Raw genomic sequence first — 72089 nt, 5'->3', positions numbered from 1 at the left:
GACATCCAAATAGCCAATGAAAAACATATGAGAAGTTACTCAACATCGTTACTCATCAAGGAAATCTACATTTTCACCACAATACCACCTCAAGATCTACCAATATGATTATAATAAAAAGTGTGACAGCACCAAGTATTGCCAGGATTTGCAGCCACTGGAACTTGCACTCACAGTTGCTGGAGCAGAAATAGAAAGGGGCAGTGTTTCCTGAAGCCAAACCTGTGCGATTCAGCCCTTGCATTCTGAGGAATGTACCCAAGGGAAGAGAGTGTGAAAGTCCACAAAAGACATTGCAAAAATGTTCCTAAAGTCTTTATCAACAAGAGTCTCCAATCTGGAAGAACTCATAGATTGAAAAATGAATTGTGATAGATTCATATACTAGAGAACTTTTCTGCGGTAAAAAGGAATAAATTATGGCCACACCAACAACACAAGTGAAGTTCAAAAAAACATGTTGTCAAAGGAAGCTGAAAAGTACATACTGTATGATGTCATTTATGTGAAGTTTAAGACCAGGAAATGGAGCCCTGGTGGCCGCTGGTACTGGGGGAGGATGGGGTGTGGAAGTTACTGCAAGGAGAGTAAGGAAGCCTTTGGGATGTTGGAGGCAGCAACTCTCTGGAGTGAGTAGCAGTTAGAGGAGGCTATGTGTATGTGTATATTCATTTAGGCGTGTATTTAAATTCACCTTATATACAGGAAATTCACTTTGCTGCATTTAATATTATCTACTTTTTAAATGAATGAGTTAATTAATGAATAGGACTTACGGAGTCCGAAAATCAGATTTTTGCCCCCCATCTTCTTCCCTAAAGCACTGCTGTCTTGAGTAACCTGAGCTCTGAGAACCTCTGATTTCTTATCTCTAGAGGATGATGTGTGACTATTTGCTCTGGATGCGTAAGGCCTTGGTGCAGCATATTGGACACAGGGCACATCTCCAAGACTTCAACAAATGGCAACTGGCAGAGTAATTAGAGTAATTACTATCGCTGTTGACTGTCATCACTAGTATTATTGTTATTATTACTATTATTATTAATAGTATTAGTAGGAATATTTTCTTGGATATGGGCTCCTTTTTCTGCCTAGTTCTCTGTCTTAAAACAAAACAAAAAAACCTCGAAGAGTGTTTCTCAGAGAAAGATTTGCAGGCTTGAGCTAGAAACCTCCTTGAGAGAATTCACTGAAGGTTTGGTTGTTTTATGTTGTTCAAAAAGGAAGCTTTCGAAGGACAAGGTCCCTTGCAGGTCCTAAGTCTTGAGCCCTGCAAGCCCTTCCCCAAAGCAGCCCCTGCCCCGACGAACAGACCACAGAGCAGAGCGCAGGTGCTGGAACGCCCGCCGCACCCCTCCCCCACCACAGCCCGGGGGACAGTTTATGCTCAGGGCTGTGGCACCGTGGGAGGAACTGTATAATCCTGCTGGCAGTAATAACTGGCAGCATCCCCAGCCTCTGCTGTGCTGATTTTGAGGATGAATTCTGTGAGACTGAATCACAGAGAACCGATCTGGGACACCAGACATTAGGTTATCAGCATCATAGATGAGAAGCTTAGGAGCCTGGCCTGGTTTCTGCTGATACCAGCTCAAGTAATCGCTGATGCTCTCGTTGGCCCTACAGGTGATGGACACGCTCTCTCTCAGGGACACAGAGAGGAAGGCCGGAGACAGGGTCAGCCCAGCGCTCCCGCTAGCGGCTGGGAAGGAAGCAAAACACAAAGTCACCATTGTCTACCAGGTCCCACTCCACTTTCCTCCCAGAAGATTCTGGCGGCCCTGGTCCCCTAACCTGAGAGCACCTGGGTCTCCGAGGGGAGGGGAGACCCCGGGTCAGGGATCCACAGAGCCCTGGGGCGATCCCACAGTCAGGAGGAGAGGACCCCCCAAGCCCATCTCGGGGATGTCCCCTGCACTCCCCTCCTCGCCTGGGAGGCAGGCCAGCAGAAGGCAGAGGAGCTGGGTCAGGACACCCATGTTCGATCCAAGGCCCTGCCTGAGGCTCTTGTTTGCCCCAGATGTCTGAGCAGCCTATTCATGAGGATTCTGAAGAGCAGAAATGGGCTCTGGGGGAAACACGCAAATCAGGGAGGGGTTGGGCAGGTCTGGCTGCAGCTGCAGAACCAGTGCCTCCTGGGGAATCACACAAACCCAGGATTCACGTCCAGTCCCAGAGGAACTTCTGCCAGGTGTTTGTCAGAAAAAAAAACTCTCTCTCTGGGGCGCCTGGGTGGTCAGTCGGTTAAGTGTCTGACTCTTGATTTCAGCTCAGGTCATGATCTCAGGGTCCTGGGATGGAGCCCTGTCTCAGGTTCCAAGCCCAGTGGGGAGTTTGCTTGAGGATTCTCTCCTTCTCTCTCTGCTCCACACCCATTTCCACTCACTCTCTCTCTCTAAAATAAATAAATATTTAAAAAAAAAAAGAAAAGAAAAAATCACCTCTAATTTTTCTGATCTCTATATGTCCTCATGGCTCTAAATTTTGTACATCTTCTCAAAGCAAGAAAATAATAGATCTGGGATAACCCTCCAAGACTTAAATTTTTGTATGAACATATACTTTTCCCTATAGAATTCATGAGCTCTCATCTTCTAGGGATGGGTGTGAAATATCAGTTCTATATTGATATGTTACTTGGACTAAATAATGATGAATCATGGACAAAAAGATGAGAGAGTATATCCTGGGATCAAATCCATGCACTGCCTCTTCAGGCACTATGCAGTAGAGAAGGCTTATACATTGTTAGAGGCTATTTCCATGGTCAATATTATTCTTTATTTTGGAGGTTAATGTCATCTGGGTATTAACTTTCTCTGCTTTCTATTTTTACTGTTTCTCATTCTTCTCATCAGTTTTTGCTGATTATATTTCATGCCTTAGAGTAACTATAAGTTCTCTTTTGTCTGATACAGTCCCAATGTGATCTTTAACATTTAATAGCACCCCCTTTTTGCTCTCACAAATAACCCAGTTTGGGTGAAAACTTATATGACAGCCCTCTATTCTGCTCTTTTTTATTCCTAGTTTACTAAGACATTTCTTAACTAAAAATTAGTAATGAATTGTTAAATTTTATCAAATATATTTATAACTATTATCAGCATGATCAAACACATGTATTTATATATTTTTTAAAATATATATTTATAGTTACATCACCATATATACATATATAATAGTCCCAGAACATGAATACATGTATATTTAAGTATGTGCCACCTTAAAAAATATATATGCACCTATATGTATATTCTATACATATATGCATATTTTTCTATAAATAAGGTAATTTTAACTTTTTATTCAAATATTATTTTGTCTTCGTTTCTTCTTAATATCTTTATGAACAGATTGCTAAATATTCATATTGAGGTCAATTTTAATAAAATGCATCTAAGTAAGTGTGTAGGTGTATAAATATTGTGTTTGTCAGCTTTTGCATGATGATTAGTAATAAACCACTCACAACCAAGTGGCACACAATACTAAGCATTAACTTTAACATCCACAGATGTTCATGTTAACGATGGTTTGGCTGATCCAGGCAGGGCTCAGCCAGGTGGTTGTGTTACATGCCACTGAGATGCTCTCTAGCTTGTGGATAGTGTTTCATCTGGGACCAAGATGCAAGGGCAGTGACTACGCATTTTTCTTTCTTTCGTTTTTATTTTTTAAGTAATCTCTACACCCAGTGTGGGGCTTAGAACTCACAACTCCCAGATCAAGTCGCATGCTCTACCAACTGAGCCAGACAGGCACCCCTGCTCTGGGCAAAATATTCTAATGGCAAGTTTCAGAAGGGAGCAAAATCCCCAAACCAAGCTGCACAAGGGAATTTAAGTCCAATGATCTCCAACACAGGTGAACAAAATTTATATTCTTTTGCCTTTGTAATTCCTCAAGTTTCTAAAAACCTTTAATCTATTAAATGTTCAAAGTATTCCTCAAAAAGTTAAAAATAGAACCCTACTACCCAGTTAATCGCCCTACTAGGTATTTACCCAAAAAATACAAAAATGGTAATTCAAAGGCATACATGTACCTCTATATTTATAGCAGTATTGTTTACAATAGCCAACTTTTGGAAGCAGGCCGAGTGTCCATTGATAGATGAATGGATAAAGAAGATGTGGAATATTATCAGCCATAAAAAAGAATGGGGGCACCTGGGTGGCTCAGTCTGCCTTCGGCTCAGGTCATGATCCTAGGGTCTTGGGATCGAGCCCCGCATCGGACTCCCTGCTCCGTGGGAGGCTTGCTTCTCCCTCTCCCACTCCCCCTGCTTGTGTTCCCTCTTTCACTATATCTCTCTCTGTCAAATAAATAAAATCTTGAAAAATAAATAAAAAAATAAAAAAGAATGAAATCTTGCCATTTGCAATGACATGGTTGAAGATAAAGAGTATAATGCTAAGTGAAATAAGTCAGTCAGAGGAAGACAAATACCATATGATTTCACTCACATGTGGAATTTAAGAAACAAAACAAATAAGCAAAGAAAAAAAGGAAAAGAGGGAGAGAGAGACAAACCAAGAAACAAACTCTTAACTATAGAGAACAAACTGATGGTTACCAGGGGCGTGGGGGGTGGGGGTGGGTGGGTGAACTAGGTGATGGGATTAAGGAGTGTGTTTGTTGGGGTGAGCACAGGGTGATGTATGGAATTGTTGAATCTCTATATTGTACACCGGAAACTAATATGACACTGTATGCTAACTATACTGGAAATAAAATAAGTATAAAAATAAAATTAAGTTAAATTAAATAAAAACAAAGTATTTGATCATGTCATTGGCAGATAAGTGTTTTTAGATTATAGCATTGTAAAAGTGTTTTCAAATCTAGTTTTGTGTTACCTCAAAATAGAGCTGAATGTGGTTTCAACATACAGCTTTAATAGAAATGGTCTTAAATGGCTTCACTGGAAAAAAAATCTTTTTAGCTGAAGTAAACATTCTCTAAACCTGGTAACTTGTTAAGGTGCAGATTCCCATCTCAAGGTCTAAGGTGACCCGCAATTTTGTGTTTATAAGAAGTTTGCAGTGATGTAGATGATGCTGCAGGCCGCTGGGAAAATGTTGAGGGAAAAGAATGGTATATTCATGTTTAGTGTTTTTGTTTGTGTCAAAAATGTTTTTCATTTATTTGTTAAATGATTGCTATATTTTTAATGTAATTTCCTCATTTTCTGTTTACCATGTAAACTCAATAAAGTTTCAGGCTGTGATCCCAGACCTGCTGATAATACTTGGAAGCACATTCAAGCGTCTTCTGGGTCCATCCTCCAGCCAGCAGAGCTCCGAGAGCCGGCCACCCATCATTGTCATCCCTTCTGGAAGCACATCTCCCCCTCGTTTTCTCTATAGCTTCCCTTCGAGGTGCTCAACGAGGCAGCCTCACTGGAATTTGGAGGTCAGAAGGGGAGGATTTGATCCTACCGATCAGCAGCTGCAGGCAGAGTGGACGAGGTGAGGACCCGAGGATCACCAGGTGAGGAGCTTCAGAGGCTGCAGCATCAGCACCTCACCCCTGGGCTTCCCAGACAGGCCTGAGAACCACATGGTTAGGCAGCCTGTACCTTCGGTGGCGACATGCTCCGGCTTCTGGGGGAGCACCAGGGAATCACCCATTTCTAGCCTCTGTTCTCCTTCTTATCACACTCCCTAGACTTTGAAAGGTTTTGAAAGGTTATTGTTCAGAGTCAAACTCTATGAATTTGAAACATTCCTGCTTGGAATACCTAGAGTGGCTTCTCTTTTGCTGTATGAAGCCTGGCTGATGCCATACCCCACACTCCTCAGGTGTAATCATCTGGGGGAAAGGGAGTCCGTCAGGGGGGCCGAGGAGCCTCCCTGCCCCTCTCCCAAAGCTCCCAGTGACCTCCAAAGTGGGGCTGCCTCTGTGAAACTCTCTGAGCAGATGTGGACACCAGGGGAGCAGCGAGGGCAGCCCAGCGCCTCACGTCTGCTTCCCTGGGGGTTTATGTTCTGACCTGTAACACTGTGGGCGGGTTGCTGTTATACTGTTGGCAGTAATAGGTCCCAGCATCTTCAGGCTCCAGACTGCTGATGGAGAGGGTGAAATCTGTCCCAGACCCACTGCCGCTGAACCGCGACGGGACCCCAGTTTGCAACTTGGATGCTTCGTAGATCAGGGGCTTAGGAACTTTCCCTGGTTTCTGCTGATACCAGGCTAACCACCTGTTAAGTGTTCTGACTGGCCCGGCAAGTGATGGTGACTCTGTCTCCCAGAGATGCCGACAGCGAGGATGGGGACTGGGTCATCTGGATTTCAGAACTGGCTCCTGGGATTGGAAACATAGAAACAAATATCCACACTATGAATCATGTTATAAGAGGCCTTCGCTGGGGGACCACACTGGCTGAGTAAATTCCCAGGGTTCTCCTTCCTTACCTGGGAGCCAGATCAGTAGGAGGCCCAGGAGCTGAGTGGGAGCCTTCACGCCCATGCTGTGTCCTGACTGGGACTGCGTCCTGCCCAGGGTGTGACCAGCCTGTTAATTAGTGTTCAGGGAAGTGGGCTGTGCTCCAGTGATATGCAAATCAGCAGGGAATGGAACATAACTGGGCACAGCCGCAGGGTTGAGTTATCGCAATAATGGTACAGATGCAATAACCCTTCTGCTCTGGGTAGCATAGACGTTGTCACAATGTTTATTCTTCCAATCCATGAGCATGGAATGTTTTCTCACTTCTTTGTGTCTTCCTCAATTTCTTTCATAAGTGCTCTGTAGTTTCTAGAGTACAGATCCTTTGCCTCTTTGGCTAGGTTTATTCCTAGGTATCTTACGGTTTTGGTGCAATTGTAAATGGGATCGACTCCTTAGTTTCTCTCTCTTCTTTCTCACTGTTAGTGTATAGAAACGCAATTGATTTCTGTGCATTGATTTTCTATCCTGCCACTTTGCATGAGTTCTAGCAGTTTTGGGGTGGAGTCTTTTGGGGTTTCCACGTAGAGTATCATGTCATCTGCAAAGAGTGAGAGTTTAATTTCTTCTTTGCTGATTCATATGCCTTTTCTTTCTTTTTGTTGTCAGATTGTTCTAGCTGAGGCTACAATTTCTAGTACTATGTTGAACAGCAGTGGTGAGAGTGGATATCCCTGCTATGTTCCTGATCCTAGGGGAAAAACTGAAAGCTTGAGAATGATATTCGCTGTGGGCTTTTCATAGATGGCTTTTATGATATTGAGGTATGTTCCCTCGATCCCTACACTGTGAAGAATTTTAATCAGGAAAGGATGCTGTACTTTGTCAAATGCTTTTTCTACATCAGTTGAGAAGATCATATGGTTCTTGTCCTTTGTTTTATTTCTTTAATGTATCACATTGATTGATTTGCGAATGTTAAATCATCCTTGCAGCCCAGGAACAAACCCCACTTGGTCCTGGTGAATAATCTTTTTAATGTACTGTTGGGTCCTATTGGCTAGTATTTTGGTGAGAATTTTTGCATTCATGTTCATCAGGGATATTGGCGGGTAATTCTCCTATTTGGTGGGATCTTTGTCTGGGTTTGGGATCATGGTAATCCGGGCCTCACAGAAAAAGTTTGGAAGTTCCCTTCCATTTCTATTTTTTGAAACTGCTTCACAAGAATAGATATTAATTCTTCTTTAAATGTTCAGTAGAATTCCCCTGGGAAGCAATCCAGCCCTGGACTCTTGTTTGTTGGGAGATTTTTTATTATTACTACGTCAATTTCCTTGCTGGTTATGGGTTGGTGTTAGAAGTTTTATCACACTTAGGAAGCTGGAGCGCCTAGGTGGCTCAGTTGTTAAGTGTCTGCCTTCGGCTCAGGTCATGATCCCAGGGTCCTGGGATCAAGCCCTGCATTGGGCTCCCTGCTCGGCGGGAAGCCTGCTTCTCCCTCTCCCACTCCCCTTGCTTGTGTTCCCTCTCTCGCTGTGTCTCTTTCTGTCAAATAAATAAATAAAATCTTAAAAAAAAAAAAGTTTTGTCACACTTAGGAAGCTTTTCACTTGTGTTGCCTGGTCAGACAGAGCACTCAGAATGATGGAGGACACACGGCTTAGCTGGAGACAGGTTAGCAATGGCAGATACTCAATATCTGGGCACTTACTTACACATCATGACACCCACAGTTTTTTACTACTCTTCTACCTTATCGCATCTCTGGATGGTAGTGATGATAATTTCTTATGCCAAGAATAGCAGGAAATTATAGCAAAGAAGAATCTCTGTGGCCTCAATAATATTCACAAGCACCAAATAAAAGGAGTCTGTACAAGATCTTAGAGTATCTGGGATTGTATAATATCTGATGGATGCCGTCTTAGAGACACAGTAAGAAAAGTGTATCGTGAATCTTAAAGAGACCAAAAGAACTCTCTATTCACAGGACAGCAGACTGATTCTGTCCCGTAACCTCCAGGGAGAAACACCTCTGCAGGCAAATTTGTGCTGCTCTGGTTGAACCTGGTCACTGGGGGGTTATTGCATTTTAAAAAATGAAAAGAAAAAAAAAAAACCTAACACCAGCTTTGGCAGCCAGAGGTTGTTGCCTACATAAATATTTTTATTCTAGAAATCAAGAATTAATAGAATTCTAAGAACTTATCACAAGATAAATATTGATATAATCCTCTTCGCTTCTGTCAGGGCTGGGCTTTGCTGCTGGACGGACTTTTTACAATAAGAGCACCAGGTGCAGTGTCTCCCGGGAGTCCCAGGCCAGACCTGCACAAAGCTGTCTGCAGAGAACATGTCTGTCCATGAGGGCCACAGGACAGAATCAGAATGACAAAAGCCCAGAAATTCAGAGAAATTTTACAAGGTCCTTGCGTTCGGTGATTATATATCTTTTAAGACAGAGAGTCTTCTTCTTCACTCCGATACCCTGATGTCCTTGGTGTGAGAAATTAGCAGCACAGTGGCGCCTGGGTGGCTCAGTCGGTTAAGCGTCTGCCTTCGGCTCAGGTCATGATCCCAGGGTCCTGGGCTCGAGCCCCGTGTCGGGCTCCCTGCTCCGCGGAGAACCTGCTTCTCCCTCTCCCTCTGCCTGCCGCTCTGCCTATCTGCACTCTCTATCTCTCTGTCAAATAAATTTTTTAAAAATCTTAAAAAAAATTATCAGCATAGAGAGAGAAACCCAGGATGTTTACAGATTGTTCCTCTCAATATTCAAGTGTGTACTGATCAACACATGCATGTCAAGAACCTACTGAGGCTGGAGAAAAAACTGCACGAGAATATTACAGGGATAATTTGTCAGAGCTCACACAAGGCCAGAAAGAGTTATTGTGTGCACCAGTGAGAGTAGAAAACCTCGTGATTCACAGGGCATCCAGCTGAGGACTCAAAAAGCCTTTGCCTTGGGAGTGGGGCAAATTACCCCTGGACAAAATGCTATTCTGGTCCCAACTAACAGAGCTTAAAAGCAAGACGCAAGTTCATCAGACAGATTCAAGTGGCAAGATTTGATATTTCGAAAAGAAAGATTAGTAACTTTAGCTTTAGAAATTGTCTAAAGTGTAGTATTGTGAGAAAAACAGTACTTAAAAAAGCATGAACAGAGAGAGCATCAGTGAACTGTGTGACAACTTCAAGCAGTCTGTTACATGAATAATCAGAGTCTTGAGAAGAAAAAGTGAGGAAGTACAAGAAACATTTTGAAAAAAAAATTGGCTGATTTTTTTTTCAGTTTTAAGAAATCTTTATCAGGACTTGCACAATTAAAAATCCAGAGTCCACTTGAAACCATGTACTTGATGGTTGAATATAGAAGTACAAGGCAGATCACACAGAACTTCCTCCATGGTCCTGGTGCAGTTGCAAAGAAGTTCTAGAAATTGAGTTGTCTGGGGAATGTCAGAAAAAAATTGTCTCCAAAATGAAAACACATTTTCAGGGGTGCCTGGCTGGCTCAATCAGAACAGCATGTGACTCTTGATCTTGGAGTTGTGAGTTCGAGGCCCATGTTGGGTGTAGAAGTTACTAAAATAATCAAATAAACTTAAAAAAAAACCCCACATTTTCAGTAACTGAGAAACAGACTCTACACCAGGAAGTCCTCTTTCGATTTGAAGCTAGTACGTATTCATTTATTTAGTTATCTGTAAGGTTGCCTGTTTTGAGTGAGACCCAGAGAAGACCAACATTCTGCAGTAAGGATAATCTGCAGAGGAATTGATGACCCAGCAGGGCAGTGATGCTTAAGGGGCTTATGGCGCATAGGGAGAGCGTTTGGAGGCTCCAGAAAGCTCCAAAAGGAGAAGTACAGTACGGACCTCTAGAGTATTGGGATAGTGCCATGATCTCTTTGAACAACTCTCTTTTTGAGATAGGGTCCTGGCTTGCTGTTAAGTCCTGGAGAGACTACATGTTTTATATAGATCCTGAAGTAGACATGTGATCTAACCTGTACGAATTGAGTGGTAACATCCAACAAGCCATAACATACCCATGCACAGCAGTATCCTATCATCAGGTAGAAATGGGGTATACAGGCTAGGCCTTGACATAGTTCCCAAGGCACACAGGTAAGTTGTTCAAACTCTCACGGCACCTGCGCTTGCTGAATTGCTCCCTTTCCTTCATCCTAATCCTATGGGGATTCATAAAAAATGATAACAATTCAGATCCAGTGTATGCAAGATATGCATAAATTGAAATCAGAAGTAGAGTTTTATAGGCTTAAAGACCACTTTAAGAATAGTCAGGGAAGAGCATGTAGGGAGAAATTCATCTAGTGGGCAGAACTCAGAGTTGGGTTCTCCAGTCCACTTTACCTCTCATAGAGATAACTTGAATCAGAGTCTTCACTCACTCAGGGGCAGCAATTAACAGTGTGGTCACATGGTCAGAACACTGGATAAAACAAGACTGGGAGATTGATGAAAAGGAGCTCAAAAGTAGAGTTTTATAAATAGACCTCTGGCCTGGGCACATACTGTAAGAGTATTTGTGTCCTACACAAATGTTTACCTCAACACACACCCTGCACAAGGAGCTCTCAATCATCAGGCAGAGTAAATGACCAACTCTGTGGATGTCAGGTAGCCTCTTATCCAGACACCCCAGTGCTTGTTCATTGAGCTCGGGCATAAAGTGGCCATGGTGGCAAGGATGGAGGCTATGCATGGGCTCCACAACATGGACTTTCCCTAAACAAGACTTACCCAGCTTTTTGACTCTAGGTAACTGTCGAGCGAGACAAAGGAAGAGATCAATACTGATCCCTGAACTCTCACAATGGCTTCAGGGCCTGGGGCTTCTAGCTAATCACCTGGTGGCTATATCCCCTTGTCTTTCCCTTACTTTTTAAATAAGGTTTATTTGTAGTGATCAACCTGATAATTCGTTCTTTAAATTACCTAATATAAAAGTGATTGTGCCTGACCTGGAAAATAAATAAGCATCCCCTTCCGGGGAAAAAGGAGAACATGTCTTGAGTTTTACTGGAATCATGGCATCATATTAGCTAGATGCACGATGGCACTGGACTTTAGTTGGAAACATAAACACACATAAACAAGTGTTTTGGACATTGGAGGACAAGGGAGTGGAGCAAATTGCCTATATATCTGCTTAGCATCACTGCTTTGCCCTTCTACAGACTCATCTGCATCACTTCCCACAAACCCTTTCCCCTATGACTCTAGATTTTGTTTGGTTAATGGAAGGTGTTTGTGTAAGATCTAAAAATTGGAACAGCATGGGAAAACCTTACTCTCCAGTGGCATTATGGGCCAAAGTATATGCAGGTCACAGATGGGTTTCTTCTAATTCTTGAGGTTTATCATGGGTTCTGAGCTATCTCTGGGGACTCATCTTCTTTGGAGCTGCCACTGAAATTATTTGTAGCAGATTTTCCATGATTCAGGAATTTCTTGATTTGAGGAACTCTGGAAGTGGCTTCCTTGACCTTTACTCCTCAGACTCCCCAGTGTTCAACCCTATAATACCCTGGGCTAAGCCAACTTATTTGGAAATTCCATGAGGGCATCTGTTTTCCTGAGAAAAGCCCAACTCCATCTCTCTTTTAGTACAGATTTTGTATCTTTGAAATAAGTTCTCTTATTTAAAGTCTTAAGATGCCCATTAACTGCTTCCTTCATCCCATCGTTTTCCTCCTGATGATGGCAGGCATTCAAGGCACAAAGCATTTTTTCCTCATTCTAGTCCCATAGGAAAAAAGGAGTCCTTAACTCCCATGCTTTTCTGCTATTACTTGGAAATCCTTGTGTAAATTTATAATGTATAACATTCCTAATTTAAAAATAGAGTCTGTATGTTTAATAAACATAAAACATGCTTTTGGGTTTAATAGAAATTAACTGGCTCAAAAATTCACATAAAAATTAATTGATGCATCTAAGGGTACAATTTCTAATTACAAACTTAGCAAAATGGTACATGAAATTGGATACATAAATTATAAGATAACACAATTCAACTTGTTCTGAGAGGCTCTGAACATTCAAAATAATGTTATCAAAATAGAAGTACAAAGGGAAAAAAACCCCAAAAGAATGAAAAAATTAATAAGGAAGGAAGGAACCCACAAGCCCACCATCTTGTGCAGTAATTTCTCTTGAAGTGTGTTGATTATTATTTTATCAAGGAAAGAGTGAATCACCTTCACTATGAGCTCAGCAAACCTTTCTGTTCAGCAGCTGTTGAGACACCAAGCAGTCCCCTTGCCTAAGAAGAAACAGCTAGAACCACAAGGCCTCCCTGGGTGACAAGCTTGAGCGCAGTAGGTTTGTGTTCACAGATGTAAAGTTGTGAAAGCAAGTTATATATTTGACAAAATATCCAGTATCACAAAGCCTTTGAGTTGCTGTTTACACCCAGAATCTATGAATTTTACAGAACTAGGCTAGGGTTCCAGAACATTGGTTGATCACTTTGTAAACAAAAAACTTAGGAGCCTCTCCTCGTTTTTTGTGTTTTATAAACTAAAGTCACTGGCTGGCTGCTGATGGTGAGTTTGTCTCCTGGAGTCATGGACTCAGAGGCTGGGAACTTGGTCAGCACGATGTCACCTCTGGCCCCAGGGAGTAAACATGAGGCAAGTGTCCCCAGTGTTCTCCAGATTGAAGCCACCACATTCCCAGCAGAGTGAATTTGGCTCCTCATGCCCCAGTGTGGGTACAATGCTCTCTGCCTTGGCCCCTCCAGGATTCTTCCTCCCAGTGATTTCTCTGCCCATGGCCACATCCCTTTGCAGCTCCATCCATCAGGCGGTAGAGGCTGTATGCTCCGCCCTTGATTCTGGGCTAGCCTGTGTCTTGCGCTGGTCAATAGAATGTGGTAGACAGGATGTTGTTCTAGCTCCAAGCCTAGGCTCAAGAGATCTTGCGTAATTCCTCCTTAGTTTCTTGGTCCCTACAACTTCCCTATGAACAAGGCCTGACAGGCCTGCTGGAAGATTAAAGACCATGTGGAAAAGAGTCCAGCTGCCAAAGATAAAGCTATTCAAGAGCAGCCTACAGCCAGCCAACCCTCAACAGTCCATAGAATTATGAGCCGAATAATAACTAAACATTCTCCAAAGCAGATGAAAAAGTCAACCCACAGATCCAAGGAAGCTCAACAACCCGCAAGCAGGATAAACACAGAAAATAACAGTTAGGCACATTGTAGTAAAACTGATGGAAACTGGTCATAGAAGAAAACCTTAAAAGAAACCAGACAGGAAAAAAAAAAGTATCAGAGCACAAAAAAAAAAAAAAAAAAGGACTGCACACTTCATGCCTAGCTGACCACAGGACAACATCTTCAAGCACTGAAGGAAAAATATGTTAATTTAGAATTCTATTTCTAGTAAATATATCCTTCAGAAATAAAGGTGAAATAAAGCCATTTAAAGATGAAAAAGAAACAGATAATTTGTCACCATCAGACCTGCACCACAGAAACTCAAAGGAAAGTACTGGCAGAAGATAAATTTCACCAGATGGAGACACAAAAGAAATGAAGAGCACCAGAAATGGTAAATGATAGGTACATATAAAAGACTTGTCTTCTGATTTATAGTTTCCTGAAAGACAATTGACTAAAGCAATGTGAATAAGAATACATTGCGAGTTTTAAAATATATGTAAAAGTAAAATGCACGACAAAAATAGCACAACGATGGGCATGGGGTGATGACAGTACATAGTTATAAGGATCTCACTGTGTAAGTGAAGAGGGAGACTATTAACTTACAGGAGACTGGGATACCTGCCAATGCAAAGAGTAACCCATGGAACAAGGCTTCTCACTGTGGGCACTGTTAACATTGTAGACGTGAAAATTCTTTGTTGTGGGGAGCTCGCCTCTGCATCGTGGCGTGACAGGGGATGCAGGTTGGGGAGAAGTATTCACAGTGGTCAGTGGATGGTGAAAATACAAGTTGCGTTATTATTAATTTATAAATTTCTACAGTCAGGTCAACCCTTTGGACCCTGCACCTGGGGGTGGAGGTCTCTAACTACCCCTTCCCTTGTTTAGACTAAGAGGAGCCCCGAGGCTCCCAGCCAACAACCAGCACCAGCTGGCAGACATGGGGTGAGACCAGCTTAGGTCTTTCAGCCCAGCTGACCTTCCAGCAGACTGCAGGTGCATGAGCAAGCCCCGGCAAACCAGCAGAGAAACCACCCAGCCAACCCACAGCATCGTGAGAAATAATGAGTTGTTGCTCTTTTAACCCTTTAAGTTTTGGGGTGCTCTGTTATGCTGTAATAGATAAGAGAACAGCAATACCTGAATCCATCTAAAGTTTCTGTCTAGATCGCTGCTTGGCTCTATCCACCTCCGCATTTTCCTCTATGTAGATCTGGTTTAAATGGGAGACAGTAACTCTCCAACCTGCCCCTGCTGTACCAGGTCAGAAGACATGGACTCTGAGAGTATGGAATCTAAAGTCTGGGTACATCACTCCTCTCATGCTGTAGCCTCCTGCAGGAAGCAGGTGTCTTTGTTCAACAACTGGCATCCACAGCCCAGAAGGGTATTTTTGTCTGAGGACCTGTCACTGGGAGAGGCCAGCGGAAGTGCTGCTGGCAGTAATACACCCCCGCGTCTTCAGCCTCTACTCCATGGATGGTGAGGGAGAAGTCAGAGCCAGAGCCGCTTCCCCGGAACCGGAGTGGGGTTCCGGCCGCCCGGGCAGAAGCCCCAAAGATGAGCAGCCTGGGAGCCTCGTTGGGTTTCTGTTGGTACCAGGCCATGGAGGTACCTACCTCCTCGCTACTTCTACAGGTGATGGAGATGAAGCTGTCCTGAGATGCTGCTAGGGTCTCTGGGGTCTGAGTCAGGACGAGCCGCCCCCTGCAGCCTGCAAGGACACCCCATCCAGGCAACACAGTGTATTACGTCAGTCAAAGGCTTCGAGGAAATATCGTTCCTCGGAAGAACCATGCCATGCTTAAACCTGACAGAAACGAGAAGTCAAGAGCCCCTGGGCCTTCCCACCTTTGCCTGTGTCCAAGAATTCACATAGTTTTCTGTTGATGGGTCCTCGGGCCCAGGGTAAGCTATGAAACGTGACCCAACAGGGCACAGCCCCCCCCCCCCACAAGAGGCCGATGGACGCATCCCTCCCTTATAGCCTAAACGTCCCCGGTGAGCTTCCAAAGACAGGGTGGGCATGCGGTGGGAGCATGGACAGGGTCCTCCATGGTCCTCAGGTGGCCGAGGACAGGTTCAGGGCTGTTTGTGCCTCTGCCTCATTGTCAGCCTTGGGCTCTGTGCCCGGATTTCCTACTAAGCATTAAGTCAAAACCACACCACATATCCCACTCTAATTGCCCAAGCCCCCTTTTGAGCATATGATCTCTGTGTCAAAGGCTAAAGGTCCAGTTCCCGATCAGCAGTGGGAAACATGCTTACCCTGAAAGCCCATCACCAGGAGACAGAGGAGCTGGGCCTGGAGGCTCATCTTGGAGTATCCCCTGAATCTGTTGCTTCTGCACCAAAGGGCAAGAAGGATGGGGCTGGGCAGGTAGATCGTGGTCAAGGCTGCTCTGGAATGAGGGCCCATGCCCAGGGTTAAATAAGCACGGGTCTCCATGGAGTCGATTTGCATGTCTGAAGGCCTGACGGAGCTCTTCTGTCCTGCCTCTCAGGCTGGCAGGCTCCCTCTGCCTGCAGCTGGAGGAGGTAGTAGAGGTGATGGAGGTGCCTCTGGTCCCACGGAAGCTGAGGTTGGATTGAGGGAGACCAGGGAGGCTGGCCTATTCACAGGGCTCCTCTCCAGAGATAGCCAGCTACCTGCAGAGTGATCACTCAGGGATCTATTGTTACAGAAATGGGGTCTTGTTCTGCTTTCTGCTCTAACTAGGTGCCAAGTTAACCATTGATTGAAGCCCAGACCAGACAGATAAAGCAAAATAGTCAAGCTACACTGCTTCATCACAGAGAATATATTTCTGAATATACACAACAACAGAGACTGGTACTTAAAATTAAAGTTAAGTTGGGGTTGAAGAAAATAGTTATTATGAGGAGCCGGATGCCCACAAAGAGAATTCTGGTACACATTGCTGACCCAACAATGCAGCACAATGTCTAGCCCATGTCTCAAGAGAAGGGATGGTGTTTCCTGCCTCTGGAGACCACAGCTGTGGCCTTTACCTTCACTCCTGTGTGTTGGAAGCTGGAACAGCCCAAGGGTCTCAGGTTGGATCTTCTGCACACTTCTGCAGCCTTCCAAGGCAAGGTTATAACTCGAAGGTCCTGTGGACAGGACCCAGAGAGAACAATGGGGATGAAGTTTTGGGGGACCTCCTGGGATGTTGGGAAGATATTTTCAGTGTCCTCCTAACTGGCTCCATGGAGCATGCTTGTATGGTTCAACCTGGTCCCCTTCTTTTTGTCTATTTGTCATCAGCCTCCCTAAGGAAGAGCCTGTCAGTTACAGGTCAACAGAACACAGGGAAAAGAGGTAGTAGGCAAGTCCCCAGGGGCAGCACACAGACCTGTGGTCACCTTGACTCTTCTGCTTCTAGAACCTACCAGTGTTCAGAGAACCTGAGTTCTGCGAAAACAAAAGGGTTGAACAATCCCGCTACTAGCATTTAGAATCCCCCAGGAATTTAAGGAGACATTTAGGAATAAGTTATTGTCTCCTCACTGGAAGTAAAGACTTTTATTGGCTCTATAAAAGAATCTTTCATGACCAAGGAAGAATCTACATGTTGAGGAGGGTTGAAACACAAATGAGGAGCCCGATGTGGTTAGAGATGAAGATGAGGCTGTGTGGTCACTGGATGCCCCCCTGCTTTCTAGATGGCAGCCCTGTGTAGGTGCCAAAGACTCAGAATGGAGAGGGACATCAGCAAACTGCCCACAGAGAGAGTATGCACCTTCCTCTCCTGCAGACCTGCTAGTAGGCAGCAGGAGATCAGCTCTAGACTTAGCACTGCTAATCTGGGCTGGTGGGACCAGGGCGTGGGTGTTGTGTTGTGTGTGATAGAACCAAGCTTACTGCTCTAAAAGCACTGGCCCCGGTGGCAAGTGGGACAGCCTCTGAGGGAGACAGGAGTGAAGAGTGAAGGCTGGATTTGCACAAAGTGTCCCTGGCCTGGTGAAAGCTCTTCAGTAATTATCCTCTTCAGGGCACCTGAGTGGCTCAGTCAGTTAAGCATCCAACTCTTGATCTCAGCTCAGGTCTTGATCTCGAGGTCGTTGAGTTCAAGCCCCATGTTGAATTCCATGCTGGGCGTGGAGCCTACTTTACACAATAAATAAAATAAAATAAAATAAAATAAAATAAAATAAAATAAAATAAAATAAAATAAAATAATCCTCTTCTTCATGAGAGATACCCTGTCCACTGGAAACAGATTCTCAGCCGTCTAAATTTAGAAACTCCTCAGCATCCAAAGCAGAGTGAGCCTTTCCCCATAGTTGGGCAAAGTCTAAAAAATCAGGCATACAGAAAGTATCTCGGTCTGATCTTTGAAGAACACCATGGTTCTTGGGAGAGAAAGGTAAAGCCTCCCTCACTCCTGGCTCTGCGGGGAGGGGGAGAAAGACCCCGTGATGCCCTAGGGAATGAAGAACTTCAGCAGTGAGTGCTGCCTCACCCTCTGCCTGGAGTAGATAATACTCTCCCCCCACCTTGTCCCCCTGAAAATCCCTTTTCCTCTTTGAAGCCTCTCCTCTCCACACAGTTTCCCTGACTCCCATAGCCAGTGCCCCCTTTCCTCCACACACTCATCTTATCTTCACTATAACCACAGCACATCTCAGTTAAGCCGTAATATGTATGTATTCATGAGTACGTAATTATTTATGTGTCTAGGGGTCCATCTTTCCTAATAGACAGTGGCTTCCTTGAAAGTAGGAACCAAAGATTTCAATATTTATATCTCTAGGGCCAAGGGTCAATAGCCTTGTACTGTGTAAGGAAGTCCCCACCAGCAGGGACAACCCAGAAGCTCCTGTCTTTCTCCGATGCCTCTCTTCCCCAGTCATGGAGCAGGAGTGAGGGGAGGGAGACACTCAGGTAGAAGGGGTTCTTCCAACTCTTCCATCCCCTCTTCATGGCGATGTGATCCCAGGGCATCAGCTGATTTGGAGATGATATCTTACCAGGAGCCCTGGGTTCTTGGCTGGGCACTTGAGAGATTGGGTCACAGGAAGCCTCCCTGGTCCACAGTTGGCCAGATTCGTCACTGTAATATGAGAGCAAAATATTTCCCTGAGTCCCTGCAGCCTGTCCTGGAGGGGAGAGATGTATCAATTTGGTAGGAAAGTGGACCATTCTAATAGCCTTCAGCAGTAACTGAGGTCAGGTAAGGGGCAAGTAAGCAAGAACTTGATTTTTGTGTCACAAATCAGAGAGACAGTAGGATATTATATTCCTAATTGAGGGATATCTCCTATCTCCTGAGCCAGGATATGTCCAGAAAAATGATTCTTACCCCAGACTTTGCAAAATGTTTCAAAGTGTCTCATGAGCTTAAGAAAAATATAACCAAATTATAGTCATTTCCATACTTCGGGTAATTTAGGTATGCCACTCAGCCAATACCAAATACCCTGTCCCCAGTAAGTAAAAAGGATTAAAAAGGGAGACAACCAGTTAGAACAGCAAAAATTGAAAAGACAAGAAACAACAAATGTTGGAGAGGTTGTGGAGAAAGGGGAACCCTCTTACACTGTTGGTGGGAATGCAAGCTGGTACAGCCACTTTGGAAAACAGTGTGGAGGTTCGTCAAAAAGTTAAAAATAGAGCTACCCTATGACCCAGCAATTGCACTACTGGGTATTTACCCCAAAGATACAGATGTAGTGAAAAGAAGGGCCACATGCACCCCAATGTTCATAGCAGCAATGTCCACAATAGCCAAACTGTGGAAGGAGCTGAGATGCCCTTCAACAGATGGATGGATAAAGAAGATGTGGTCCATATATACAAAGGAATATTACTCAGCCATCAGAAAGGATGAATACCCAACATGTGCATGAATATGGTTGGAACTGGAGGAGATTATGTTAAGTGAAATAAGCCAAACAGAGAAAGACAATTATCATATGGTTTCACTTATCTGTGGAACATAAGGAATAGCAGGGAGGACATTAGGAGAAGGAAGGGGAAACGAAGGAGGTATATCGGAGGGGGAGATGAACCATGAGAGACTATGGACTCTGGGAATCAAACTGAGGGTTTTGGCGGGGAAGGGATGAGTGAGCCCAGTGATGGGTATTAAGGAGGGCACGTTCTGCATGGAGCACTGGGTGTTATACGCAAACAATGAATCGTGGATCACTACATCAAAAACTAATGATGTACTGTATGGTGAATAACGTAACATAAAAAATTATTTAAAAAAATAAAAAGGGAGACAAAAGTGGATCATAGTTGAGACAGTGACCACAAATACCCTCCATGAGAGCTGAGGACCACAGCCCCTACATACGATCAGAGGTCCAAAAGATAATAGCCCATGACTTTCTCTGTAAAGACAGCTTCCCTCCAGATGGTTAAGGGTTATCTCTGGTGATGTCTTTTTTGTTCAAGGTAATGGATAACACAGCAGGTCATTAAAAAAAAATCCTGAGAAAGGTCTTCCTTTGTGTGCCCCTCCAGGCCTAGACATACTTGATGTTGGATAAGAGAAATGCCTTGTGAACATAAGAATGAGAGAGGGAGAGAGAGGTGTGTTCACAGAGAATTGATACTGCAATAGTAGAGCAGGCTACGGTCATGGCCCCTAAAGGTATCAGATCCTAATTCCGCAATCCAAAACATTACCTGATATGAAAAAGGGTCTTTGTGATTAAATCAAGGATCTTGAGATGAGATTATACTGAATTAACCTAAGTGCAATCACAAGTGTCCTTATAAGAGAGAGGCAGAAGGGGTTGAACACAGCAGAGGAGAAGGCTAAGTGAAGTTGGTGGTGGGGATTGGAGTAGCAGCAGCCACAAGAACCTACAAGAGGTAAGGCATGGATTCTCCCCTACAGCCTCTGACTTCAGCATGACCCTGCCATAGCCTGATCTTGGCCCAGAATTCTGGCCTGCAGAGCTGTGAAAGAATACTGTTCTGTTAAGCCACTGTTTGGATAACTTGCTACTGTAGCCATAAGAAATAAACACAAATGGGGCTCCAAGAAGCTCCATACTAAAGGCACTGTTGTTTGTAATCTCCTTGGCTAACTTTCTAATGCTGTACCTAAATGAATTGGGGAACATTTTTATGGTGGAGAGTGATGTTAGCAAGATGGTGGACTAGGAGGTTCCACCCTTTGTCCTCCTACAGAAACAATGATTTAATGGCTACTCATGTACAAAAATTGCTCTGAGAGAGTTCCACACTGCAATTAAGAAGATGCAGCAACCCAGGGAGTCACAAACACTAAGGATGGCTGCATAGAAAGTGTGGGAAGAATTTTACCTGTGTCACCCCATCCCCCAGACCACCACAGCTTAACACCAAGAGGAATCCCTTTGAGCATGACTTCTCTCCTTGGAGGAAAAGGAGAGGATGCCAGCAGCCTTCCCCAGAGGTGGGGGGCCATCAGCACCATTGTGGATGTCACAGTCTTCATAGCTGAGGCCCCCCACAACCTTCCTCAGTATGGATTGCGTCTGATGGAGCTGCCCAGATCCTGCACCATTGTGCCCCACCCCACCCCAGCCAGAACCTCTGTGCCACACCCTTGGCCCCAGCCCCCCAGGGGTGAAAGGAAACACAGTAACAGAAATGTGAATCATATGACAACATAAATCTCACTGGTAAAGGTCAATATATACCTGTATATAAAATATTTTTAACCCTAATATAAAAATCAACCTTAAAAATGATATTAAAAAAATAAAAGGTTCTATTAGTTTAACCTTAATATTAAAAAAAAGAAGTAAACTCTGAATAAAAGAACAAAATTTGGGGGTAGTACAAGTGAAGATTTTTATATGTGACTGTAGTTATCATCAAAGTAAAAAAGTTATAACTGCAAGTATTTCATACAAGCCTTGATATAATCACAAAGAAAAAACTTGTCATGGATATACAAAAGATACAGAGAAAAGAATCAAAGGAAATCACTACAAAAAAATCAAATAACAAAAGACAGGAAAGGAACAAATCAACTACAAAAGCAACAGAACAATTAACAAGATGGCAATAGTAAGTCCTCTCAGTAATTACTATAAATATAAATGGATTAAACTCCCCCACTCAAAAGGCATAGAGTATCTGAATAGAATTTTTAAAAAAGACTCAGAGATATGCTGTCTATAAAAACTCACTTTACATTAAAGACACACATAGGCTGAAGGCGAAGGGATGGGAAAATGTACTCCATGCAAATGGTAACCAAAAGAAAACAGGGATGGTTATACTTATATCAGACAATATAGATTTTAAGTAAAAAAACTGTCTCTAGAGAAAAAGAAGGTAATTGTAATGATGAAAGGTCAATTCAACAGGAAGAAAACAGTTATGCATTTATATGCACCCAACATCAGAGACATAAACATGAAAAGCAAATATTGACATATCCAAAGGGAAAAACTGACAGCAATACAGTAATAGCAGAAACCTCAACAGCCCACTTTCAATAATAGATAAACACATCCATATAGAAAATGAACAAAGAGTTAAAAGAAGAAAATCAATAAACAGTTGATCTGAACAACACTATAGACCAAATGGACCTGACAGACATATACAGAACTTTCTCTAAGATGCTCAGGCGTCCCGTGTAGGCAGCATATTACAGAGGTGCAGGGGGTGCTGGCTGGGGAGCAGGGGAGTGAGACAGGGAGAAGATGGATGGTAAACTGCCCATCAGCAGGGCAGGCGAGGATGCCTGCATCTCAACCCCACATGGAAACAAGGGGAAAATGTCTCTGGGTGATTCCAGCTGAGAGGTGGGGAGCTGGGGTATTTTATCCACTTCCTCCTGTCAATCACAATTGAGGGCTGTCCTAGGGGGTGCTCATTCCAGGCCACCGGTGGGCCATGTATGCAGGCAGAGCTGCCTTCTCCAGCTGCAGAGAGAGCAGGAAGGCCCAGAGGGTCCTCTGGAAGTCAGCAGAGGTGCACTGAAGTGGAAGGCTGATGATATCCACCGAGAAAAAAAATGGTCTTTTCAATCAGGAGGAGCTCCACATGCCCTGCATCTCTCTGGAACATGATCCTGGCCGCCTGACGGCAAGCTGTTCCCTAGAAACCCAGCGGGTAGGGGAGGTCTGTGCACAGGCTGCCCACCCTGGTTTGGTGTTGATGCTGAAGGTTTAGTCCATTCCACTTCTCCTGCTGCTGGGGTGGTGGGGGCCAACGTAAGGATGTGAGCTATAAGGGGTTCGAGTCTTTGTCCAAGTTTTATCCAGATCCAAGATATTTCCCCATGCCCATTTGCACTGGCTTGACAGGAAATGGTGACTCTCTCCTGGAGACCCAGACAGGGAGGCTGGCTTCTGGGTCAAGATGATGGCCCCATCACTGCTCAAGAGTAAAAGAGAAAAGTGGCATTTATGGTGCACAGCAGGGGTCATGCACAGGGAAGAAACCACCCTCACTTGGGAGAGAGGATTTACTAACTGGCCTCCCCGCTGACCTGCCCTCCAGAAAGCCAGGCTGCAGTCTCCAGGAACATGCGGTCAGGGAGTGTTCAGAGCCCAGGGAGTGGGTGAGGCTGAGGTTTTATAGAGACTGGGGGTGGGGTCGTGGGGGGCCTGTGAAGGAGATGAGATAGGGGAGGGGGGAGAATGCAAAAAACGGGCTCCAGGGAAATAATGTGGGTAGTCCTATGGGGCTGTAGGTTTTCTGACTGGAGATGGGGGCAGAAATCCTGGTTAGGAAATCAGAAATATTGGGGCGCCTGGGTGGCTCAGTCGTTAAACCTCTGCCTTGGACTCAGGTCATGATCCCGGGGTCCTGGTATCGAGCCCCGCATCGGGCTCCCTGCTCGGCGGGAAGCCTGCTTCTCCCTCTCCCACTCCCCCTGCTTGTGTTCCCTCTCTCGCTGTCTCTCCCTCTGTCAAGTAAATAAATAAAATCTTAAAAAAAAAAAAAAAGAAATCAGAAATATTAAGAAGGGAACTCTTTCATCCAGGGAAAAAGACCCCGCCTGGAGTCAAACAAGAAGCAGCGCTCCGCGATGTTTCTGCGAGCTGTGCCTCGACCCACTCCAGACGCTGGACTTCACAGCTGCCGAGGAGAACGTCTGTCAGTGAGTAGGAGGCCTCAAGTTTACAGGCTGTCAGTACAATTAGGAGAAGCTTCTTTCCTACCTTCAGTGGCCATCTGCCCTCTAACGGGGACTCGGGTGTCTCACCGGCAGGCCCCATCCCACACATCCCAGGGCCCATCTTACTTCCACTGAGGGACCTGACAGCCCTTGATTTGGGGAGCCTCATGTGCATCATGGAAGGTGGGTCCCCACCTACATGCCAGGCAGGGGTGGCCCTGATAAACTCGGGCATCCTGATGACGACCCAACTCAGGGACCTGTGGCTCTTTGATAAGAGGTCCCCACCCTCAGGCTCCAAGGCTGTGGCCCTAGGTGTGAGAGTCAAGTTCTTGCTTCCCACGTGCAAAGCCTCTCAGGACCCCCTCTGGCCTCCTCCATGCTGGTGGTCCAGAATCACCATCCTGCTTTGCAAAGCAGCAATCCAGCACTAACTGCCTGGAAGGATTTCTTCATAAATCTTCAAAATGCACCCTCTGATGGGAAGCCGGCTGGATGAGTCAGCACCTCCCCTTCAAAAACACCTGACAAAGGAAGGAAATCTGCAAACACACACCGGGGTTGAGGAGACCCATGGCATCCCCACTCTCTATGTTGTAACTGACTTTTCTTGACCACAATTCTATTTTAAGGACGCTTGGGTGAGTGAAATCGAGGACATGAAGGTGCTTTAGTGCTTAGGATAGGAAAAGAAAAGTGTAGACAGGAAGAGAGTAGAATTCGTGAACTCTTCTCAGTGTTTGGGTTTCTCTAGCCCTGAGCACTGCCTGACTAAGACGCCAGGGAGGGCATCACTATTTATGGCTTCCTGTCTTTATGCTTCTGACTCCCTCAAACACGCACACAAAAGTAGGATGTCTGCCCCCTACTGAATGGCAGGTTGAGGCCTCGCCAGGCCCTTCCCCTTACCTGTCTTTTCTGCATAAGTTAGAATAATTGTAAAAGCAAATGAAAGAAACATTAGCAGTAAGTCAAGCAATAACAAGAAGTCCGAAGTTTGGAGTTATTAGAACTGACGTGCTGAACCAAGCCGAGAGCCCAGCGGCTGGGGTGACAGCGAGGGACCAGGACCTCGGAGCTGGGCCTGGCCTCCGTGGGGTCCACTGTTCTCAGAGCAGCTCTCCCTGGTGTTCAGTGGCTCTGACCCCTCTGGAGCCCTAAGAGGGTGGCCAGCAAATGTCCCCACCCTCCAGTCTTTACTCAGCCAGATTCTATTCTGGTTAGAAAAGGAACGTATGTTAAACAAACAAACAATTGTACCATTTACATGTTATATGCAAACACTATGTATAAACTTCATATCTTAAATGTTTTATATAAATCATATTTATATATGATATTTATCCATAATATAAATAAAATAACGTGTATATTTATATATAAATAGATATGACTTCAACTGTTGATATAATGTATGATTTTAAACTTGGATGTGAGCATGAACATTTAAAATCAGCCATGAGTTCTCAGCCCCATGGCCCCTTCCCCACTACAGAGCGGGAGGGCTGTGAAGCCCAGGACCCCACCCTCATGACCTGCTGGGCTCAGCACGGACCTGCCTATTGCTGAGGACTCTGAGTGACCTGGGGTGGGGGTTCTGGGGACCCCATGAAGCAGCAGGTGCTAGGGGAGATATGCAGTGGGTCTGGGCCTCCTTGAGAGGAGAGACATTTTCCCTCCAGAATCCAGGAGGTGGCAGCAGCTAGCACCGCCCCCCCCCCCGCCCCCCGCCCCCCGCCCCCCGCCCCCCGCCCGGGGCTCCGGACAGTAGCAGCTGCACAGATGGCCTCAGGGGCCTGTGTGCTCACAGACAAAACCACTCCATGGCCTGGTCCCAGCCTCACGTCTGACCCGCAACCGGATGTGATCCACCTGCTCAGTTCTCACTGCCACTCATGGTTGCCAGGACTTGGTTCCCAGTTGGGGGGGATCTGTCCCCGCAGGCAAGCTTCTGAGTATTTATAGTTTACTCTCTGGTTTCCAAGAACCACCACTTGCCAATAGCAACCCTTCCAAAGGATTCAGAAGTGGAGTCAGAACCACAGCTTAACAGGGGCCAGGATGTGGGACAGAACAAGGCTCACCCTCTGAAGGTGGGGAAGGCCTTCGTGTGAAGTAAAGGCGAATTGGTGTCAGTTTATTCAGGACAGGAGCTGTACAAACACGCTGCAGGCTCCCAGAGCAGGGGCAGCAGCTGGGTGAGGTTTGTGTCCCAAGAGGTGACAGGAGGAGGGGGCCTGTTCTCCTGAAAGCATCTTGGTGGTGGATGGTGAGGGCGACGTCTGTCCAGATCCGCTGCCCCTGACCGGGCGGACAGCATGTCTAGGGGGCAGTGTACGTGAGCGGGAGCCTGGGAGCTCGTCCTGCTTTCTGCTGATTTCAGGCTACAAGAATATTAATACTCGGGCTGGCCCTGCAGGGGGTGGTGACCCTCTCTCCTGGGACACAGGGAGGGAGGCTAGAGATATCGTCCACACAGTGTCCCCACGGGCACCTAAGTGGGAAAGCCAACATGGACATCCCCAAACATTAGTAGCAAGCAGGTAGCTCATTCAGCTTGATATATTTCTGATCAGAAAACAAGCTAACAGCTTCATCTTCAGGGAAATGTCTAAGCTTAATGCAAACAACTGAAGGTGAAGCCTGAGCCCACCTTACCAGAGTCAGAACAGCAGGAGGAAAAGGAGCAGAGCTCCCCACATCCCAGAAGTTCCTCCTGATGCCTCTCTGGCCCAGACAGGGTGGGGATGGGATACTAGTCAGCTCAGGCTCCCATACCCAAATCCCAGAGGCTGGGTGGCTTATACAACAGAAATTTATTTTTTCACAGTTCAAGAGGCTGGAAAGTCCAAGATCAAGGTCCAGTAAGATTTACTTTCCGGTGACAGCCCTCTCTATCTAGTTAGCAAAAGGCCACCTTCTCAACATGTTCTCACATGGCCTTTCCTTGGTGCTTGCAGAGGAAGAAAGTGAGCTCTACCGTGTCTCTCCTAATAAGGACACTAATCCTACCAGCACAGGGACCCACCCTATGACCCCATTTAACCTTTATTCTAGGCCCTAGCTCCACAAACAGCCACATTGGGAGTTAGGCCTTCAACATACAAAGGCGAGGGGGACACAATTCAGTCCCTAGCAGATGGGCAGGACCGGCTTCCAGTCACACAACAGAACAAGTCAGCACACAGGTGGCTCCTTCCAGGTGTTTCCGCTCATACCCGGAGAATTCATTCAAGCCGTGGGTGCTTCCCTGTGGATAATGGGCCACTGTCACTCAGCGACTGCCCCAGTGTTTTTAAGATCTGGGCACTCTCTTTATGGAGTTTGTTTGCCATCTAGTGGCGGTTTGTTGCTATAGCAACTTATAGGAGTTCGGTTGAGTTCCCTCGAATCCTGACCGTGAAACTTTTCACTCACACTCATGAAGCTGACACTGTTACATCCATCACTAGGCCAGTCTCACTAGGGAGCACAAAATGACTCCTCTCCTCCATGAGCCAGTTACCCGGTTGAAAACATAAGACTAACAGGTAACCAGGAATGAGAGAAGATACTGGTCATAGGACAGTGACGGGCTAGGTTCTGTGATCCATACAAGATGCCAGAGTTGCGGTTTTGGAAAAGACAGGTGGGCCGGGAGGGAGCCTGCAGGCATAATGGCAGGGGCTGGGGTGCAACGCAGAGGGTTCCTGGTGTAGATCTGTCACCCCAGCCTCACTCTTCCCATCCAGATGCCCCGCCAGAGCAGCTCTGAGAACCACAAGGACGCATCTGGGCCAACAGCTGGGGAGGTTTGTGTTCTAGCTGTAACACCATGAGTGACCATTACCGACCAAGAGCACTTCCTGTGATGCTGAAGTTGTGTGTATTTGTGCTGCCCAACGGTGTCGCCATTAGCCACATGTGCCTATTGAGCACTTGAAATCTACTAGTACAAGTAAATTTTCCTTTTAGTTCATTCTAATTTAAGTTTATATAGCTGTGCATAGCTGATATTTACCACATGAACAGTTTCGTTTTTGACAGTAATAACTAGCACTGTCACCAGGACAATCAGCTGATCACTGTTGAGCACAGAGCCTGCCCCCACGGCCACTGCACCAAGCTGGGGGTTGGGGTGTGGTTGTGGCCGAAGTGGATGAAACACACGGTAGATCTTTGGAAGCTTCCCTGGTTTTTGCTGCTTCCCGGCAGGCGATGGAAACTCCCTCTCCTGGAGACACTAAGAGGAAGGTTGCCTGCCGGGTCACCACTAGAATAGGAGATGGAGACAAAACACAAATGTGTCCCAGTATTGATGATGTCCCACTGCCTGGTCTTGCCAGCGAAATGGCGCTGGTGACCAAAGGGGGCTGGGAAGGCCTCATTCACTGAGCAGCGGTCTCAATCTCAGTCCCATAGAACGGGTGCACTCTGCACAGGATGGCCCCCCATTCCGTTTCTCAGCTTGAGCCACATTCCCTTTCTCAGCTCAAGCCAGAACACACGACCCAGAGGGCTAGAGCCCTGAGTCCACAGCCTGGGCTGCCCTTGCCTGTCATGCATCCTGTCCAGAGGCTGTGACCAACCACTGATAAGGGCTTGAGTAACAGAGGGGGCGTCTTGGGAACATGCAAAGTGACGACGGATGCAGATCTGGGCTTCCAGCTTCTGAACAAAGGACACATCCTGTCTCATGGGTGTGACCCAGGCCAAGGGGCTTGATGAAAAATGTAATGAATTTTACCTTTCCAGTGAGAAAACCCTCAGAAGTCTCCTCATTCTTACAGGACTGGTTTGGTTTGGACTAGAGAGGAAAAAATGTTCTTTTTAAATAAACACTTAATGGTTTGTTGGGATCTCCTGAGGAGATAATGATTTTAAACACTATCACCGCCCTCTGATAGATTCAAGATGCTGAGCAGACAGAGAGGAAGGGAAAGTTACTGTTGATCCTCAGATAGGGTTCCTGTGTTCCCTAGGGAGTAAGAGACAGGACTTATAAAAGAAAGTTATTGAAATGTTCCCTCTTTTCCATGTCCTCCTTCTTGCTTCCACTCCCCAAATATCTTCTTTCCCCCACACGTATCTAAACTTCACATCAGATTCAAATGGTTTTGAATACAAAGGCTCATTGACCCCTGGCGAGAAAAAGATTTTCAAAATACAACTGGTAGCTTGGACCCAAAAACCTCCTCTGCCTCCCCAGTCCGGGTAACAGAGCCAGCTAAGCTTCCCTAAACTCTGCAGACTACAAGCCCTGGAATGAGGCAGTTTCTCTCTCCGACCCAACTTCCAGAAGTTTCCATGGCAGTCATGGAGATGCATTTTGTGAGTCTTCCTATAAGAAAGACTGTTCAGCTGTGAGATATACAGTAGGCTGACAGCCTCCAGCTGTGGCCTCTCAGGACCTGCCACAGGTTTGATTGGAATCAAACCCACATTCTTCCCAGACAGCTCCCAACCAGTGACTGAACATGGCGGAGGTGCTCAGGTCTGGCCAATTCTGCCCCATGGTGGTGAGGGAGCCCTTCTCCTGGGCAGGGACGTTTCCCATTGGGTTGACTAAGACTGTCCAATTTCTGTCACGGCCTGGGGTTCTCCTTATCCAGCTCTGCTTCCTCCTCCTGTATCTTTCACAGGTAGGAGGTTCATTGCCCTTCTAATGAACCTCCTACCCTCTCAACTCCATCTCACCACCTGCTTCCCGGAGGATCCAAATGGATATAGTTGGCGCCAGGAAGGATCTGAGAAAGCAGGGGTTGGGGACAGGGTCACTCAGTACCCAGAAGGTAATGAGGATCCCCATCCATGGTCGCGGCGGCTCAGTTGCTGAAAGTGTGCTGAAGGTTACTTGAGGGAATGCGCCGGTGGAGAGGAGACAAAGGTGGCTGCAATGATTCAGGGATCTGGGGAGGAAGGGTAAGGCAGTGAGCCCAGCAGCTGGCTGGCAGGTTGCACTGGCCCCAACAGGGCCTGAGGACAGGTGTGAAGGGGCGCCTGGGTGGGTCAGTCAGTTAAGCAACTGCCTTTGGCTCAGGTTATCATCCCAGGGTCCTGGGATCGAGCCCCACTTCAGGCTCTCTGTTCAGCGGGAAGTCTGCTTCTCCCCCTCCCCCTGCTCATGCTCTCTCTCTCTCACTCTCTTTCAAATAAATAAATTAAAAAAAAAAAAGCAGGTGTGAAGGCTCAAGGACATCCTTAGCAGTTTAGAAAAAAACCTTTTTTCCCTTTGTGGGAAAGCAGAAAAAGCCAAAGACCAAACTCAGAGCCTAAAAGCCTGAAAAAGATGAAATGCTCAGCGGAAACAAGGCTGCCATGCCAAGGTCAGAGGCCAGCTGGGGAAACCTGGGACCCTGGCGTGTGGATGGGGAAAAGTGGTAGAGGGGACACAATGGTGTACGCTGGAGACTAATAAAATACTGCATGTCAATTACACCTCAATTTAAAAAAAAGAGAAAGTGGTCTACTTACTATTCCTTAGAAACACTCCATGTTCTTTCAGTTTCCACTTGTTTGCTCACACATCTTCTCATCTGCATCAGGATCTGAGAACAGAAAAGTTACCCTGGACGGTCCATGCCAGGAGGCCACGTCTGCACCATCGACTGGTAATGGAACGAGAGCCCAGATATGTGCTACCCTTGGACTGAATTTTCTACAGGTCAAACAATATTCGTTTTATACTGCCTCCTCCTGGGGCACCTGGGTGGCTCAGTCTGTTAAGCATCTGACTCTTGGTTTTGGCTCAGATCATGATCTCAGGGTCATGATCTCACGGGTCATAAGATCAAGTCCCGAGTCGGGCTCCATGCTCAGTGGGGAGTCTGCTTGAAGATTCTCTCCCTCTGCCCCTCCCTCAGCTTGCAGGCGTTCTCTCTCTCTCTCATAAATAAATAAATCTTTAAAAAAAAATATATATATATACTGCCTCCTTTAACATGTCCTATTATAGTATTAAAAGCCCTCATATCAGTATGTTACGTTTTTATCCAAAGATCTTGTTTGTTTGTTTGTTTATTTACTTAAGAGAGGGAGAGCACAAGCAGGGGGAGCGGCAGGCAGAGGAAGAGGGAGAAGCAAGCTCCTCGCTGAGCAGAGAGCCCGATGTGAGACTCGATCCCAGGACCCTGGGATCATGACCTGAGCCGAAGGCAGATGCTTAACCGACTGAGCCACCCAGGGGTCCCAGCATGTTACTTTTTAAAGATTATTGGAAAAATGGCACTTTTAGAAAATATATATGGAGAGTTACTGTACCCCTTGTTATCACAACTGTCTCCTGCTTGTGCATCTTTCTGAAACCCCGATTATTTATATTTTCCTTTAGATTCTACAAAATTTTAACAATATCCTAAAAATTGTCTAAGACCCCGCTTAACTGCTACCTCCTTCATGAGGCCTTCATTGATTCCTCCGGCCAATATCTTCCTCAGAACTCCCAAGGAACTTGTGGCCTGACTGCTACCTTCAAGTTACATTTACACGGTCGTTGTTGGTATATGTGTTTTACATCCTCTTCAACACTGTGAACTGCCTGAAAGCGAGGATCACAGAGGCTATAATCACAGTCCCCGCCCTGCGCAGGACAGCGGACTTCATGTGTTTCCCTGCTGTTCTTATATTCGATTGGAGAAGAAGATGGAGTCATCCTTTCTGCTCTTGGGGGAAGGAACCCATAGCCATGAAAGGATCAATAAACAAAGGGTCAGTGACCAAGTCACTGAGGCAATAAACTTTGTGTGGAAGGTCCAGGGAAATTAAAGGCCAGATGAGTGAGCACCCCTTGCAGACTAGGGAGCCACCCTTCAGAGACGGCTTGGAAAACTTCAGGGTGGTGGTTGGGAGTCTGTGAGGGGAATAGGAACAAGGACAATGACTGGTGGTTCCCAGATGGTTAGGATAAGGGAACAGTTTTGGCACAGCGTTTGGGCAGATGGGAGGCAGTGTGGGTGAACGTCAGGGAGGACTGCGTGTGAGGAGAGCCGAGCCCTCAGGAACCCAGACCAGGAGCACAGATGAAAACTAGCGCTGTAGGAATGGGGTCACCACTGCCTTACCCTCCAGAGATGTCCCCTGGCCAGTCCTGAGTCTTAGCCGCGCAGCGTGCAGACAGGAGGGCTAGTGATCTACAGCGCCCTCTGTGGGCAGGGGAGGGCATGGCAGTGATGGTGGTGATGATTCCCACACGCTCCCCTCGCCCCCTCCACAACCCCCCTCCCCCGCCCCTGCACCACCACCACCAGGCACTGGTCTCTCACCTGCTCTTCTGGGGCTCTGAGCTGGGACCTCGTATGACCCATATGACCCGAGCTCTAGACTTTCTGACGGTTTGCATTCTCAGGCAGTGTAATTCCATTTGCATAATAGTTCATAGCAGTTACAGTTACATGAACTGATACATCACATTAGAGAAAAATACGATTTTTCTAGGACGATAATTTCCTTTTTAAATGATGATAATTGCCTTTTTAAAACAAGTTAATATTCTCATAATATTCCTTCTCTTTTTTGTTGGTTGGTCAAGCCAGACTATTCTAGTCATACTCTTAAATAAAGAATCAAATCTTGGTTTCCATTCTTGGGTTAAGAGTACTTTCAGTTTCATTTTTTTTTTTTTACTGTTACAATTAGTTTTTTGTAAGGGCTGACTGATTTGTTGATTTCTAACTATTTTAATTACTTGGTGAGGTGTTCCAAGGAGGATTTTTTTTTTTTTTAAGGTCTGGATTATTGCTATGTATTTTATACTTGCTACTGTTTTCCCTGCATCCTGTATGGTCACTGGTTTTATCTCTGGTATATTCATCATCTCCAGATGGTTGTTTAGTGTCTCATTCTTTTTATTTGTGACTATGGTGTTATTGAGTATGCATTTTCCTTGTTTGTCTGCATATTTCTTTGTCCTAGATTCTGATATCGCACTATGCCCACATCTGAAACCAACAAGCAGACCAGCATAAACACTGGCCCAACGGCTGCCTGCAGGAATTCTCAGCGGGGACTCTCAACAGGAGGTAAGGCGCTGTTCCTTGGTCCACCAGGTTGGGATCCCTTCGAGGTGTAATACCAGAAAGTGCCTCTTCCCCCATCTTCTTCAGACAAAGCCCTCTGAAAACACCCCCGAAGTTCCTGAATGTCTGCAATTGTGAATTAAAAGGACTAGGTCCCCTCTAGGGGCCTGAGAAGTCTTCAGCTCTCAATACACATTAGAATCATGTTATGGGCTTCTTTGAAAAGATCAGTACCTCGGTCCCACCAGAGACCCCAAGAATCTGATCTCTGGAGGTGGGGCCAGCTCCCCGGTTGGCTATCACTTGCAGCCCACGAGGCTTGGGAGCCACCAAGCCAGGCTGTCCAAAGTTGGCTCAGGAGTTATAACTGCCAGGGGTGGGGGTACCACTGCCGGGAGTGGGGGGCGGTGTATCTTTCCCGACACCTGGGACTGACAGGCAGGCAGAGCTGGAGCCCGTAGCAGAATAGACTGGGAAAACACAACCCCAGAGGACCCACTGGATGACGAGGAAGAGTAGTGTGAGGAGGCTTTCAGCCAAGCGTTAGCATCCATCGGTCCAGCTGCTGGGGCTCTGCTTTATCGGACTTCTGTGCTACGTGGGACAAATTGAAATTGGCTAGGACAAATGGCTTTACAAATCTGATTATCTTGGGGCGCCTGGGTGGCTCAGTCGTTAAGCGTCTGCCTTCGGCTCAGGTCATGGTCCCGGGGTCCTGGGATCGAGCCCCACATCGGGCTCCCTGCTCAGCGGGAAAGCCTGCTTCTCCCTCTCCCACTCCCCCTGCTTGTGTTCCCTCTCTCGCTCTGTCTCTGTCAGATAAATAAATAAAACCTTTTTAAAAAAATCTGATTGTCTTGAAAAAGTATTGGCTTTTTCTCTCAAGAACAAAATAATTTTGTCGTCCTTTCCCTCTTCCTTTTCTTTAGGAGTTCTTACAACTCGAGGGTTATTCTTCCCGGATAAACTTTCAAGGCTGTCAATATGGTTGTTAAATTGCACTGCTGTCTGAGTTATGGGAATGAAGTTATCTGCTTTCTGCTTGGTCTCTTTCCCTAATTCTGTAAGTCTGTTCCCTGTTGCCTTTATTCAGCTGTTAATGACTTACAGTTTGTGTCTGAGGTTCTAATTGGATTTCGTCCTTTGCCGAATGAGAAACTAATTCTTCAGAGCTTCTAGGTAGAAGAGGTGACGGTGCAAATGCGCTGAGCTAGCTGGGGACAAGATGCCCCTCTCCCTGTGCATCTCGTCCTTCCCCAAGCAAGTGGGTGGATGGGAGGGCTGACTCCAAGCGGGTATGGGGCAGGGGGGATGTGGGGAGCATGATCCTCCAAGCTTCCTGCTGGGCCGTCCAAACTTCCTCTACTGTGAGTCGTGCTACCTCAGCATCTGGAAGAGCTGCCATGGACACCTCTCTTCCTTTCTCGCTTGCTTGATTTCCCCCACCCTCCCTCTCTCCCTCCATCTCTCTCTCTCTCTCTTTTTTTTTACTCTATTATACTCAGCTGGAAAACCTAAGCTGTGCAAACCAGCTGCTCTTTTGGGCCATCACAAGGTCCAAGCAGAAATCTCTCAGTGTTAATTTTGTTCTTGATCTCTGATCACGGTTCTGGATTCATAGAGAGCAGCAGAAGAAATGTAGGCACTTCCCTCCCAACTTGGCCAGGACCGAGAACATTTCAGAGGAATTCCAGGAATAAGGAATGGGTCAGTAATGAAGGCCTGAGCACTGACTGCGTGATAAGCCCCACGTCCACATTGTTGCCTTCACTCAGACCCTGCGCAGCGGGGGCTCCCTGCTGCCACCTCGGCCAGCTCTTCCTTGCACATAGCCCTGAGCCTGCTCTTTCAGTCTGATGAGTCTAGGTGATGGCATTGAACTGAGCCTCGCTTCCTCTTCTCATAAGCTCTGCATCACCCCCACCAACACCCAGGCCTGCCGGCCCCTGGGCTCTCAGGTTGGGTTTAGCCCCCGGGTCTGCAGCATCTGCCCACTAACATTTACAACTAGGCGTTCCTTCGACAACATGACAAGTGCCAATAAATGACCTGACCACACTGGGGGAGGGGAGTCCTTCTCCTTCTCCTTGTCACTGTGGATGGACATATCTTTCCCCCAAGGAGTTACTCTATTTGGGGCTCGGATGGGGAAAAGCAAGCAAGACAGCCAGACATTCTCTAGTATACATCAGGTCTCTTAATGGAGAATAATGAAATCATCTGTTACACTCAATGACAAGTATCCTTTACCATTCCTCAACCATACGAGATTCTATCCTCAGCGCTTCTCAGAATCTTCCAGCTTGGCCCACAGTTACCCAAACTGATCAATGGGATAAGGCACATTATAAACTCCACATTCCTCCTCCATCATGTGGACTTCTGTAGGGAACATGGGCTGGTTTGGGTCACACAAGTATCAATTGCCTGGTGTGACAGCACCTGATGGTTTTCTTCTAGTGAACTGTTCTCTCCTGACTCCCAGCCCTTTTCTTCAGATGATGGTACTGAGTCCAGCCCCTGCTCCCAGGATGGGACCATGACCCACACCACATCCGTCAGAGCCTTTCATTTCCCTGGCCATTGGTTGGTTCTGGGATCAAGCCACATTTGAAGTTATATCCTTAAACTCTCTGCCACCTAACCTATAAATTCCCACTTTGCTTTAGCAGCTCTGGGTTGGGCTTGCTGTCCCTTGCAACTGAAAGAGCACGGATGATTCATCCATTAGAGCCTGGTGCCTGAGAGAGGGTGCCTGGGTGAGGCCAGCTGCCAAGAATGCGGGACAGAGAATGCCAGAGTGTGCCTCCAAACCTGCCGAAGGCCCCATCCCCAGGCCTCTGCTCTGACTGCCTTCCAATCTGCACCTGCTTTGTGCTTCTTCTTCCACTGAAATAAATTCAGTCCCGCAGCCATGACTCACCCCAGCTCGTTCTCATCAATACCCAAGGCTCTGCCATCGGTTTTCTTCCCCTTCCCCTTCTCTTTTCATAGCCCGTGAGAGTGATGGTCAGCCCACGGCCAAGTCCATGGTCTTGGGACTCCCACAGACCCTCTCGAACCCTCACCTTAAGGGCTCCTCCACCGAGGTTCCTTAACACATCACAATTCTCAACTCCAGTGATGCATAGAATCCCTGGAAAGGACTGGGTGAAAACCCAGCCTGGGCCCATCCTCAGCTCCTCTGATTGAATTGCCCCTGAGCTGTACCCAGGCACTGGGACTTTGTAAAATTCCCCAGACAGCTCAAAGGTGCAGCCATACAGCATGAGTCTGCCCACAGTTTCTGGGGACACTCCGAGTGTGGCCCTTTGTACCCACTTGTTCCGTTTAATGGCAAGTTCACACACAAACACAAAGAGCCTCACATGGCATTGCAGACCATGTCACCCCTTTTCTAAAAACCTTCTAGTGGTTCCCATCGCACATGGAATGGTCTAGAAAGCTCTGTGAGATTTGACCCCCGCCTGCCTCTTGACCTCATCTGGGAGCGCTCTCTTGCGCTCTTGTGAGCCAGCCACCCTGGCTTCATCCTTCTCTCTTTGTCTGGGAATGTCCCTTCTTGTGCCTGACTCCCGCTCATCATTCGGTTCTTGGGATAAACGTCCCTTCTTCCGAGGTGCCTTCCCTGGCCCCCCCAGCCAACGTAGATCCCCTCTGCCGTCACGTCATCACGTAGTCTTGTTTCAGAACATAGCACTTAGCACTATCTAACGTTATCTTGTTGTTCTCTGTATTTATTACCCATCTCCGCCCCAGACACAACACACACCCCAGAACGTAAGCCCAAGAAGGCAGTAATTCCTTCTTTTTCTCCCCCTCTATATCTCCTTGAGCACAAGGTGCACTCAGCAATACCTACTAAATGGAAGGAAACATTCCCCCCGCAGCGGAGGAAGAGCGGCAGATATCAAGTCCCACCACACGGTGGCAGCACCCACCCGGTCAACTGAAGGTTCTACTCACCCACTGAGAATAGAGTCTGGAGAAATCGTCAGCCAAGTAGGCACTTCCGGCTTTCCATCCTGCTATATCTGTCTAAAGAACCTACGGGCAGTGAAGACGAGCTGTCAAATCATTGAAAAGGAGTTTAGGACTTTAAACTGTCCTTACTTAGCCTCAATTATTCTATCTTTATAATGGACATGTTAATATTCTTCCAAAATATGTGGCATCATCTAAAAACTGGCTGCAAAATCATTTAAAAGGAAAGATTTCAAATGCTACAGAAATAAGTGCTGGGAAGACTTTTAGAGGTGAGAATAGAGACCAGGGTTTGGGGAAGAAGTTAGCTAAGGTTGGAGCTTTAGGACCTTCTAGTTTATTCATATTTACGGAGCAGCTCCCATCTGCTTAACCATGTTGCTAAGCATAATTGAGGATATAAAACAAACTTGCACATTCCTTGCCACAAATAGGCTTTAATAATAATTATTATTATTTGCAATTGTAAGTTCCTTTATTTTTTTGATAAAACATCGCCATATATTTGGAAACACAAAATGAATACATGAAACATGCAGAGATAAAGTGCTAAACTTTGGTAATTCACACAGCTAAAAATTAAGACAGTGTCATGGAAGGGGAAAAGAGGACATGGCTTGGAGAAAGGTGACCTGAGTTCAAATCCTGTTTGAGTTTGTGCCAATCACTTAATCTCAGAGTATCTGGTTTCATTGCCCAGCACGGGGCCCCACACGTGCCTGGTGCTCCACACCTGCTCGCTGAATAAGTGAATGCTTTTGTAAAGTGGGAATGATAAAATAATGCTAGTCTCTGTGATTGCAAGGATTAAATGAGATCATGAATTCAAACAGGCTTTGTAATTCATAAAATGCCATGGCATATTGTGTATTATTATCGAAAGCTAATTGTATGGCCAAACAAGGAGACAGGCTTAAAGTAGGGTTGGAGGGGTCCCTGTCCACCACAGGTCCTCCCACGAAGGCTGGTCCAGGATGGGGAAGGGAGATAAAGTTCCAAAGCAGATGCTCTACCGCTGTCAGCAAATGTGCAGTCAGCAGGTGCCCACCAGCAGGGCCGATTTTGCCCTTACTAAGCGGGGAGATGTGTCCTTACTCGGGCACAGAGGCCAGAAACACTTCCCTTGTGGCTAGGTCTTCTCCACAGTATTGAGAGTTGTCTTCTACCAAATTGGATCTGATCGTATTTCTGGGAGGACCCGTTCCATCCCCACCTCGCACACATTAGCATCCTCAGAAGCAAGCCTCTCCATCCATTCAGAATCTTAGTATTGCCTCTATAATTATTATAGTTATGACTATGACAATCATTATAAAGAAAATCATCCAAATGCAGTAAAGCAGAGGAGTGGGGGACCCTACGGCTCTGAGTGCAGTCACAAGGCCAGCAAACACAGAGAAGTAGCAAGGGCTCCCTCCAGGCTCACGGGGAAACAGGGTGTAAGCAGCAGGGGTAGAGGGTTGCTATACCATGGCCAGAGAAATCCCTTCCTTCCTCCTCCCCACCCAAGCTGTGTGCATTCGCCTTTCCCCTCCCTCCCCTCTGTGACCACCCTCGCTCAGGGCCTCACTGCGTCATGCCTGGATTACTGCAACACGCCCATCCCCCCACCCTCCCAGCCTCCAGGCTCACCCTCTAGAGCCACCCCAAAAGTGTCTTCCCCAGGGAGGGGCTTTCATGTCACTCCCCTGTTCGACGTCTGCGGGAGCTTCTCCTTGCGTAGAGAGTATATGCGGAGGTCTTCATCACAGCTGGAAAACCTCTGTGGACTGGCCACCTCTTTATCCTACTCAGCCCACAGACAGAAAGACCGACCCGCTGTGTCTGCAAACATACCACTCGTTCATGCCTCACGTCCCCGCTTCTGTCTGTACTCATTCTCTTAGCCTGACTGTTGGGAATTACCTACCATCTTTCCACCTGACTCAAAGGCCTTCAGAGCCCTAGCTCAAACTACCTCCTCCATATATTTCCCACTGTCGGAATTCTTTACTCTTCCCTCTCTCCAAAGGATTTTATTTGCATATAGGATATCCTGCCTTGGGTTTGAGCTACTAAGTTCACGCAATTAGTTCCCTCGACTCTACAATCCTTGAAGGTCGGGGTCTATACCGGAGTCCCTCCCACTCAAGTGTGTAGCATCAGGAAATTGTTGGAACTGAATAAATGCCTGGTGAGTTGCAGGTACCTCAGATGTGTCCTCGCCTTTGCCCTGTGTGATGGGTATAACATGCACCGCACGTGGGCAAGGGGAAGCCAAACAGCTTGGCCTGCGCCAAACCAACCAAGTGGTGCAACCATACAGAGCCAAGTTCAATGCAAAAGAAGCCAGGGCCGGCGCACTCTGTGATGGGGAAACCCCTGATGTGACTCTGAGTCAAAATATGTTACATAGTGATTAAGGAATCCAGACCCTGTGTCTGGGTCCTGGTTTCATGATTTCTACTTGTACGATCCTGGGGAAGTTTCTTGACCTCTCTGAATCCGTTTCCCCACTTAAGAACCTCATGGAATCGCAGAGGATAAATTAGCATCAGGTACCTCGCATTGAACCGGGCACATACGGATACACAGATAAAGCTTGGTTGTTATGAAATCAGCACTGAGAGCATTGGAAAACAACAGACTCAGATTTCTCTTTTCTGCCTGGGAATCGTGGCAAGGAGTCCAAAGTACCATCGCAGGAATGGGGAGGAGAGGGAGAGACTGCAAAAACAGCCCCCGATGGTCTGAGCACATTCCCAAGATACCAGGCCACACATCAGCATTTCCCAAGCAACAAGTCACTGTCACTTCCTCCCCCGTGCCCTGGGAAAGTGCACAAATTGAGTTCATTTCATGAGCCTCTGTCTCCTGTTCTCAGGCCCAGTCATGACCCTCACTAGCTATTTGATACTCCAAACTCCAGGTATGGGCCATGTTGCACTCGGGCCCAGGGGTACCTGGAGGCCCACAGGAAATGAAAGCAGTTTGCTGAGAAAGGGTTAGCATCAGGCATGGAAGAGATGCCTCCCCGCTCCCCTGCATCCATGGAAGTATTAACTAAAGTGGAATGCAGTCAATCAAATGGAAGGCAGAAGACAGTGAGAAGAAAAGAGAAGGTTCCGGGGCGCCTGGGAGTCAGCAGAGAGACCTGCTTTCCAGGTAGAGTTGCAGAAGCTCAAGAGTTCAGGGTCGAAAGTTAGCCTGGTGTATGTTCAATTTTCTGCCCCTTTTCTTCCAGCTGCGTGGCTTTGGGCAAGTTATTTAAGCATTTTGCAATTCATGTCCTCACCTGTAAAGGAAAAGTACCACTAGCTGCTTGCTAGCGTCTGTCCGAGAAAGGTGGTGGGGAGTAAATGAGATCACACCCAGAAAGTGCTTCCCACGCCACGTCGCCCACCGCCCACCGTAGGGGCTCACTCGGGGAGGAGGGTTGGTGAGGATGATAATTTGGTCCCGACACAGACTCACTCCAGTTCCGCTCCTTTTCTGCCCAGGCCCCCAGCAAGTGATCCAGATGTCCTGACGGGGAGGAGCTGGGACCGGAACGGGCATTCTTCTTGGGAAATCGGAGGATGAAGGAGAGCCAAACCAAGAACCAGCTGAGCCTAACAGCTAAGTAGACATTAAAACACTCAGAATCATTACACTGAACTAGGTAGGAGCGCGTCTGCCGAGGTCTCTCTCCTCTGTTTGCCTGAAAGTGCCAACTTGCACAGGATTTAACCATGTCTCCCTGCCGGATTTGTACTCCTGGGGTCATTTAAATCATGGCAGGTCTTATTACACGGGGGCAGATGTGAGGTTTCTTCTAGAAGGAGCCCAAGGTCTGTGGGTTTCAGCAGCAAAGGCAAGGAGGCCTCCAGGACTATTTCAGGAGGGCCTGAGCTTCAGAAAAAGACCACCTCTTTGGGATCCCCATCTACAGGCCTCTGTTCGACCCCGGGTGAAATCTGCTCAATTAGAGCATCGAGGCAGTATTTAGTGAGCAACTTCCTCAGGGGCCAGGGGTCAGGAACTGCAGCCGTGCCTTGGGACTAAGAGGAGGGGGTGACTCCTAGAGTAACAGATGTCCCGAAGAAGCCATGAGCTGTGGCACTCGCCACCCTTTGGTTATTGTAATGTCACCGGGAGCTTGCCTCTGACCTGTCTTTGCCCTGACCCCAGCACCCATACGACAGCCTGACAGGTGCCTCATAAACACCTGTCCAGCAAACAAACGAAAGTCACCATCATTAGAATTGAGCTTGGCCACACCCTCTGGCAGCCACTCTCCCCTTTGGTCCCCACGGCAGCTTGAGACTTGCCCTCAGCACGCATTGTTCACACACCAGGCTCATCTGGAGACTTCTAGCAAGTAAGCAGCAGCACGAGGTCTTCTGAGCACAAATCTTGGAGCCTTCCATGATGCCAGGGGATAGAGGACTGTGGGAGAAGGTGTAGGGGGGATGCGTAGTGCTGCCTGGTGTGTCCTGGGACACGTGTCAGCGTTTTGCTCCTTTCTCCTCCTCCTGCACGGGCTTTGGGGGAACCAGAAGTTTGGGCCTCATGGGGCACCCCGCCTTAGGTTGTTGTCACTCACTAGCTTCTCTGAGCAGAGGAGCTGGGTGAGACACTGTCAAAGAACTGTGGCTGCTCAGTGGGAAGACCCAGAGTCTAAGAACAGCTCAGCTCCCTGCTGGCCCTGGGCGCCTGGCAACCTCATGTGGTATTTCTGGCCCTAGGTCTCCAGGCCGGCTCCTGGGGTGGGGGAGATGGCCCGAATGACAGTGGGGACGTGGAAGGAGCTCGGGTGGTACCTGGTGCATGATGGGTGCCGCAAAGATGGCAGCGAGCCTATGTGAGAAAATTCACGCCGAGGCGTTACCGCGGGCCCTGGGTTCCATGCACGTTGCTGCTATACTTCTTGTTTCTGACCAACTTTGTCCCTGGGATGCCATCTGTCGAGTGTCCTCACACCAGGAGCCCCCTCCCTCCCTGGCCACCTCACCTTCCTCCTCCCCTGCCCTCTGACAATCACCCACTGCTTCTCCACCCTCCCCAGGTCCCCTGGCTGCTCTGGGCCTCCCATCGCCCAGCCCTCTGGGCCTGAGTCGTGTCCTCGGACCTCAGTCCGGCCCCACTGCCGTCATCCTCACTGACCTGCCGGAGCCTCTGCTTCGCAGACATACATCAAGTCCGTCTGGCAAAACTCTGGGTCATGCTGAAGGGTCTCATCATGGCTTTTATGTCTCTTTCCTGAGCTGGGCCAAGTTTTAATCATCTCATGTCCATTTCAAGCACATTCCCCACTTAAGCGATCTAAAAACTCCTCCAGTCTTCTGGAGTGCCTGACTCTACCCCGGCCTTCCTTCTCAGTGACCTTGCCTCTCAAGCGCCCTGGGATGAGTGACTTTCTCTGTGCTATCAAGGAGAAGTCAGGGGCCACACGGCCCAGGTGCAGAGCGACGCAGGAGGAGGGGGAAGGAACGGGAAGGGGGGAGGCAAGGAGGGATGCGGGGCACAGTGTAGGTAGAGGTGGGCCTTGGTGCCAGCCTGCTGACTCTGACCAGGAGGCCTGAGGGGGCAGCAAGGCCTAGTGTCAGTAAATTCACTCGGGCCCTGTGTTGACATTTAATCAATATTTTGTATTGCTTTCAAAACTACCCCAAGAATGCTGGTGTCCAGGACCAACATGCCCACCTCTCTGCCATCTTTTGGACTCAGTCTGGGCAGGAATGGGAGAGGGGACACCCACGTACCCAGCTCCTATAACCCTGGATAATATGCCAGTGCTCGCCAGGAGCCTCCCGGAGAGGTGCAGGGGACTCTGGCCTGGTTCAGTCCCAGAGATTTATCCTGAAGAAAAAAGATGGACGGAGGGGCAAGGCAGGTGGGAGGGTATATTCTGAGGGCCAGCAAGCAGGTGTCTTCAGAGCTTGGGACCTCCAGAGTCGTGCTGTCCAGGACAGTTGGATTGCAGGCTGAGAGCCTGGATGGAAGCACGAATGTCTGCTCTCCTGGGGTCGCTGGCCAGTGGCCTGACTCCTCTTCTGTGCCCTCAGAGGCAGGATGAGAAGCAAGCTGGCGAAATTGCTCACAGAGAGGGCAACCCAGAGGTCAGCAGAGAGCGCGGGGCGGGGGGAGGGCAGGAGAAGGTGTGCAGCACTGAGTCTGGAAAGTGGCTTCTCACTTGGGCTCCCCAGCTGACTGCCTTCAAGACAAGGAACAGGACCTTCTGCCCCACAGGGACTCAGTGTGAAATTTAGAAGTTGGCCCAGATCCGTGGCCCCCAACTTGGGATTGTCACTCAGAGGGCTTGTTAAAACACAAATGGCTGGTGCCCCCTACATACACACATATGCATACACACACAGAGAGTTTGGGATTCAGCAGGTCAAGGGTGGGGCCTGAGTCTGCATGTCTAATGGGTTCCCCCCCAGGGACTGATGCTGCCGAACGAGGGCCACACGTTGAGAACCACTGGCCTCCATGAGGACTACTAGTTCCTACTTGAGTTCTGAGACCTTAGGATTTGGTTTCCAAGAAGGACATACATGGTAAGAAATGATTTTCAAATAATGGAGCATTTCAGAAGAAGAAAGCAGAGAAGTTTCCAGACACCTAGCCTGGCCGTGACCAGGGGCCAGTGCCCCGTTCTCGCCCAGGCCCAGCCGGGATGGGACGATGGCCTGATGGAGCTTGCGCTCTCCTTCCTTCTGCTCTCGGGTTTCTCTTCATTTGCTTTTCATTGGATTCTACATCTGACACTGTATTTCACGACGTCAGCTGCTTGAGTCTGTAATGAAATACTTCATGGGAAAGCATTTTGAAAATAGTAAGTATAAGGCGGGGGGGTTATTTTTAACGTATGTTCATATTTTCTGGTTTATCTCCTTCAACACAGCAAATTACGGTGGCGATAAAGGAGTATAGTTGATGGGAGAGCGTTGAATGGGGTTGGAACTGAACTGATCTGAATTAAATAAGAGTTGCATTATCCCCATTCGGAGTAACCAAACACTGAATGAATGCCGGAGGGGAGCCTGGGTGGCTCCAGAGCTGAGAGCCTCACTCTCCCCAGGGGTGCAAAGTAGACAGGCGGCAGGTGTGCGGAGCGTGGAGGGGGTGCAAATGCCATGGAGAGAGGACCTGGGGCCACACGGACACGTGGTCTCCCGTACCTGCAACCCGAACTCTAGCTGGCCAAAAGGGGGCCTTGTGGTCGGAACATTCAGCAGCCAGGTCCCAGAATGAGAGCCAGGCTCCCTGACCCCTGGCCAAGGTCCCCCCACCATCTCCACTGCTTCTGTGGTCTTAGAGTTTCTTCCTTACGAGTACAGCAGAGCACCTTAGAGGCAGACCCGAACTCTTCTCATTTCGGTTTTCTGTCTGCACGTGTTCGGTGGCTCCTTCCAGCCATCCACCCCAGCGCCCCTCCACACACAGAAGCACAGTGATTGACAGGGACTGCAAGGCTGACTGAAGGTGGTTTGCCCCGGAGCAATATCACCTGAGACCCTGGGACAGCCAAGGTCCCTGCCCGAGACCCCACAACACCAAAGGCCTTGCCCTGGGCTCCTAAACCATGAGAGGAGGGGTCCAAGGGCTCATGCTGGCGCGCCGACGTGTCCCGGGGCCCATGCTGAAGCCTGCGGGTGACCTGGGGGCCCTGCTGCGGGAGGGCTGTAATGGAACCAGGATACCCATAACACCTGTAGGCAAAGTCCCTCAGGGTTCAGGTCAAAGCCGGGCCTAGGAGGCAGGACAGGCCTCAGACTTACCTATAAGCTGAGTTAAGCGCCAGCTTCACAAAGGAATTATATCCTATTTGTGTTGGGAATGAGCCTGAAAAGAGAAAAGTAGGCCAGAGTCCCGGCAAAGTCTCAGGGCCTGCCCCTGGGTCTTGCCAGAGGCTCCCGGCCCGGTGGGTACATGGCTTGTAGAGCCCTGTGGCCCCTGAGGAGGCCCCTAGCCTGCTGGTGAAACTGTCCAGCGTCACTCAAGAGCCCTTCTCAGAGGGGCCAGCCGCACTCTCCACCAGAGTTGTTACAAGCCAAGATCCCAGTTACTCCTGAGAACACTCGTAAGTGGACTGCCGGCCAGGAAGGCGCCAGGCAGCCCAGGCCTCAGCAACCCCACGACCTTCTCCTGACCTCTGCATGGGGACAGGCTGGACAGAAGCCCCAGGCTGAGCCCACCAGGCCGTATGGTGTGGAAACACATGTGAGGCACCAAGGACCTGTTTTCTGTGGGCATCACTAGAACCTAAAGAAGCTGGGGCACTGGACTACTATGGAGCAAATATACGTGTTGGATTTGGGTTCAAAAAAATCAGCTGAACAAGTATCATTTGGGAGAGATCCCAATGAACCAGACCATTGAGACCTCAGAGGGTCAGCATGCCACAAACTTAAAATGGGCCAAGAGACGGCTAAAACAAAAACAAAAACAGAAAACTACTGTGATCTTAGATTGTGTTAACAGAAGTATCAGATCCGAAGTAAAAGAGGCAGGAATGAGTCAGGCCATATTTAGTGTATTGTGTTCTGTTTTAGGTAGCACATTTTTTTTTAAAGATTTTATTTGACAGAGAGAGACACAGCGAGAGAGGGAACACAAGCAGGGGGAGTGGGAGAGGGAGAAGCAGGCTTCCCGCCGAGCAGGGAGCCCGATGCGGGGCTCGATCCCAGGATCCTGGGATCATGACCTGAGCCGAAGGCAGATGCTTAATGACTGAGCCACCCAGGTGCCCCTAGGTAGCACATTTTTAAGACAATAATTCCAAATTAGAATATTCTCGAATGAGTAGAATGCTACGTTGAGGAGCTTGGAAGGTAGCCTTGGAAGAATTTTTAAGGAAATGGCTCTTTCACCAAAAGGAGGCAGGAATGCAGATTTGGGAGCTACCTTCCAATAGCTGGGGGATTGTATGTGAGAATGCTTGCTCCCAAAGGGTTACATCGGTGAGCTGAGGAACACACATACCAATAGAAACTGACACAGTCTTTCCCGGGAACAGCATGTTCCTCCATATCAAGGCCTTTAAAACTCCTCACACTGTGGATTAGGTCCAGGACTTCTATTGCTGGGAATTTTCTCAAAGAACTTATGGGAATGTGGTAAAGATTTCCCTACAGTGATTTTTACGGCTGTGTTATTTACAATACGGAAAAGTTAGAGACACGCTAAGTGTCCAAAACTAAGGGTAATGGTTCCACACATTGTGATACAGCCATGCTACAGAAAACATGACAAGCATTAAAAATATGGCTTTGAAGACTGTTTAGTGATATGAGAAATATTCATGATGTCAGTGAAAAGAACGATCTGGACTCAATACCTATGGTCAACAGGATTCTAATTTTGTAAAACATACATGTCCACACGTGCACAAATAGGAAGAAATGCGTCCAAAATGCTAACAGCGTTCATCACTGCATGTTTATATTTATCAGTGAATTATTTTATGTTCACTTTGCATGTTTTTCAAATTTTCTGCAATGCATAGGTATCCTCTTTATAATCAGAAAACAAATATTAAAAATATTTGAAGAGCGGTTGTGTGCAGGCTAGCTGATAGACTCTGGGATGAACCTGCAGGAGGACCTGCTCAGTGACAGCTTCTCAGTGAGGCGGAGGCCCCCAGATATTGAGTGTCTGGCCTCCATCAGGTGGGAAGTTGAGCAAAAAGGCCACTACAGGTGAGAATCAATACAACAAAGGGGAAGCAACGTTTACCAAAGACCTGCTCTAGTTCGGTCTGAATGCTCCAAATCTAAGATTTGGAGTCAAGATAACTCCCGTCATGACCTAAGGTTGGTAAGAGTCAGAGCTGGGATCTGAAGTCAGGACTTTGTGCCTCTTCATCCCATGTTTGAAAGAGCCTCCTCCTCCCTTGGCAGGAGCCAAGCCCACGTTAGGCACTTATTCAACTCCTTGGGATCAAGAAGCAAGTAGGAAACCTTGCAGTTTGTTACAGAGACTTGTCTCCTGACAGATTTGTGAAGAATTAGGGTGGAGACCTCTCCAGGAGAGGAGGTACCAAAAGAGTGGCTAGAACACAACTGTGTTTCTCAGATTCCAGTGTCCCCTCATCAGCAAACATCTTAGGCAGCCACTTAAGATAAAAAAATCCTCCTGATAGACTCCTTTTCTCAGTCTGTAGAACAGAGTCCCTTTCTATCCCTGAAGCATGATGCTACCCTCAGAGACGAATCAGCCGTCTAAGTGTAAAATATCCTATTTTCTCCCCTCACTTCTGTCATCTTGTTCATCTGACGCCATTTTGCTAAGGTGTCAAAGAGTGTCTAACCCAGCTCCCTTTCTCAGGGGGACAATTCTGAGTCTTCCAGGGGGCTGAGAGACCCATGATGAACTGCGGTACCATCAAGAGGTCCAGACACCAAACCTGGAACAGTCATATGCCTGTCTCCCACCAATAAGACTTTGAACTTATAGAAGGTAACTTGAGCGAGTGAGTTCTTATTTTCCTGAGGGAAATAAGGTCTCACACACAAAAAAGCCACAAATATAATAGTTCTTAGACCTTCCTGAGCCCTGATGCATTCCTGATTTATCAGGAGTTATCCTCCTCGCACCAGCTACACAACAAATGAACACACACACACACACTCACATACATACATCCTCCCCAAAACGGCTCTGAGTGTCAACTAAACTGGGCAGTTCTTGGCTCTAGCCAACAAAGCATGGGAAACAGGGTTTATTTTCAGGAAAGTCTTGCCTGAATGTGATCAGTGAATGTTCTCAGGGCCCAGGCCCCACCGGGAATATCTCTGTTGACCCAAGGGAGGTAGAGGTACAATCTCCATTTGCAGACACCAGTGTATCAAGAGATTCAGCTCTAAGGGTCGATGTCACTTGCATAGTCTATCAAGAAATAAAATGTTCTCCCATCTCAGAACGGGGTGGGCAGGGAAGGTAGACGGGGCAGTACATTTATTTCTTGTTTTCTAATTTCTGGGAATTTAAAAGTAGTCTTTAGTTTTCTTAAAGTAAGTTGTATTTCCAAATCCTCCTACACTAGAAACATTTTCTAAGAAAAGGCAGTCTTTGACCATCAGTACATATTTACGTGAGTCAGAAATGCTAAGCTGGACCATTTCCTCAAGCAGGAGAATATGTCATTGCCAATCTCCATCATGTCACCTCCAGAGGATGGAAGTATTCCCCCCTAGAACAGCCAAACAACCCTAATAGCCTACTTTGGGGCTCCACCTGTATGGCCTTGGGGAGTTCATTTGACCCCTCTGGGTGTCTCTCTTCCTGCTTCATAGGATGAGGATGTGATCACCAAGATACCTCCCGGTTTTAAATTGTGAAATTCAACTTGACAATGAATTGATCTGGACCAAGGGTTGGCAAACTACAGTTTCCTGGTCAAATTCAGCTTCCTGTCTATCTGTGTAAAAAAAGTTTTATTAGAACATAGCCATGCCCGTTTGTATGTGTTATCTACGACTGCTTTTGAACTGCAATGGCAAAGTCAAATAATTGCGACAGAGTTGTCCACAAAACCAAAAATATTTACTATCTGCTTTTTTACAGGAAGAGTTTGCCAACTCCTGGTCTAGACCATTAGAAACTGAGGTAGGTTGAGTTAGACAATGAGAAACTGGGGATTCTGTAGGGAGCTCACAGCAATACATCCATAGGCCAGGAATCTATTTATATTATCAGCCTATGCCACCTACTGGGATCACCCAGCAGGCAGCAAACTTATGGAACGTGTTAAATAGAACTTTCTTGTCATTGTCCTAAAGCTGCTGCTTCTAAGCTTCAGTGAGTGCCCCTTGGCAGGCACACCTGCCCCCTCCCTCTCCGTCCCTCCACTATCCCGTAGATTTCCATCACATCTCTGCTCACCCTTCCTCTTTCCAGATTTTACTCTTGGTTTTGTTTTGTTTTTTAAAGTCTGTCCTTAAACAGAAGCCTCTCCCTCCCCTAGAGTGTTTTAATTGCTCTTCTCTGGACCATGTCCAGGTTCATTATGTTTCATGGGAGCCTATGGCCAGAACTACCCACTTTCAGGAGCAAACTGTGGTTTTAAGCAAAGAGGGAAGTTTTGGCTGTGGGGCTCAGGGTAGAAGGCTGCTTTGTGGATGACGTGGGTTGAAATCCTGCCTCTTGATTCTTCTGGTTACGTGGCCTTCACCAGGAACAGCCAGGCCACCTCCAAATCCTCTAAGGTGGTTGTGTGAGCTGGTGAGACATGGGGCTCAGTGCAGAGGCTCACGAAAGCACACTCAGGATCCGGAGTTGGCTGATGATGCTCTTTGTGTGGACTTCTGTGTTCAGAAAAGTCACCTGTGTGGATAGGTAAATAGGTAGGTAGGTAGGTAGGTAGTAGGTAGATAGATAGTGTTGAAATCACAACTGACTTCTCAGAAGATAAGTCTCTCTCTCTCTCTGTATATATATATAAACACACATACACATATAAATACACAAAATCATATACATACACATATGTATATGTATGTAGTTGTGATAGGCATGCAAATACACACACTCACAGTGTGTATGTATATATAGCGTATAAATACATACTATATATTGCCCTATATCTGTGCATATATTTATTTATAAATATTTGTAATATACTTAAGACTAACAAAATATATCTTGTTTCCCAGCTGAACACTAGGTTTCTTGTGGGGACTCAGCCTCACCCCCTTTTCTGGACGTTCAGGGGTGAGGGTGGCAGGTGCAGTATCAGACTGCCTGGCTGCAGGACCCTGGAGACCACCAGGCAGCTCAGAAAAATGAATTCCACTAGAATTTAAATCTATGAAAGAGGAGCTCTCATTGCTCGAGAGATAGTTGTGGATTCACGTTTTAAGTTGAAGGGCTTTCAGAGCCTCTGTTTAAAAAGTTATTTGAAATGTGGAACATTTCAAATGAGCCGGCTCCCTTCACCTAGCACATGTCCTTTGCACCCCTAAGTATTGGTTTACAGCTCATTTGCCATTTGGCAGGGCAGCTGGGAGGGCAGGAGGTGAGGAGAAATGTCGCCCCGGAGTGGCCTGCGCCGCTGTCACGGGGAGGTACCACATCTCTGCGGTGTTAGGGAAGCCCGTGAGAACATGTCTCTGTGCACAAGCACTGAAGGTATACACCAACGTTTAAGAAATGCAGACTATCCCATGCTTTCTGGGCTCCTACGTTGGTGCCCAGCTTCCTGGGAGAGGGGCTGAACTGATTTTCCCCTGAAAACTACCTGGGGACGGCCTTGCGAGTCGCTCGTTGCCCCTCAGCTGCGGCGACCACAGCGACAGGTGTTGGCCCGCAGAAGCCCGTGTCCCTCATCCCAGAATCTACCACCTCCAGTACAGACAGCCCAAAGAACATCATCAGAGGGCTGACTGGAGCCCAGAGCACCTCCCCGCCTCAACCTGGATTTGCCCTGAGTAACTCTCCAGTGTTCTAAAAAGCAAAAAAAGTTTCCAAAGGCCTCGCTGGCGGCTCCCATTACCCCTGAGCAGACCCCTATCTCTAATAGGGATCACGCATTAATGACAGAGACAAGTCCTCAGGAAGATTAAAGGCCTTGTATAATTAAAAAGATAAGAGCGGGCCTGGGAGAAGGAAATTGGGATTCAATTAACACGAGAGCCCTCCCCCCGCTGCTCCCCCGCGATCAAATGTTCCACTCACAAGTGCCCTCTCTACTCACTGAGATCCAAAGGCTGAAGGGCTCTTATTTATGGCCTGCTCGAGTTAGGCCTGGGGCCTTCCTCAGCTAGGGAGTCTGTTTACTTAGAGCTCAAGAGGGGAGGGGAAAAGCAACACAAATCCTGCAGGAGGGGGCAACAAGGTGCTTTTGACTCCTTTTCTTTTCTCGTCTCAGCTCCTCTGATCTTCTTGACAGGGAAAGAAAAATACTCAATAGAAGGTCTATTTCCTTCCTCCTTCAGCCTGAGGCTGACACAACAGGCTAAGGGTCACTGCTGAGAAAGCTCTGTGGGGTTATTTGTGTTGGGAAACCAGGCCACTTCCCCCTTTCCGTCATTCTCAGGTTTCCATGGAGGCAGAGGGAAGATAAGGTTGGAGAAGCAGCTGCTCCGAGGGCTTGTGGGACGGGACATGTGGGGTGCGCCGGCCTCGGGGAACGTCACTCCTGATGGTCTTCTGAAGGACGCGGAGGGGGGAGGAGAGTTCACTCGGGTCCGTGGGACAAGCTGGAGTTGGTAGAGTGGGGACAGCCCGGTGGGCTCCAACAAAGGGCAGAGCCGACACCAGGGCTAGGGGAGTTAGTCCCAAGGTGCCTTTACTGGTAATTCTTACTTCAGAGCTAACTGGCGGCAAAGGCAGATCGAGGCCCTGGGACGTTACGGAAATAGAACATGGAGGTCTGTTTGGATGGATGGGCTACGCTTTGCTACTGTGCTTCTGCCGAAGGCTGACGCGGCCCACACTGCTGCAGAGCCTCCCTCTCTTTTCCCAGGGGCTCGTGGAACCCTCGGTCCGAACTGTCCCCACTGGAAAGCAGCTCCCAATCTGCTCGTGGGGCCTTGAAGCTGTGTGCAACCAGGCCAGGGGCGTCCATGAGGCTGAAGGGGATGGTCCGGAGGGGCTTTCGGTCCTAGGGCATCTGGGACCAAGAAGACAGAAAACAGCACGACAGCTGGAAGGAGTGGAGAAAACCTGCAGATAAAGTAAAATAATCAGGATATTAGATCTTATTCCGTGACCAGTTAATCGTCTTGGAAGCTCTATTCAAAGTTGTACATTAACCTCACTTAAAAGGCCCTGGACACCTGAGGCTCAAGACATTTCAAACCAAACCCCACATTTTAACCACCCACTATCTCATCCTCCTGTGTTCCTTATTCTAGCAAATGCCTCTGTTAGGACTTTCTGAGCCTTAGTTGTTCAATCCACAAAATGGAGGAAACACGCTCTTCCTCCTCTCATCCTCAGGTCTTTACTCACACTGCTTCTGCCTCCTCTGAGCAATCCTTCCTGATGCCCCCAGCCACATTTCCCTTTCTCTCTCCCATCATATTTGGTTCCTCTAGCTCAGTGATCTGCTTTGTATTTGAATTACCCGTGTGTGCATCTACCTCTCCCTCTCCATTGTGAGTCATCATTAGGCATGATTGCGTCTACTGCCCTATACAATATCTAGCACAGGGAATAATGAATCTTTATTACAGTGACTACCATTCTCTGTCTCCCTCAGAGTTGACAGACTCAAAGAGAGGGCCCAGAAACAGACACGTTTTGCAAAATATAAAATGTGAGGCCGATCGTCAGAGCTGGAGACCTTGGCTCTCCTCTCCCTCACTGCCCACATCACTCACTTCCTCCCTCTCAGAGCAAGGGCTCCATCTCACACAAATGAGGACGCAGTGACACCAAGTCAACTTCAATGGCTGGCACCTGTAAGTGACAAACCAGTGCAATCCAGCATGAAGAGCTCCAGAAACGTCCCTCAGATGCAGCACACGGCCATTTCCGTACAACCCCAGAGAGACTGAAACTGAATTGTTAGTAGAGAACAAGGGGTTGATGATGAGAGTGTGAATTTTAAGCTAGATGGGAGAGGAGAGTAGCTGCCTAGCAGGCTTGTCAAAAAGCTATTTAGAGCAAGCAGCAACGTGGTTGCAGAGCAGAGACCTTGGAGATAATCAGCTGTCTTCCTTATTTCCCAGAGGAACCGTGTAACCTTGGGGAGGGTGTGGATGTCCGTCTCCAAGATGGTCTCCTGGAATTCCTGCTCTTGTGTTGTCCCCCTCTCAGACTGACTGGGGCTGACCTGTGTAACCAATAGGATGTTGAGGAAATGGCAATTTGTGACTGCTGAGCATAGGTCATAAAGCATATGGCGACTCCTGCCTTGAATCACTCACTCTGCAGAAAGCTAGCTGCCATGGCATAAGGACACTCAAGTGGTCCCATGGAGAGATCCACGTAGTGAAGAATTGCAGCCTCCTGCCAACAGGCAACAAGTAACGGATGCCAATATCCATGTGAATGAACTCTCTTGGAAGCAGACCCTCCAGCCTCAGTAAAGCCTTCAGATGATGCAGCCCCAGCCAATGTGTTGAAAGGCTGTGAGTCAGAACCTTCCAGTGATGCCACTCCCAGATTCCTGACCTGCAAAAACAGTGAAATAATAAATATTTGCTATACAACAATGGAAAACTAATACAGAGGGTGTGTATCATCAAATCATGTTCTGTCTTTTCACAGTGTATCCACAGTCATTATCTCATTTTACTCTGATACTTACTTGATTTCTCTGGCTCAAAGGTAAAGAAGCTGCAGGTGGGAAAGGGTAAGTAGCTTTTCCAGGTTCACATTATGCATGATAGCAGAAACAGGTGACGAAGCCAAGCATTCTAACTTCTACTATTTTCTCTTTGCACCCAGTCCAGCTGCTGAACTCACAGTATATGGATATCTGCCTCCTTATCCGTTTTCCAGGGCCTGCTTTGTTTTGCAAGAGCTCCTTGCTGGATGATCTAGGACACAGCTGGAGGCAGCATCACAGGTGGATTAAGAAGTTACCTCAACTTTAGCACAAGCTGCTAAGCTAGACCCAGTATTCCCAGCCACCATTCAACAGGCCTCAACTGAGTGCCCACCATGTGACAAGTGTCAAAAAAAGCCACATCTATAGGATGCATTTCGTAGAGGCACAGTTCAATAGAGAGCCAGGGGGTGAAAAAAAGAGAAAAGAAAAAAATAAGAAAGCTATAACATTTGAGCTTGAAATGTCACAGGGAGCCAAGGAAGTTGTCTGATGGATTGCCCTGTCATCTCCAAGCCAAAAGAAAAAAAATTTCAGATCCATCAATTTGTTCCTGCCCTTTTAATCCAAACAATATTTTACAGCATCAGAACGTGAAGAAATTATTTTCTTAGACATTCAACAATGTGTGTGGATTGCTGAGCACTTCACCAGAAAGCAGCAAGTGAGAACTGCATGTTGTTCAAATGTCTGCACATCGTATTGATCCAGATTATATGTAAAAATATACTGTAACAGGCATAACAGCCTATTTTGTGCCATGTGTTCATTTATTCATTCATTCACTCATTCGTTGGACCTTACTGTCTACATGGCTCTGCCCTAGACAATGAACGTGAAGGGGGACATCTGTGTACATGCACTCCAGCTGCCCAGGTGTAAGACCACCCCTGTCCACTCTGGACCTGCTCCTCCCTCTGGCTCACTTCCTGGTCAGTAGACATGTTCTTGAGCATCCTTTCTTTGGACCACAATCTGGGCTTCCACCATCTGCTCCTTGGATCAAATGTTTGGCTCTTGGGCTCCGATCCTGTTGGGTTGTATCTTCTTCATTTGCAGAGCAGGCTGAAAAATTCCCTCCCCTAACACAGAAAGATGACTGGCAGCGTGAAGTACATGCTGTAGAAGTTTAGAGAAGGACAAGCACTGTAGGCTGGCTTCACAACAAAGGCTTCCAATTGAGGTAGAATTTGATGGAAGCATTTGCCAATTTTCAAACACACTCTTCCTCCTCTCATCCTCAGGTCTTTATTCACACTGCTTCTTCTTCCTCTGAGCAATCCTTCCTGATGCCCCCAGCCACATTTCCCTTTCTCTCTCCCATCATATTTGGTTCCTCTATCTCAGTGATCTGCTTTGTATTTGAATTACCCGTGTGTGCATCTACCTCTCCCTTCTACATTTTGAATCATCATTAGGCATGATTGTGTCTACAATCCTATATACTGCCTAGCACAGGGAATAATGAATCTTTATCACAATACCTATCATTCTCTACTCTCATTTTACAGATGGTGAATTGAAGGCACAGAAAAATGAAATAGCTTGCTCAGGGTCATACAGCTAAAAAGAGGCAGAACTGAGATTTGAACCCATGTCATCTGACTGCAGAGTCAGTGCTCTTAATGCTTTAGCATTCTTGCCAGCGATTCCATACCTGCTAGTCTGGAATTTCTGTCTAATTCTATTTTGTAGAGGAATCTAAGTCGGTAGATGGAAGCTCTTTTTTTTTTTTTTTTTACGTCCTTTAGAATGTATTAAGACAGCAATGATTATGTTTCCTCTGAATTTTCTTATTTGTAGGTTAAATATATCTATTCTCTCAAGAGTTCCATAAGATGGGCTGTTCCTAGCTCCCTCACCATCTTGGTCACCCTCTGCTGAACATACTTAAGTTTGCAATAATTCTCATAGAAAGTGAAACATAGAAGTAAACATAATACTTCCGGTGTGGTTCAGCCAGTGTACAGTAAAAGGAAGTTATGGCTCCCTGCTGGAGGTGGGGCAGGCAGACAAGGCCTGCAGAAAATCCACTTAGAGGGAGACAAGAGCGATACTGAGTCTGAGAAGGAAACAGGAAACGGGGAGTTGGTAAAGCCTTAAGAAGGTAACTTCTAGTAAAAGTCTGAAGTGCCATGAAAACTGAGAGAAGAGGAAGTTTGAAGAAGCAAGAGGGTGGCTTGCAACGTGAGATTGTGCAGAAGGGCTAAGGAGAATGAGAACTGAGAAGATGGACAAATCTGGGGACGTGCCCCCAAGAGCAGGTGGGAAGAAATGCAGGAGTTATGGAAAAGCAGGTAGTGAGCCAGCAGGGTGATTGCTCGCTGTCCCTTCCCTGTTACACAAGGAAAGGATAAAGGACAGTGGCTGTCAGGAGGTGGAGCAGGCAGCAAGGTCAAGTAAAAGGTTGTTTATATGCCCAGGAGATGGGGACAGGGGTGTGTTTCAATAGAGAAGAAAGAGTGGATGAGAAGCTCAAGACTGAAGTTGTTGGAGACAGTGGAAGATGGAGGGAGCCACCCAGATGGAAGGTACAGGAGCAGCTTGGGAGTAGAGAAAGAACTATTGGAAGGTCTGAAGGTACAGAGGAGGGGGCTGATAATAACCCTCACTTGGTGCTTCATGGCGTGCCAGCGTTTTCCTTGTTCATAATTTCGCTGCATTGCATATAAGTCCTGGGAAGGAGGTGTTACTCTTTCTAGTCTACGTGTAAGACAACAGAGGTTCAGATTAGGTAAATGGCTTTCCCAAGGCTGAAAAAAGGCATAAAGTTTTCTAACGTCTAGACTCTTTTTCTTGACCTTTTGCCTGCAGCCTTTTGCACTGTGCAGCAAGGTATAAACCAAGTCTGTGCCCTAAAAGGGAAGCGAGAGAAGTGGGTTGTTGGGAAGAGTTTGAGGCTAAGGAGACTGAGAAGACTGAACACATAATTGTAGAAAAGGAATCAATGTGAAATGAAGAAACAGTTTATCTGGCAGCATCAAAAGCATCAAGGGAGACAGTCTAAGTTTACACTGGTCCGAAGGAGCCCAGCTCTCATTTTCTCTTGTATTCTGAGAAATAATAATCCATGCATTAACTTCACTAAGCTTAGCTGAGTGCTACTGTGTTAAAGAACCAGGAGGTGACTTAGGGCAGGCATTTTGCGTGCCCAGAGAATGAGTAGAATGTACAAGATGTACAAGATGAATCAGGACAGTGGCCAGGCATGGTGGAATGAGCAATCAAAGAGTGAAGAGCCTGCACAGAAATCCAGGGATAAAAGGGGCTCCATGGAAGTGGGTAGTCTGAGCAGTTCCCTAACAGAGTGTTGAACATAGAATTATACCCATGTGCAAGCCTGGTGGTGAAAGTATATACAGAACTAAGAAACCCTAGTGTTATTCAACACTAGGATAAAGTCAAGTCTTGTTACTAGGTCTGAAAACGCCCCCCCGCCCCGGCCCCCAGCAGGGCTGGAAGAGGAAGCCTTCTGACTTGGAGAAGGGACATGATCAGTCAACAGAGCAATGAAACTGTCCATGAGAAATCAAGTCAGGGGGCTACTGGAACATGATTCTGGAAGCCTAGACCAGAATCCTGACAATAAAGATGGGGGGAGAGGTCATGAAAGGAAGAATGGATGAGATTTGATTACTGAGTAAGAAAGAATGAAGAAGAACGGGGAGGTCAAAGATGACTCTTGATCGTTGTAAAATGGTAACAACATTGTTGAATAAAGAAAAATGGGAAGGGTCACAATTTCTGAGGAGAAGGAAGCTTAAAAGAGCATAGGGATATCACAGTGAAGCCTTTTATATCTGGAGTTGCAGAGTAAAATTCCCGACAATGGTTGAGCCTAAGTGAGGAAGATTTCATCTACATGGAAGAGGCATGTGACTCCTTGAGTATGGGCTATAAGGGAGAGAAGAAGAGAGGTCATTGTCTGAGCTTTAGGTCACTTCAAAGAGAGCATGACGAGCCACAGAACTATCTTCTAGAGTGTCAGGAAGAAGTATTTCAATTAAAAAGGGGACAACAATAGGAGATGTTGGAGAAGGGGGCTGAAGGCATCGAAACTTAGAGATGATACAGAGGTCCTTGGTATTCTTGGGATCAGTACCTGGGACTGGGGGCAGGGAGAGTAATATTTGTGCGTGCAAAGGGTGGTCTAGAAAAGATAGGTCTAGAGTTGGAGAGGAGGTCCAGAAGAGGAAGGACTCTGAACTTTTCTAGCAGAGAATACTTTTCCTTAAAAGAGAAAATTATAAAGATTCAGAAATTCCTTAAAGTTGATACTAAAGATTCATTAACAGCAAATAAGGAGAGCCTCAGGAACTTGGAATTCTTTCAGGCAACTGTCAATCTCCCTTTGCTCTCAAAATACTGCTCTCAAGGTGCTGCAGCGTAAGACCAAGTGCCTGGAGGCCCAGGCTACAACTTTGAGGTTGCTAAAAACTGGCCTGGATCTCCTGGCACCACTTTGGCCTCTGAGCAGGTATCTAACTAGCTTCACCATTGTCCCCAAATCAATATACCACTGGAGGACCTTGGTTCTAGCTAGAACTTTGTAACAAATGCATGAGAGGAAACCCATTAGAACATATTTCCATCTGTGTACAAATTAAGACTTAAAGCTGCTTGCATTTTTACGAGCTGAGAGAGTTTGACGGTTGTTTGGAAGAATACCCCACCCACTTCTGCTAGAAATCTGGGCTCAGTCAGTGACAACGTTCTCTGAACCCCAACTAAACTGTGCAATCTGACCTACAAATCTACATATGAGGATGACGGGACAACATATTCAAAACTGTTCCAGCACATACGGCTAGAGTCCCATTTGTGTGGTAATAAAAGAGTTTGAGTTGGCCAGTGTTGGTTTGAGCCCTGGCAACCTCACTTACTTGCTCTGTGAACCTGAGCCTGTTTCAGACTTTCAGAGCCAACTTCCTATCCCAGACCACCTCATGGTATTACGAGAATAAGATGAACCAGTCTACTAAAATGGACGTATGATAGAAAAGCACTTATAAATTATAAAGTGCTATATTTTATTATCATTATTGTAGTGCTAAGAAATGGTAAGGGAGTCTTTCTTCAAGTTAGACTTGGGAGACTAGAGTTTAAGCATTTGACAATGACTTCCCGTGTGAGATTCTTCCTCATCTACCATTCTGAACTCAGTAATACATAGCAAGTCTCCATTTGCCAGTTATCCTCGATCATTTTTAGCAGAAAAACTTCACAGCCCCATGCCCTCTAAAATAAATTTGGAACTAAGTCAGTAGGTTTGGAGAAGAGAGTTTGGTGAACTGAAACTAGTAATTCATTTGGGGACCTATGTCTCATTGTCTTATGGAGTAATTCCAAGTCTTGACTCATTTTGGACTGGAGCTATCAGGAAACATCCATGTGGCCTTTGTCTGGGAGACCTACAAAACACATCCCCTGGCCGCATTCTAAATGCCAGGTACTTTCCTATCCTTTCAAATACAAAATGTAATCCAATCCTCAATGCATCTTCTGGGTTGAAATGACTATTCCCACTTAACAGATGAAGAAACTGAGGATAGGAAAAGATTAAGAATGTGCCCAAAGTCATACAAATAAGCGTCAGAGGAAGGATTTTAACTCTTTTCCTCAATTCCTGCATTCTTTTCATTATACCACTCCTATAAAGAAAAGTCACTGTAAACTAAATGAATTATTTGGGGCTCCTTCTCACAGTATTTTGACTCAAGAGCTTCACTGAATTCTCTAGTCCATCAGCAGAGCTGAGAACAACAAATTATCCCATGGAATGGACTAATGGAACCCAGAGGCAGATCTACATGTATATGGACACCACTTAATATAGAACACAACCAGCATTACAGATCAACAAGGAAATAATGGACTATTCAACAAATCTTGCTGGGACAGCTGGTCAACCATAAAGAAAAACTAAATTGGAATTCTACTTCACAGCATACACAAAATCAATTGAAAATGACTTAATAATTTAAATGTGAAGAGTAAACTGTAAAACTTTAGAAGAAAGTATGGAGGGAATATCTTTATGACCTCAGGATAAGAAATACTTTTATTTTAAAACACAACATAAGACGCACCTGGGTGGCTCAGTCATTAAGCATACGCCTTCGGCTCAGGTCATGATCCCAGGGTCCTGGGATCGAGCCCCGCGTTGGGCTCCCTGCTCAGCGGGAAGCCTGCTTCTCCCTCTCCCACTCCCCGTGCTTGTGTTCCTGCTGTTGCTATCTCTCTCTCTGTCAAATAAATAAATAAAATCTTTAAAAAAAGAAAAAAACCCACAACATAAAAAATAAAGCTCATAAAGAAAAGATTGTTAATTTTGACTGTGTTGAAATTAAGAACAAGGGTTCATCAAAATACACTATAAAGAAAATGAAAAAGACAAGCCACAAACTGGGAGAAAATATTTGCAACATATAATCAACAATAGATTTCCAGAACAGAATTTCTGAAAATCCATGAGGAAAAGACAATTTAACAGAAATAAAGAAATCATGAGTACTGATTTCCCAGAAAGGAAAATACAAGCTGCCAATAAACATACAAAATTCACTCAATGTCACTGGTAATCAGAATATTAAAATTAAAACCACAGTGAGAAATAATTTCACAACCCAGCATTTAAAACTCTGATAATACCATGTGTTGGTGTAGAAGTGGACAAGCAAACTCTCGTTGCTGGTGGGACTATAAATTGACACGGCCACATTGGAAAACCATTCAGCTTCATCTAGTACATTTGAAGATATGCATGCCCTGCAACCCTGAAGTTATACTCCTAAGTATGTACCACAAAACAAACAAACAAAAAAACAAAACAAAACAAAAAAAACCCAAAAAAAAACAAGGAAAATCTCTTGGCCTGTGCAGCAAGAGACATTGAAAAGAATCTCCATAGCAGAACAGCTACCATAGAAAAATATACTGGAAACAAATCAATAAAGCAAATGTTCATTAATGGGAAAATGGATATATAGTATAAAATATATATAAAATGGTATAGTCCTACGCTAGAATAGCATATAACCATGGAAAGAGAGTATAGATTCAAATATCAACACACAGGAGCCTCACAAACATATTCTTGAACAAAATGAGAAAAAGCTAAACTGCACTAGAATACACACATTTCATGAAACCATTTATATAAAATTCTAAAATATGAAATAATGAACAATCTATTGTTCAGAACATAAATTTGAGGCCAACTGTAAAGAAAAGTAAAAGATCTAGTGAGGCCAGGATTTGGGATTGTGCTTGCTTATGCTGGGAGGAAGGAGCCTGGGGCTTCTAATGGTTCTACAGGTGATGTTCTATCTCTCAGCTAGTGTGGTCTTTATATTGCTGTTTGTTATACCAGTCTTTACACCTTATGAATGCCATCTAGGCTGTGTTGTGAGTATGAGTTTGGTAGAAGAACCAGACAACGAAAAGTAATAAGTATAACTCAGAGCGAGCAGTCTTCCAGCACCCTAGGTACACCCCAACCCCGTACTAGCTCTAAGCTCCTCTTTTTGACGTCTGTACGGCCAGCACCTGGCACAGCAACTAAATCCCTACAGATGAATAAGAGTAACTTGATGAGGGGATGAATAGGGAAGGATTGACTGGGGGTTGGGCGGCTGGACAGATGGATAACAGAATGACGTGGACAACTCTAAGCCTAAATAAGATGAAGGTATGTAATAGAGACTCTGGGACAACTTAAGGGAAGAAGCAGAAGGCTAAGACAGGATCTGCAACCAGAACGTTCTTTCTCTTACTTCCTGAATGCACTCAATCAGATGAAATTAGGATCCTCTAATTTAACATAAGCCTAATTGAACCTCTATTTATTAAAAGGAAAGAGTACTGAGGTGCCTCGGTGGCTCAGCCAGTTAAACACTGGACTCTTGGTTTCAGCTCAGGTCATGATCTCAGGGTCATGAGATCAAGCCCTATGTTGGGCTCTGCGCTCAGCTCAGAGTCTGCTTGAGATTCTCTTTCTCCCTCTCCCCCTGCCCTTCCCCCCACTCATGTGTGCTCTCTCTCTCAAATGAACAAATAAATCTTAAAAAAAAAAGAAAGAGGACTATGAGTATACTAATTCAGCACAACCCTCTTGCCACCTGATCAGCTCGCAGAATCGCCTTTTCTTTCCCAACCCTCCTATACCTTACCATGACCCCTCCTCCCCAATCGAAGCTGATTCAATCTCCTGGATGTACTTTGATTATGGACATTATTTGTTGATTTGCAAGCTTGATGCCCTCTAGGCCCTTCAAAGCTATAAGTTTGATGAAGGGAAATGTGTTTTATTCATCTGTTAATCCTGCACCTGTTACAGCAGCTGATAGATCACATGTGCTAGACACATACTTCTTTTCAAACAGACACTGAGAGGCAGACTATTAAAAATAGTGAATCTAAAGGCAACAACTTCAAAACTCAAGTATTAATAGATTGGCAGAGTAGGGATCTCAAAATCAGAAGAAAGGGCAAAAATGCAAATTAGACTCTAGGCTGACTATGGCTAAGATGTAAAAAAGCAATTGAAACCGAGCCTGAAGTCTTGCTGAGGCCCCTGCTACGCCAAGCAAAGCTGATGCACAGAAGATACCTAGCGGGCCACACACAGCCCAGGGGAGAAATCGGCTCCATAAAGTTTGGGCTGGGATATCTTTGGAAGATTAAATAAAAGTTAGCTTTGTGGAAATAGGACATTTGAGAGGAAATTGTCTTCTTTGGTCTTTATCCCTGGAAAATACATCGGTGCATCATGGAAGAGATAGGCAGGTGATGTGGCCAGAAAGAGGTGCAGAAATGCAGAGAGATGAATGAGGGTGGAGAAGTCATCCACAGGGAAGTGTGAATTAACCATGCCTCTCATCACTCAGGGCCCTGTCTGCATCGATCCTCTATTAATTCCGGTGCAGTGGTCAAAACTCAGTTGAAATTCTTCTAACAGATACTGCTGGAAACTCCTCTTCTAAAAATCTATTCAAGTTGCTTTATTTTGCTTATACACCAAATACTTGTTTGCATTCAAATGTGAAAGCAGCACTTGAGGAAGAGACCAGGTTAGAACTCATAACAGGTTCTGATGATGTTGTCCTTCTTCCTTTTTGGGATGGTCTCAAATCTTGGCTAGTTCAGCCTGACTGGGGAAAGCTTGTATTTTTCAGCTGCTGGATGAATGCCTGGCAACAGCAGCAACAACCAAGCAGTTACGACCTGTTGACCACTCTCTGTATGTGCTGAACTGCCTTAATCCATGAACCTTTGTTAGCCTTCTACCGGTCATAATAGTGCCCTCAGATCGGGGTTATCGCCCCATTTTCTATATGAGAAAAATGAGTCTTGAGAGATAAAGTAGCGATGCAGATAGTGATAAAGATAGAGTGTTAGAGAAGTGATAGAGTGATAGAAAAGAGGTTCATCTCCAGGGCCATCTGATTTAATCTCCCTCTAGTTCCTATTCATAAAGACATCTCTAAGGAACACTGGGTTCTCTGTAAGTATTTCTACCTTCTTTGAGGGCAAAGAACAACCGCCATTAGACCTGGGAAAAAGTTTGTGGGCAAAAGTTATCACAGAGATGGGCATCATGCAACTCCATGTGTCTGCTGATTGAGTTTGTTTGGAGACCACATAGAACATCGGGGCTTTGAGAATGTCAACTAGGGAAGATTTCCAACTGGTGGTGGTCTTTCTTCTTCACTTTTCCTCTTCCTTCCCTTCCACTTCTCCTTCCTTTCCTTTGCACCTGCCTTCCATAAACGAACATTTCCAAGCACCTACTATGTACAAGCTTTGTGCTAGGAGCTGGGAAACAGAGATAAAGTAGACATAGACCCACGCTCAGGGACCATGGTGTCTGGACATGGGAACAATGGCAGCACGGTGCGAGAGAGACTACTCAAATAATTCCAAGGAAGAGTAGACAGACGGAGTCCAATCCAGTCCCTTCTCTCTGTATTTGCCATTAGACCACAGGGCCGTGTTTTCAAATGGGAGAGAATTCTCAGGTGCATCTGTCTGGCAGGCAAGGACTGGTCTGCAGATGAAACAAGCCACACGTTACCTAGAGGAAGGACAGTGAGACCACACAAAGGAAGGACCATCGAGCCAGGGGTAGAAAGAGAGGGGCCAGGAGAGAGGCAGACAGTCTTCCCAAGTTCCAGGAAGAGGGAAAGGGGTTGGAGACCCCAGGGGGTAACTAGTGATCAGCAAAATTCCTCCCTGACCAGTCCCTACTCCGCCCCCACCCCACCCCCACTCCCACCCTCAGCCCCTTGTCTTCCAGGGAAGACTTTGACTTCTCTCTGTCCTTAATCTTATAAATAAGAATGGGAAATGTAAATTGCGTCTGCGCGGGGAGAGCAGGACAGAGCCAGAGCCTGCCTGTCGAGTGGAAGGGAAGATCCATTCCAATATTTATTTATTATTATTATTTCGAGGAGAGGGGGGAAAAAGCCAGAAATATTTCCAAAATGTCAACACTATTAAGGAAATCTGAACACCTTAATCCATTTAAATGTCAGCTAGAACTGAGCGCAGGTTTTAGGGAGGGGAGAATGAGGAAGTAAGGAAGGGCAGAGGGGATTAATGCCAGATTCCACATAATCTATCAAAGTTTCTTTCTTTTCTTAATATATTAAATATTAAATGCTTCTTTGCATCTGAGTGAGAGAGGAGAGAGAGAGGGACCAGGGTGGAACTCATAAATGCCTAGATAATTGGTTTTGAGGTTTTTTTTTTCTTCTTCTTTCTTTCTTTCTTCTTGGCGGATTCTCAATTTCCCTATAAAAGAGAAAATTCATTTCCAGCCGCTAATGTAATGTCAGCGTGCTGTTTACTAAGCATGGATGATGTATAGGGGGACACTACTTTCAGAGGACTACTTAATGATGCATAGAATTAAATCCTGAGCTCCTCAGCTGAGCCTCCTCCCTCCCTCCTGGTTCCCAGGCTCCCAGTGCATCTTGGGAGAAGCAGGGTTGGCATAACCTGTCTCCCTGGTTGCTAGAATTCTGGGGTCTCTGCTGAGAAAGCTTGAAAAGAGCGCTTTATCCTCAGCAGACACATTTGCCCCTGGTGGAGCCTGGGCAGTAAGAAGCCGATGGACAAGGGGAGATATGGCTGTTCAGTGCTGAGGGGAACAGGAATAGGGCGTTCATGGGGGGCACCAGGGGCGGGGTGCGGGGGGTGCGGGGCATGAGGGGGTGGGAGGGGGCAGGGCCAAGTTGGAGAGCCCTGGTAGGGAAAGGGCTGACAAGGAGGGCTGAGTGCTCCTGGGACCACCCTCTGCCCTCTGGAAACCACAGCATTCAGATGTCGAGGAAAATAGATGGGGGGCAGTTCAGCTGTGTCTCCGGGGCCTGCGAGGCCACCATTACCCAAGCAGCACCTTGGCGCCCCCTCTCCCCGCCCCCCCGCCCGCTCCAGTGTTTCTGTCACGTTCTGCTGCTCTCCCAGCAGGGCTGGGCAGTCCGAGGTGGCCTGGCCTCCCCTGAGGGACAGCACCCTACCGTGAGCCTGCCTGGCCTCCTGCCCACGGGGAAGTGACCCAGCCATGCCACCTGGAGAGACCACTAACTCGGGCTGGCTGGCTCGGCCCCCGGCAATGGGGAGAGAATGTGGGAGGGTAGCCAGTGAGGACAGTGTGGGCTGAGGGAAGTGGGGGCAATTCAGCTCTTCCAAGGGTGGGCGGTGGGTGGGTAACCAGCCACGCGGTCCCTTCTGACTCTCCTCCAAGGTTGCTTTGGCCCCCACCACCCTACTGAAGCTGATCCCCCTTCACCCCCTGGGGAGCCTGGGTGGCCTCGTTTTATTTGTTCTCCTGAGCATTTGATATCACCGACCACTTCCTTTTTCTGGAAACCTCTACTCCTTTGGCATCCTCAGCACTGCTCTACTTCTGACAGCTCATTGCTCTGTACCCCTCACGGGTGCCTTTTGTTCCTCGTCTGCACACCGTAGGCTTTCTATGGGTATCTTTCTTTCTTGATGGCTCATTCCTTCTCTGAGCATTTTCACTCCCTACAAAGTTTCCTGCCTTTCAAGACTCCAAGCCGACCTCTCTCAAATAACCATTCTCCTGGCCTCTGAGGGCACATTTGAAGCCACTTCTAGGGCACCTCAGCATAGGCACCCTGCTCCTGTGGCCCGTTGAGTATCACTGCCTATTGCCACCTGCCCTCCCCGGGGCCCATTTCTGCCTACGCAACTGCCATTCGTCCAGGCTCCTGGATCAGAAAACAAGAGTCATCATTGTCTCTTTTCTCACTTATCAAAGATTTCAAGTGTCCCCTGGATTCTCTCTTTCCTACTCATCCCCTGACCTGACATCACCCCTGATCCAGCTCTTATGTCTGAACTCCTGCGAAGGAGTTAGGTTTTACCTGCCCCCAGTCTAACCATCCCCATCCATCCTGAACTCGGGGGCCTGACTCATCTTCACAAAACCCCATTTCCACTAAGTCATTTCACAGGGGCTGCTCACCACCCACTCAGTTGTGTCCAGATGGCACCGCACTGAGCAGACCCCACTTCAAAGGAGAATCAAGGCTGAAGCGAGTACCATTAAACACCAGTCAAAACCGGCAGGACTCTCCAGGCAAAGCCTCCTGTGGAAGAACGGTTGAAGAAATTGAGAGCTTCCAACCTAGAGGAACGGAGGCTAACAGTCTAAGCTTAATTTGAAAAGCTCTACTCTACAGCCAAGGGAGAGTTGCTGATGGACACAGAGGGATAGCTCTGGAACCAGAGGACGTGAGAAATAATCAGCTAGATTTCGGTAGAACTTTCCATGGTCAGAGACATCTGAAGATGAAATTATCTGCTCCTGTCTCTATATGTGTTCCAACAAAGATTGGCAATCATGTGTGAGGATGTTATAAAAGAAATCCACACTAGGAGCTACTGAGGAAGAGCTTTCCGAGAAGGGCTTTAAGGTTCCTTCTCCACACCACCTCCCCCCACCCTCAGAGGTCCTGGGTTATTTCACCTGACTTCAAGGCCCTCCATCTGGATCCATCTTTTTTCCCAGCATCCCAGCCTCTGTCCAGGTGGGCCAGAATCTCCACTGTCCCCACATGGTCAATGCAAGTCTTTGCTCATGTGGCTTCCCTACAAAGAATGGTCTCTTAGTGATCCCTCAGACCCACCTCCTGCAGGAAGCCTGCCAGGTTTCTCCACTCTCTCCATCTTTGACTCACAGCCACTCAACGGCATGATCTTGTACTGTACTCCCTCTCCCCACCCTCAAAGTTTTCTAAGTGTGAATCACCCTGACCTCCTGCAGAGCATGAATCGCCATGCTCCTTCAGTCTCTCAGCATCTAACACTGACCCTGGCACACACTGGCCATCAACAAGTACTTGGTCAGTTGATTGATTAAACACCATTTCATGGACTTTTTCCCTGCCCACCTTAAGCCTTGCTTTGTTAGCCTTGCCAGACCAAAAAAAAAATGTCATCCAAAGAATCCAAAGAAATATTCTGTGCATGGTTCTTCATCACCTATGGAATAAAATGCCAGCCCCCGAGTTCCACATTCAGGTTCTATTGTATCCTGATCATAAGCCACCTTTCAAAATCCTCCCGCATCCCTCACAACAACCCACAATTTCACTCTGACCATATCAGACTCCCATCATTCCCTGCCTGGAATATGCCCTTTCCATCTTTGTTCATCCGGAAAATCCCTGTTCGCTCTCCAAAAGGCAACTCAGAAATCACCTTCTCGGTGAAGCTTTTCCTGATGACCTCTAAGGCAGCTCCTTCGCTCCCTCCTCTGTGCTCCCATGACACTTTGGGCAGATCTCCATTATATTGCTCACCATATTTTATTATAGTTAATTGTGTACACATCTGCCTTCCCCACTGTATGATGTGCTTGCCCTTCAAGGGCAAGCAAGGTCAATGTCTTACCCATCTCTCATCCCTCTGGAACCCAGCAGAGTATGAGGCATATAGTAAGTATTTAATTAATAAGGAAAGAGAAGGAAGGGACAGAAGGAGAGGGAGGGATGGAGTAACGGATACAGGGAAAGAAAGAAAGAAATAAAGAAAAGAAAGAAAGAAAGAAAGAAAGAAAGAAAGAAAGAAAGAAAGAAAGAAAGAAAGAAAGAAAGAAAGAAAGAAAGAAAGAAAGAAAGAAAGAAAGAAAAGAGAGAAAGAGAGAAAGAGAGAAAGAGAGAAGGAGAGAAGGAGAGAAGGAGAGAAAGAGAGAGAGAGAAAGAAAGAAAGAAAGAAAGAAAGAAAGAAAGAAAGAAAGAAAGAAAGAAAGAAAGAAAGAAAGAAAGAAAGAAAGAAAGAAAGAAAGAAAGAAAGAAAAGAGAGGAAAAAGCGCGAGTCATTAGGGGTGTGATGACAAGGATCTGATGAGGGTCATAGGCCTGACCCACAGATATAATAAGCGACTAAGGAAGAAAGCACTTTGTAAGACTTCAGGGATCTGAAAAAGATCTTTGCCTTTTCTCTGGAACACCCACTCTGGTACATGGTTACAGCTTTCTTGCATTAAAGCAAATCTGCCTCCCTTCCAGGACCCTGACATTCCCCTGTGCAAAAGCGAGAAGAGAGAGTTTCTGTGAAGGCTGGAGATCCTGAGTGATGGGACAGGGTAACGTGGTGTGGGGACTTGGCAGAACTGTGGTTTACTCAGCTGTGGAGAAGGAAGATGGTCCTGGACCTCACAGTGGCATCAAGATAAGTTTGAATAACTCTCCTTGAGGCCCGTTCTCAGCGGAGTTGGTCCTCAGGAAGGCTCTGGCCCTGGGCTTCCTGACCCATTTTGATGCTGCTAATCGGAATAGAAGGGTGTCCCAGTTGGGCCAGAGCAGATACTCAGGTATAATCTGGTAGCTGGACTTGAGAAATACCCGTCTCCCAGGAATCTATCCAGATCCTTTCTTAGTGCAGAGTGATAGACTCCTCAGAAAAATTTTGAACTGAGTCTATAAGAGTTTATACAAAAACAGACATGTCTAGTGAGTTATTTGGTAGTTCCTTATGGAGGCCCATGTGTGAGGAAGAATGACAGAGCCTTCATGAGATAATTCACCTTAGGAAGAAAGTCAAGGGGAGCCTGACTCAGCAGCAGCACCAAGGGTTAGTGAGTCATGGTGCCATTGTATGTGGTAGTTGTGTTACTTTGGGGACTTGTCCTGACTCAGCTCTCCTGAAGATACGTGGAGAAAAAGAAGGTCTGTGTGTTTGTAAATTGAGAGAAGCAGTCCAGTAAATTCTGATCCTTTGGGGGTACAGGCAACTTTGAGATCTCCCTCAGCTGAGCACAGAGTACACAATGGTCTCACCTCCTGAGAGCATCAGTGGTTGAGTTGAGCCAGCCTGCAATGGCTTTGGATGACAAAGCCTCCAGTTGTGCATTTCCGGGAAGAGCAAAGACCCCTGCTCACCTGTGGAAGTGACAGCCCCAAATAATAAGCCAGCGCCATAGTAGCCCAACAAAAATGCCTGCAAAAGCTACCTCTTGGGTAGTCCAGAAACGTTTGAGGAGGAAGAGATTGCACGAGCAAGAGAGAGCCAGAAAGTTGCAAGGTCAAAATTATCATTATTAAGGTGTCATCACCTGACCCCACGCATTATAAGACTCAAGCCACTGAGATTAAACTGTTTAGTTGTGGATGTCATGGTGGATGTCATAAACCTTTTCAGTTTATTTAGATAGAGAGGGTGATGGTTCAAGGCCAGAGAAGAGAAAAGAACAGAACCCTGGCAGATTCAAGTCAGGATGCCTACAGCCGGGTTATTCTCTGCGTTCAGGCTCTGCGTGTGGGGCGTGGACCCCCCCAAAGATGAGAGGTTCCACCTGGGAGCCCTGGCTTTCATCCTGGGAGTCAAGTGCACTGGGGATGAGATGGTGAGAGTGGGAGGCAGAGCTCAAAGCCAGTCTCAAGTGTGTCGGAACGGTTCTTCCCACCCCTAGGGGCTCCTCAGCCTCAGCAGAAACAGATGTCAAGAGATCTCTAAGGAGGCAGACACCTTGTGACCAGTGGGTCCAGCCAAGAGCTCTGGTTAGTGCCTGTTCCCGTGGCTTGAGCACAGCCAGTATTTGCTCATCTTTGTGTTATTTTCTGAAACCCTTGGGTTTTTTTCATCAAATTCCTTCAGATTATGTCTTCTAGATCTTTCCCTCTGACATACTGCTCTTGATATAATATCCTAATTTCTCTCCTTTCTCATCTCTTCCACAATCCAATCCACCTCCGTCTCCAGGCCCTCCGCCTTGAAAACACTGGACTGGCCCAAGGAGGAAATGAAGCCCACACACAGTCTGCCCATCCAATGGCTTCTGTGCGCCTCTGTTCAGTGTTTCTCTCCCCTCAAATTACCGGGGTGCCAGTGCCTCCAAACCTGGCCTGCCAGGCTCAGGCCCACTCTCCCCTCCACCCCACTGCCTCCTGCCCATCCCAGAATCCAACACCATGGGTGCTGTAAACTCTTCTGGGTCTAAATGTTAATGGTTAATGCGAGTCAATGAGTTACATTTCCCTGAGGCCTTTTGAAGTCACATGGCAAGAGATTTTATTTTCACTCGAATCCTTCCTTTTAGGAAGGTTCCAGAGACACCCACATTCCAGTTCTGTGGAAAGTACCGTGATCACGCTGCTGGAAGACCTGTGCCCCCTGAGTGACACCACCCCACCTACCCCGCACCTCTCATACTCTATCCTGGTCCGTCTCTCAGACTCACTGCTCCGGGGTGGGGGGGTCTCCACACTGGGACCAGCCACCAGAGCCACAGGAGATTGTCTCAAATCCACAGTGTCTAATGTTCCAGGTACATTGACCAGCAAAGAAACCTACTTACATGCCCCCCGCCACATCCACTCATTTGTGCTTACTACCTGCCGCAAAAATAATTCCATGGATTTTTTTTTTCTCAAAGTGAAGGATAAACAGACTTTAAAAGACCATATCTTGGGGCTGTGACAAAATAAAGGAAACCTCATCCCTGTGGATAAACCCTGGGATGATTACAAATGACTAAAATTAGAAATTTGGCATGGAAAGAGTTTCTTAGCTGCTATTCTCATAGCCAAGAGTAGAGAAACAGGCCCTTCACAGAGGGAAGATGGCAGGGGGCTCTGAGGAAAGAGGAGCTGAATCCACCTTGCCAGACTGAGAAGTGAGACCTGGGACAGGAAACACTACCCCAAATCTTCCCCTGGCCATAAAGGCTCACTGTCCTACCCTCCCACCATGGTGCTTCCCACACATCACGAGCAAACAACACAAGGGGCTGAAGGAGGGACAGCAGAGAGCAGTCTGGACTCTGAGGATCTCAGTCTAAAGTCTGCTGAGGCATATTTCTTCCAGGCTGGGATTTGGGGAAAGTGCGCCTCAGTTTCCCTATTTGTAAACCATAATAACCAAAGCTAACAGCTACTGGGTCTACTCTATATGACAGACAGTGCAAAGTTCTCTGCATCCATTCACTTACTTACTCCTCACGACAACCCCATGAGGTGGGTCCTATTATAGATCCCATTATTCAGATGAATAAACTAAGGCTTGGAGAGACTACATAACCAGCCAGAGGTCCAAGAGTGCCTCCGAGGTTTAAACCCAAGTCTGCTTATTTCTCTATACTGCTTGTCTGGAGGTTGGCTTCGCAGCCCGTGCGTCTTATCACTCCCTTGGAAGGCAGACTTGGTGCTGGGCCTTCTCCCCCTCCAGGGCTCATTCTCCTCAGCACGCTGGGGGCAGAAAGAAGGTAAGCTAGTTTTCTTGGACACAATGTTGGTCAACCGAAGCTAGCCAGTGATAACCACCCGTGCACGTGGACATCTTCCGGTTTGCAAAGTACCTTACGTGTGCTCTCTGTTGGCTTTCGCAGCAGACTTCATATGTAAACAGAGCAAGCTCACCTTGTCTACAAAATGAGATAAAATTTCCTGCCTTGCAGGGTCCGTGTGAAGATCAAATGATTATAGGAGAGCGCCTGGAACAGTGTCAGGCACAGAAATTACACTTTTAACCAACGTGAGGTCCCTTCCCCTCTCTCTCCCAAGTGACAGCACTGATGAGCAGCTGGGACTGCAGTCTTAGAACCCTCCCTACCCCCCACCCACCCCCACCAGCCTTCCTCCCTGGAAGCAAGCATGTCTTGGCATCCTGAGCCTCCTCTCTGGGTTACCTTCTCCCCCTCCCTCCCCACCTCACATGCCCCACAGCTACAGGTCTGAAATGAACTTTCAACAGATACTGCGTTGCAGGCCGAGAATCTAAACGAAGACTCCAGATTTGGAATGGGTAAGGGATGCTTTGGGGGTGACAAGATGCAGAGCTTTTAGAGAGGGACGGGCTCAGGTCACTGAGGGGAACAAAGGTACACGGAGAGGCAGGCGGGTAAGTGCACGTGCACAATCTCATGCGCAGCATGCTTGCCATCGCGTGTATACACACGCGCGCGCGCACGCACACACACCAGCTAGGGGCCTGGGTAGAGCACACGTCTGACAGTAGTGGCCTCAGCAAATGAGCCCCTGCTCATGCTACAAAAGAGCTGTTCGGGCAACCTGTTTTCCAGGAAACACTCATTCTTTTTCAGGGGATGTTTAAAACATATATGATCATATATAATATATATAAACATAAATGCCTTGGTTAAAATATGGTCAAGTGTGCTGAGGACCAGACCCCTTGTCCTCCCCTGTAGCCTCCTCAGCTGCCCCTGAGGTATTTCCACGGTTCCTTAGGGCTCCACGGAATGTACTTTGAAAAGGAGCTTTAAACCAGAGAAGGAAGAAACGTAGGGTTTAGGGTCGGGTGGCAGGGGACTGTGGTTGACCCTTGGCTCCAATGACGCCAGCAATTGCCGATGTGGCTCTGAAGGGGCAGGTTGCCTGGGTCTCCAGTGACTTGGTAGAGTCCCCACACCAGTGCTGGGCGGTCGCATCCAGGTTCCTTGCTTTGTGAGAGACTAACAAACCCCTGCTTGATTTGGGCCACTGCTGTTTGGATTTCCTACTGCGTGCAGGTCAACTCAGGCCCTACCCGATCGATCGTGCTATCTGCCCCCCACCTGGCCTCCTGCATCCCAGGCTGCCCAGCCCCATGCACGCTCTTTCCCCTGATCCGGTTCTTAACTTGACATTTATTCTCTCCCTCCACACAAATCACTCAGGATGACTTCCCTGCCAGATTCATCACAGTAA

At 46.9% G+C, this 72089-nt stretch overlaps 2 long non-coding RNA genes across 3 annotated transcripts; one reads left to right on the top strand and one right to left on the bottom strand.

Annotated features, from left to right (window-relative positions):
* Positions 1-16505: 16505 nt before the first annotated feature.
* LOC113937985 lies at positions 16506-35743 on the bottom strand. 2 transcript variants are annotated; one of them, XR_003524778.1, is made up of 5 exons: positions 35605-35743; positions 30142-30215; positions 18578-18660; positions 17469-17711; positions 16506-16717 (listed from the first exon to the last, which is right to left on the bottom strand). It is a non-coding gene; the product is annotated as an uncharacterized LOC113937985 (long non-coding RNA). The 2 variants fall into 2 exon arrangements; XR_003524777.1 differs by lacking the exons at positions 16506-16717; positions 17469-17711; positions 18578-18660 and adding an exon at positions 29371-29576.
* Positions 31016-40280, top strand: LOC113937986. The gene is made up of 3 exons (XR_003524779.1): positions 31016-31374; positions 32578-32684; positions 40145-40280. It is a non-coding gene; the product is annotated as an uncharacterized LOC113937986 (long non-coding RNA).
* Positions 40281-72089: the final 31809 nt, after the last annotated feature.

Source organism: Zalophus californianus, chromosome 8 (genome assembly GCF_009762305.2).
Source record: "Zalophus californianus isolate mZalCal1 chromosome 8, mZalCal1.pri.v2, whole genome shotgun sequence".
Taxonomy (NCBI): domain Eukaryota; kingdom Metazoa; phylum Chordata; class Mammalia; order Carnivora; family Otariidae; genus Zalophus; species Zalophus californianus.
Note: the sequence above shows the minus strand (reverse complement) of the source record. Positions and strands in the feature narration are given on the sequence as shown.